At 32.7% G+C, this 72,089-nt stretch overlaps 5 protein-coding genes across 8 annotated transcripts; 1 reads left to right on the plus strand and 4 right to left on the minus strand.

Annotated features, from left to right (window-relative positions):
* Positions 1 to 663: 663 nt before the first annotated feature.
* LOC100808703 (E3 ubiquitin ligase PQT3-like) lies at positions 664 to 7,842 on the minus strand. Its single transcript, XM_003549871.5, has 15 exons — positions 7,646 to 7,842; positions 7,105 to 7,201; positions 6,842 to 6,923; positions 6,588 to 6,754; positions 5,866 to 5,942; positions 5,714 to 5,770; positions 5,453 to 5,609; positions 5,225 to 5,373; positions 4,849 to 5,013; positions 4,456 to 4,755; positions 4,269 to 4,310; positions 3,895 to 4,150; positions 3,545 to 3,664; positions 2,978 to 3,053; positions 664 to 1,519 (listed from the first exon to the last, which is right to left on the minus strand). The coding sequence occupies exons 1-15, from the start codon at positions 7,809 to 7,811 to the stop codon at positions 881 to 883; spliced, it is 2,550 nt and encodes an 849-aa protein (XP_003549919.1). The 5' UTR covers positions 7,812 to 7,842; the 3' UTR covers positions 664 to 880.
* Positions 7,843 to 12,818: 4,976 nt separating this feature from the next.
* LOC100809243 (uncharacterized) lies at positions 12,819 to 19,708 on the minus strand. 3 transcript variants are annotated; one of them, XM_006600150.4, is made up of 12 exons: positions 19,533 to 19,708; positions 18,019 to 18,400; positions 17,386 to 17,484; positions 16,490 to 16,549; positions 16,344 to 16,383; positions 15,421 to 15,599; positions 15,232 to 15,270; positions 15,018 to 15,104; positions 14,486 to 14,546; positions 14,173 to 14,297; positions 13,258 to 13,349; positions 12,819 to 13,095 (listed from the first exon to the last, which is right to left on the minus strand). In XM_006600150.4, the coding sequence occupies exons 3-12, from the start codon at positions 17,431 to 17,433 to the stop codon at positions 12,981 to 12,983; spliced, it is 846 nt and encodes a 281-aa protein (XP_006600213.1). In that variant the 5' UTR covers positions 17,434 to 17,484; positions 18,019 to 18,400; positions 19,533 to 19,708; the 3' UTR covers positions 12,819 to 12,980.
* Positions 19,709 to 21,353: 1,645 nt separating this feature from the next.
* LOC100801105 (probable glycosyltransferase At5g03795) lies at positions 21,354 to 33,218 on the plus strand. Of its 2 annotated transcripts, none has more exons than XM_003550865.5 (5): positions 21,354 to 21,619; positions 21,991 to 22,477; positions 22,572 to 22,702; positions 30,904 to 31,252; positions 32,193 to 33,218. In XM_003550865.5, exons 2-5 carry the CDS (start codon positions 22,043 to 22,045, stop codon positions 32,880 to 32,882), a joined length of 1,605 nt encoding a protein of 534 aa, XP_003550913.1. In that variant the 5' UTR covers positions 21,354 to 21,619; positions 21,991 to 22,042; the 3' UTR covers positions 32,883 to 33,218. The 2 variants fall into 2 exon arrangements, with proteins under 2 accessions (XP_003550913.1, XP_006600844.1); XM_006600781.4 differs by having other exon boundaries at positions 21,375 to 21,619; positions 21,983 to 22,477.
* Positions 33,219 to 35,487: 2,269 nt separating this feature from the next.
* Positions 35,488 to 37,612, minus strand: LOC100811754 (transcription factor MYB114). Its single transcript, XM_003549876.5, has 3 exons — positions 37,414 to 37,612; positions 37,126 to 37,255; positions 35,488 to 35,861 (listed from the first exon to the last, which is right to left on the minus strand). Exons 1-3 carry the CDS (start codon positions 37,556 to 37,558, stop codon positions 35,543 to 35,545), a joined length of 594 nt encoding a protein of 197 aa, XP_003549924.1. The 5' UTR covers positions 37,559 to 37,612; the 3' UTR covers positions 35,488 to 35,542.
* Positions 37,613 to 42,686: 5,074 nt separating this feature from the next.
* On the minus strand, positions 42,687 to 47,722 carry LOC100801649 (uncharacterized). The gene is made up of 4 exons (XM_003550866.5): positions 46,108 to 47,722; positions 44,468 to 44,614; positions 43,724 to 43,840; positions 42,687 to 43,435 (listed from the first exon to the last, which is right to left on the minus strand). The coding sequence occupies exons 1-4, from the start codon at positions 47,560 to 47,562 to the stop codon at positions 42,803 to 42,805; spliced, it is 2,352 nt and encodes a 783-aa protein (XP_003550914.1). The 5' UTR covers positions 47,563 to 47,722; the 3' UTR covers positions 42,687 to 42,802.
* Between the last annotated feature and the right edge of the window lie 24,367 nt (positions 47,723 to 72,089).

The raw sequence follows: 72,089 nt of genomic DNA on the forward strand, positions 1-72,089 counted from the left end.
AAGAATAGTTTCCATGTTATTTAGCCATTTGACGTGACAATCTAAGAAAAGAGTATGTAATTGATGGCAAAACAAGTACTCTAGTCGAATTTGCATTGAAACTTCATTAGACTAAAATAATCCGGTATTCTCCTATAAAAAGATTGCAAATAGTCCGGTATTTGTTTAGATGATTGTCAGCTAAATTGAGATTTTGAAGTTATGTGATTTATTATTATCAAAGAAATTATGTGATTTATGTTTGAAATTTTATTTATTAATTTCAAAGCAAATTAATAGAAAAAGTAGCTACAAATTGTTTTAATCAACACAAAATTATGTTACTTAAGACTGATTCAACTCAATAAGATTTAAACCACAAATCAATTCTTCAACATGGAATTAAATATTAAAAAAATAGAAACAAATATGGAAATATTTTTATTTAAAATCACATCAATTGATATTTTAACATGAATAATTTTTTTAAAAAAAAGTATCCAGTTAAAATCGCTTCAAGAATCAATATGTAGTTAATATTAAATGACATTATGTAGTCGAATAAATAACCATTTTGTTAGTGTAGCTAAAATCTTGAAATTTATATTTAAATTCTTATCCGTCTCAATCACTTGACAAAGAAACATAAACTTAAGAAATGATAGAAAGAGAAAAGGCAGGAGGTGGTAGCAATTAATTAGATTTGAATAAAACAGTTATAATTTTACATGGAGAAATTATTGAAAATTGACGGGATTCAGTCACAGCAGCAAAGTTACATTGAAATTCCCTTCCTTCAAAGAACAAGAAGTTTATTTCAAGGTTCGGAAGAGACAAGTTGAGTCTGGTCGTCTCTCGGTGTCCGTTTCCTTCGTCCTTGGCTGCCTATCAAAATTGCCACTCACCTATGCTTGCGCTCCCTCGTTCCTCTCGAATGCCTCCCTTCCTCCTCCCACTCCGCCGGCTGCGGCGGAGGCGACGGCTCGTACCTCGACGGCCTCCGTTTAAAGTGCCGCTCGTCGTCACTGGATTCGTAGTCCGCCACGCCGCTACTCTTCCTCCCTTCGTAGTAACCGTTCGACACTGTCTTTAGGTGTGCCGAAGAGGCACTGGGTGCGGCGGCGGTAGCGGCTGGTTCCGTTGTGGAAGAAGCGGTGACTTTTCTCTTCTTAGGAGGTTCCTCTTCAGCAGGAAAGCTTATGCGGGAGAACACGCTGGCCTTCTGCTTGCGATCCGCGGCTGCTGCCGCTGCTGCTGCTGCTGCTGCAGCAGCAGCAGCAGCGGCATTGGATGAAGGTTTGGCGACTGGTTCCGATGACCTTCTGGATGAGGATTCCGATCGGTGACGGCGGTGGTGGCGCTCGTGCTCATAGTCGCGATCCCTGTCTTCGCGTTCGCGATCGGAGTGGTGCTCTAACTTTCTCTTGGTTGGGCGTGGAGGTGGAGGTTCCACATCGCGCGGAGACCTATCAGGTGAGTGTCGCTCTGAACGGAAACGGGGCTGATGGTAATCGCTACCCGAGGACGGTGGAATTGACCTCTGCACCAAAATCAATAAGAAAAAAATAAACTGCCGTTAAATACATTTGACTCATTAAAATAAATAATAATATGTCAAAAAAAATTATCATAGCGAGCAGCAATTGGACCCAAATAAAATGCAATTCTTTCGAAAGGACAGCTTTGAAATTACTAGGTAGGCCTTTTCTTATCAAGAGCTAATGCATGCCTTTCATAAATTTTGTTGCTATCACGACAATTTTTTCAATCTTAATCTTTTTTTGGAACTTCAATTCTTGTGGGAAATCATATAAAGCAACCAAACAAAAAAAAGGTAACCATACGCCAAGTACAACCCCCACGATTCGTTCGTTACATAGGAAAAAAAAGACATTACAACCGTAATTATCTAGAGTTCATTTTATTTTTGAGCATGATGGGAAATGGCCCAACCGAAGCCCACTCGGGCCCCATAGCCAATTAAACCAGTCGAGCTAAAGAATCAACAGCATGACACTCCTCCAGCTTCCAGACACGTGTCCCTCTCAACAGTAATTAATAATTAACTTCAGTTTTTTTTTTTTCAAAAAACCGAACCAAAAAAAGTTTGTATTAATAAAAGAAAAAAAAAAAAAGATGTTCTTCTACCAAAACTACATGGACCATTCTTTGCCCAAAAAAGGTGGTTCTAAATATTCGCAGGGGCAAGCTGAATCCAAGCCAAGGGCATAAAAGGCACCCCCCACTGGAATCATTCACCCACGGTTAAAGACTATATAATAGTTCACACTCCATACAATATTAGACACATGCTACACATTTTACGGTTAAAATAAATAAATAATATATCCAAAATATAGACTTGATGATATGAACCAATTTACAACATCCTCATCAGTAAACACTGATTACCAGCAAGAAAGCCAGATGCAGAAAAATCAGCCATTAATCTTTGCATGAATGAAGAAAAACTTGACAGCCCACCCAATCACAGCCTAAAGAAAAAAAAGCTTCACATTGCAAAGATAAAATTAAGGTTTTAAATAATTAGAATCTGTTTGATGGTTTAAATTATGTCCATAAGTCTGGACAAAAATGATCACGAGAGATGCTGACACTGGGATCATGAAAATTTAATAACACCACTGCACCATCATGTAGTGCAGATGCAACTCTATTCACTTCTTGGTTTTGAAACAAACTGGCTGCTGTTTACACCACAGGATTATGGTGAGACGCGTGGGCATTGCTCCCTCAATCATTTCATGATCAACTGAACCAATCTTTTTATGAATAAATGAAGCCAAAATATTTAACTGCCAAAGATTACTATGATTTAAGGAACATAAATAACAGGTGGGATTATCTTGTTCAATCAGTGCTCTTTTGCAGGCTTGAGGTTTCTGGCCAAAGTTCCGGTAGAAAAACCCAAAAAAGTGAATGGCACATAAAGTCCAAGGAAAAAGAGAGCAAAATTAAAACAATAAAAAGCACATACAGTTTTTGATTTCATTGAAGAAACATCCCCAACACTGCTCACTTCCCTACCAAAGTCTCGATCTTTAGAGAAGTCCCTGTTCAGAGAAGAAAATGAAGTCATTATAAAAGCAATGAGAAACAAAATTTGGGGATAAGTCCAAGACTCCAGAAAACTAAATTAAAAATTTTGGCAGCTAAGTTCATGAAACAATGACAAGTATATATCCCATGTAGGGTTTTTTGCAATTGTTTTACCAAAACATAGTACCCCTCTGTTCTTTATTTTGGAGGAGGGCCAGACTGTAATAATAAATTCACCAGGAGAATAAATAATGTCCAAAAAAATCTTTATTTCCTTGGTCAAGAATCAATATAAAAAATGTTAAAGTGAAACACTGATGAAGTCTTAAATATATGCAGGAGGTTAAATTTTCTTAATAAAAAATAAACAGGATTCAAAAGCCAGATGATAATGTCTTAAATGTTGCTAATTTCAAGTGGTCGACTTATAAGTTAAATGTGAATCAAAATTCTCAACAACATATCAGAACATGACAACCAGCCATCAAAGAGAGGTTCTGTGTACCTTTCAGGACGTCTATCATTTTCACGCTTCCTCCTCATATCAGCTTTCCGGGCTTCAAACTCCTCTCTACTCATTACAGGAGGTGGAACATTCATTCCCATACTGAAGTCAGCAAGATCCCTGAACACAGTCATAATATTATCTTACAATTAGACATTCTAGAAAACAATGTATCGACATAGGGTCACACAAACATGCAACCAAATTCCCCAGAAGAGTTCAATCTGCAACTCTCAAACCCCTCCTAAAGCACCAACAAGATAAAGTGTCCAGGATATGTGTTGTGTGTGTGAGAGGGGGCAGCAGGAAAGTGCTGAATTTCAATTTTAAAAGAACATGCTAATATGTACCTATGAGGCGGGAAACCAGGCATCATGTAACCTTGCATGCCAAATGGGTCTTGTGGCATACCACCAAATGGCATGTCCAAGGGGCCCAGACCATAACCCATCATTTGCATTGGATTACCATACGGTGCCATAAATCCATCCATAGGTTGCATGCCATTCCAGTACGAATTATAGCCAGGAGGTGGAACCATTGGCATCATATTATTCATCATATAGTTCTCAGCCCCAAAGTCATGTGGGGTTTTCCACTGCAAATCTGCAACATAAATAAAAAACATATTTCAAATTATTATAAAAAGGAAAAAGCCTCAGTATGCCCCCTCAACCACTAAATGTTATCATGATACTGAATCCAAAAGAAACTGAAGATTTACCATTTGGGGGCAAACGAACTTTCTTCTTTTTCTTTTTCTTTCCTGCAAAGTTTAAAAAACAAATGAGATCACCCTCAACAGCATCAACAAGAGATATTTTTGCAGGTCAGAGCAATGCTGCACCATTATCTCCCAATTTTATGCCAAATCATATTCAAGAAAAATAGGGTGTATGAATCTATATTACCAGCCTCAGTAGGAACCAACTTTTGCTGCACTTCTTCCTCAACCTGCTGAGCACTCCCTTGTGAGGCTGGTTCCTTCACACTCATAGACTCGTGAGTAGCTTCGGATATATCAGCAGCTCTGGGGTTCCTTACTTGCTCTGATGTCTGCTGTGGAGCAGAAACAGCCTTTCTATCATCTGCTGTTTCCTGTATATTTGTTGTTTTTTCATTAACAGATGAAACCTTTAGATCTCCCTTGGACGCAGCAGATGAGGTTGGGGATGGAATCTTAGGCTGCGGACAGCGAGCAGACTCCATATCTGTAAACTCAAAATCAGAAATAAAAAAATATAAGCATTGACAAAATGATAATCAATAATAGCTACAGTAGAGACATCAATAGTTTCAATAACCTTGAGCTTGGAAAGTGCTCCCAGCATTTTCAGCACTGCTATTGCCTGACTCCAATATACGATTGATGGTATCTCGTAATGTCTTATTTGGTAAGAGATCATCTGCAAGAATATTTGTTGCACCACATACACAGATAGACTTGGAGATAATATAGTCCCTAATACCTGAAGAATTTTCGAAATAACATTACATGGCTTCAAGAAAGGATTTTTACACAATAGATCAGAGCAAGAAAAAGCAGAGAAGACATAAAACATCTAAACTGTTCTGTACTTGCATGATGAGGAAGAACTACAAACCAGAGAAACATTAGCATAAATGCATAATATTCAAATTCTGAAAACCCTAAATACAACAGATGAATGAAAAACATACATCTGTCACAAAAGCTTTTAAAGCAACACTTGCTTGTCAGTACAGCATCTTTCATAACATCATTACATAAGGGACAGCGGAGCTCGGGTGGTAGTTCCCCAACAGAACGTGTTGATGGCATCCCTTCTATTTCTTTCTCAAAAGCAGCCCTGTTTGCAAGGAAAAGATTAAATTCAACTCCATGCCTACATATGACCGAATGTACAAGCATAATCAAGGTGAACTCACTCATTTGGCTTCAAGACAGCTACTGAACCATTAGGTAAAGCATAGGAACCTTGTGGATTTACCATCAGCATGGATCTTGGAATACCAGTAGGTTGCTTGACTTTTCTCATGTCATAATTCGGGTCACCATTTGTAGGACAGTGCTGAATAAAATGTCCTAGACAAAAGTGGGGAAAAAAAGAGTAAGCAGGGAAAACTCTCATTGCTATGAAGCAATATGCAAGCAGAGAGTGATTAGAAAGTTCAGAAACATCAACATACCAGGCACCTTGCATCTGTGGCATACATAGCCTTGTGGAGGTGTTTTTCGCTCCATCCCTGCCAGACCTCAGCATCAGTTGTGATCAACATATTAGTATTAAAAACAGCAATTAACTGAAAACATGTAGATATTAGAATAGACAGAGAATCACCAAAACCACGTCCACCACCCATCCGTCCCCCTGTACCCCTTCCAAAGCCTCTACCAGTGCCAAAATCTGAACCTTGACTGCATGCCAAAATTGAAATAAAAAAATAACATAAATATCATAAAGCCAAAACAAGAACACATCTGGCTGCATAGAAAGAAATCTTCAATAGAAATGGGGATGCCTTGGACTATGTAGGAATTTATGGAGTGGTGGGAAATGGAAAGACATTAGTTGCCATTGATTTGTTTTTAAAAAAGGTGAAATGGAATGGAACCTGATGGGGTTTATTCCATCCCATTCCATTGGATACCTTTATGTTCCTCTTCCCTCACTCCCCTAATCTTACAATTCCATTCACTTCTGATTCCTTAAACAATAAAATGAAAACTTTCCCCATTCCATCTTATAATATCCAAACATTGATATGGTAATTTTATTCCATTATATCCACTCCCCACCTCATTCCATTTCACCCATCACTAGATATCCTGACATAGTATTAGTTTGGTAGGAAAAAAACTTGGAATATCTATTCCAATACAGGTTTTTCAGAGTTCAGGAATCCCCATTTCCTCTTGAAGAGATGGTAACATCCTTTCTTGTAGGTGGGAAAGAATTAGTAATTTTTGTTTCATTGATTATTATCATCATACTTATTTCCATTCTGTGATGACTACATGCACCAAACAACACAACTAAGGAAAGGAGGATACTCTACCCACCGTTGCCAATCCAAGGCTGGAGTATCAACAAAGGCTTTAATCTTACTGTCTTCATCAGCTTTGTTGGGAGGAGGAGCCTCTGGAATTAAGTTGCTTGATTGAACAGGCACTTGATCAGGAATTGAATACAAATCATTGCCAAATTCATCCCAGTCTGAATCTTCAGGCTGCCAAGTTGTATGAAGAGCTCAATTTCCAAGGGTTTGCATCTCAATTGTTCATAAAAGACAAAAAGAAATAGAAAAGGGACTCACATATTTCATGGCAGATGGATCTTCAGCTGGTAAGCTTCTGTTTTCAGGTTCAGATTCCACCACCTTATTTTCCACCTTTTGTCTGCAAAAAAACAAAAGACAGTTGCAACTCAAGAACAGAATTCATCTCAAACGAACAATGCTGTTTCTGGTTGTGGCCTTATACACAATTTGATGAGTGCCCTTTTTTAAAAAAATTACAAACACATGATTAATTGTGAAAATTCAACTGCAGTAATGAGATTAAAGGTTTGAGATAGTACTCTATTTCAGTAACAATTGGTAAACGTGGCCGTCCTGGAACCCGACGAATTAACACTGAGGTATTTTTAGGAATCAACATTTCTTCATCAAGATATTCTGAAATTCCAAACAGACAACTATAAAATGCCGTAAATATGCTATGCTATTCATCAAAAACCTACTATATTAACTACCATACTAATTTCGCAAAGTTGGGCACCTGTAATTGCAGCCAAACTTCATCTTACTTAATACCCAGGTCAACAGTCTATGCCCTTTTAATTTTAAGCATTTTCTTTTTTTTATTATTATCTTTTGTAGGGGAGTGGGAGGTAAAATTCAACTCAAACTTATGACAGATAGATTCATAGGAGTAGTAAAAAACTGTACTTGGAGAGGTACAGGATAAATACCGTGAGTTTATCCAAGGAAACCCCTCCTTAAAGCTAAAGAATAATATGCAGAAGGTTCATTGTTTAAATTTAAAATTAAGCCCCGAATTAAAAGCCTAAAACCCAGTCATTAAAAAAACAATAGTTTAATCAAAAAATCAGAACCAACCTTCATTGGTCTGGGCGTTGGTGACCACAAGGTCGAAATCAGTACCCCTCCCTAAATGCTTGGATTCAAATATTTTTTCTTTCAAAGTACCAACAGAGATGAAAGGACCGTCCATGGGAATTGAATCATAATCTCTTGCACTCTTAAATTTATAATACACCGCCATGGTATATTTCTCTTTCTATCTATAGAAAAAGATTTTTTTAATCTTAGAACCAATAATAACAAAGGACGATGATGATGATAATAACCAAAGGGCCTCTGAAATAATATCAAAAAAGGGCCCCTGTTATTAAAACTAAAAAAAAAAAAAATCACACAGTACAATATATCAAATCTCTTTTTCTTTCTCTTCTCTTTACTTTTTCTGATTTTTTTTCTCCCTCAACTTGCAGATTACGAAAGTTAAGATCGAACAAATCGAACCACCACGACGGCGAGATTTCACTTCCAGAATTCTTCACGAGCAACCTGATGCCGAATCTTCTTCACTTCCTCGCAAAAACCAGAGCGCAATCCGAATCCTGAGAAAATTGATATTCCTTCCAGAGACTTTCGAAATCAGAGCAATAGGATCGTTATCAAACGATCGAGGATGAGAATCCGACGAATTCGAATCAAGCGCAGAAAAGCCCTCTCAAACCAGAAATCCGAAGAAGTCGCGGCAACAGTTAGGGCAAAACAGTGCAATCCAATCGAATCGAAGAAGAGGAACAACAGGATTTGTTCCTTCGGTGAAAACCTCGACGACGGCGCGTTGGGAATCGGAGCGAATCTCTTCGATCGTCGGCGGCGACGGAAAAGCTTCAAGCGGGAATCGCGAGGAACTCCTCCTCCTTGTGGTGGTGGTGGAAGCAGCGGAGAATCTGAGACGATTCGAATGAACGGCGATGCGGATCGAAGATCGTTGGTGGAGAAAAGGAGATAGGGTTAGAGCGATTGGAACCGCATGGTGAAGCTAGCTAGGGTTTGGGTTTGGGATTGGGGGTGAGAGAAAAAAGAGAGGTGGGAGTGAGAAAAAGAAGAAAGAAAGATGATGGTTTGGGATTGGATGTTTTGGGGAATTCGCAGACAAACCTAGATAGAAATAATGTCTAGTTTTTATAACTTCACGAGTCTTTGTTTTTATTTTTTGCGCCATTGGATTTGGAAATTACCGCCCTCTAGAAATCAGTGATATTAATTAAAAGAGATTTTCTTGATTCGTTAAAGCAGATTCATCATTAAATAAAGGATTTTTATCCGCGTCTATTAATTTTATCAAATCTTTTACAGTACTTATTTCAAATTATTTTTATAGTATTTTATTATTTCTAATAATGTTTCAAATTTTAAAAAAAAATTAGACTCTAAATCCATGTAAGACCATTATAGATGAGAAACCCCCTCTTTTTAAACTAAAACAAGATAGTTGATTCATTAAAAGTTTGTTCCTTCGTATTAAGGTATTTGATTTATTGTATGATAGTTTCTTTTACTTTGATATTTTTCTTACTTTTTATTTTATTTTTAGTTGTTTTTACTTTTTGTTATCTTTGGTTATTCAATTTATTTTCTTTTAGAAATCATTTTTTTATTTTTGTTTCAACCTTAAATTTGTAATTGTTATTGAAGTAATCATATTTAAAATATTGTTCGCTTAGGTATTTAATGATCATTACGATTTAATTCTTGTAAAATGTTCCTCGATGGTTGAAAAGAAAAGTATTTATAAATGACTCATAATCTTAACTCAAGCATGTGAGACTTTATAATTGTAAACAATTTCTTTTATTGTTATTTACTTTTTCAACATCAATCATTTGTTTTAACATTTAACATTAAAATTTTGTTCGCACCATTATCTTTCCTTTGGCATATATAATAAAATTGAATAGGATAACTATCACATCTTTTTGTAATAAATTACTATTATGTTTAGGACATTTTTTTATATTTTATTGTTCATTTTAATCATGGCACACCAATAAATATTTGTACAGTTGATAAGAAACAAACTCAAGTGATTTTGATAAGAATGTGAGTTTGATTTTCATTTTTGATGTGAGGACGTGGTTGTTGGTAATCTCTAAATATATTTGTAAATACTCTAAGTCTTATAAGGACTACACTAACACTTATGAGCCTTTAGGACTCAACTCACATAATTTTTTTCATAAAATAAAATAGTCATCACATTATTTATATAATTCTTTTATCATAAAAAAAATAGTCATCACACTAGTTTATCATCAATAGAGATGATAGCTAAGTTCCCTTTGGATATTAGTTAGGCAAAGTTAACAGATATTTCATACCAATAACATAGTGACAAAAAAAAAATACTAATTTATCATAATATTTTTTAAAAAAAATTACCCTCTTCGATCCTTTTTATAAGAAGCAAAAAAAATTATTATTTTAGTCCTGGTTATAAGAAACATGGACTCCCTTTATTACATGCTAAATTTATTTTACATCCTTAATTTATACCTTTTTAAGATGTAATACTTGCTAAATTTATTTTATATCCTCAATTTATAATGAAAGATTATGCGAGTAAATGTATTTATTGACCTATTATCAATACAAGCACATTCTCTTGGTGGAAAAAACATCATCCCTTTGAATTATGTGTAGTGTTATTAAATATTATCACTATTTTCTATGGGTATTTTTTAAATATTATTTAAATTTAGGATCTTGTTAACCAATGTTCCTAAGACAATAGTTAAGGAATTAAAAGGAGAAAGTCTATATTAGGAAGACGAGAATGTAAAAAAAAGTAAAAAATAACACAATTTTACACATTTCAATAAACAAAAATTCTTTTAATTTTTTAACCAATATCCTAAAGACAATAGTTAATATTTATCTTAAATTTATGATATTCTTAATTAAGTTAACTAACTTACATACTTGATGGTTTTGATTGATGAATTAGTTATTTATTTCATATATAAGATAATTAAAGGAGTGATATGCAGTGATATTTAAAAATACACTACAATATTACTACAATAATCAAGAGTACAATAAAAAGTATGATATTTATTTAAGAATATAATTTTATTTCATAATTGATTAAAATATTTTAAGATGTAATTTAAGATTAATAGTTGAATACATAATAATATGAAAAATAAATTAACAATTGAAACTAAAATATGCAATTAAAATAATATATATTTAATCATTAAATACGTGAATCAATAGGTGTGAGATATTTTGACTTATAAGAGATTTCATATTTGGATCTTAGATATACAATTGTGTTAAATAGTTAGAGAAAAATTTTTGTCACTCATAATAGTTCTACCCTACTCAAATATGATTGACTCCAATGAAACTTACTTATAGTCTACATAAAAAAGAATGTATATTTAAATTAAAACATTGTAAAATTTTAAAATTAATTAAAAAATAAAATTTATAATTTCTCGATATATATTTTTATCCATTAAATTAAATTAAATTATGTATATATATATTTTTTAAAATTAAAACAAAATAATTGATTAAAAAATATAAGCATATAAAAGGTTAGAAAAAACATTAAATTGAGTGAGGGTTTTTAACCGCCACAATAATATTTATAAATTATTAAAATTAAAAGTATTCTAAAAAGTATTATAGGCCTAACGAAAATAAAATAAAATTTCAAATTTCCATTTATTAAATTTAAATTAAAAAAATAGATTAATTGAGTGAAAGCAAACAAGACTAAACAATTTATAAGAATAATCCAATAATTTTTTAAATAACCATTTCAATTCAATCGATAAATTCACTTGATTTCTCTCATACTAACCATGAATCTTAAAGTTGATTAATGGATTTTGTTATCTTATGTTTTTTAATAAATATAGTCAAAAATCAAATAATTTTGTTGATTTGAAGCTTGTATAAGAATTGAGTATTTTGACGTTGTAAATTTTGTGCATACAATTTGTTTTGATCTATGATTTGTGTCTACTTTTTTAGCAATTGATTGAGATTCAGGTTGCTCCTCCCATGCAAGCAACATATTTAAAAGTTGCTTCATTTTAATTATGAACAAAAGGGAACAAATTGATCGGGTTGAAGAAAACTATTTGCTACATCCAAAGTGTAACAACATAACCCGCTCAATTTAATTTTTTATTTGTTGCAAAATTTAAGACCTTTTAATTGGAATGTTAACAATCTACAAAAACCTTTAATCATTTTTTTTTACAGAACTCCTTAATCAATTCTAAGATTCATAGAACCATACGAAAAAAAATGGAGCACACAAATTTTAACATTCTTTGCAAGGAGAGTTTTAATTTTTAAATATTATTGTAACAATTAAAAATTATCATTTTGTTAATTACATGAATAGGAAAACGTTTAGGTCCATAATTTTTTGAAATTTTTTAACTATCATTATATTAAAATTATTATCATCATTAGTTATAAATTTACAAAAAATAAATAAATTATTCTTTTTAAAATATAAAGAACCAATTGACGAGTTGCAACACTTTAACAATACTTTTTTATAAAAGAATAATTCTAAATTTCTAATTCTTTAACTAGGATCTCTTAGTCATTTGTTACCATTCTCCATGACCATGCATGTGAAATATTTTCTTTGTATAAAGAAACAATTTATATGAATAATACATTTTTAGAAGAATTTATTTTTAAAATATATACATTGATGGTATAAAACAGATTTGATAAATTATGATTGAATAATTATATAAAAAAATTTATATTGCAGTCCATAACCTTTTTTTATCTTTTTAGAAACGATTTATCGAAGAAAAAAATATTTTTAGAAACTAATTTAATTGCCTTATTTCAAATCTTAAGAAAATAAAATAATTGTCTTAAAAAAGGAATTAGAACATTCAAAGTTCAAAAGGTCGTTCAATTACAAAATGTTAAGTATAGTATCTTTGAAAACATTTATGATCACTACCTTAAAATATTATAGTGATCATTAATTAATTTACAGTATAAAATTTGACATTACATTGATATTAAACTCTTAAAAGAATGTAGTTATTTTCTTATCGTGTTATGCAATATATTTCAATTTTATACACCCACCTGATTTTTTTAATTCTTCCAAATAATAAAATTAAAAGGCTGAAAATAATCCACAACATCATAACGACAAAGTTTTCAAATTGACTAGTCTACTAAAAGAATAAAATAAATCCTATTTTAGTGATAGACATAATGACATTACTAGGATGAATTTTTAATTGGCACAAAGGATCTGCCAACAAGAAATCTGCCCCCAACCCCCTCTCCCACATTCCTGTATTATAATATTAAGATAAGAGAATAGTAAAAAACTACAAAAGAAAAACCAAACTGAATTTCATACATCTGTTAATATTAATGAAGATACAATGACAACATACGCCAGAAAAAAGAAAACTGCAATCTGTATGAAAAACTTTGGATTTTCCCTCATGTTGGGTGATGTCACCGCCCTGAAAAACAAAAAAATTAATTACTATATATTGCAAAAATCGCTTAAATATTCACAAGGGAAAAAAAATAAAATGAAAGGTTGCAAGCATGCAAGCTTAAGTAGGAGGAAGAGAAAGTCCATGACAGTTATTCAACTGATATTGTGACTTTCGCTTTGTTACCTAGCAATTCGTTGAGAGAGTCGATGAAAAGGTAAACTTTGTATGAACACAATGCCTGGTCCTGTTAGAAGAGCTGTCACAGCATTGTCACCCTGCAAATTCGAGATAACAATCATACACACCACATTCTAGAGAAAATTATTATGGGTGTTGGAAGATGCATGTTAGGAGTAAGCTATGCATGACCATCAAGGGTGGCATGGTGGTCCCCATTAGGAAAATGCTAATACGGTGGGATGATAAAAGGTGGCTGTAGCCTGTATCATCATTGTCATTATAGCATATAATTGCCAACTACCGAGGATCTTGTTGATCCATGTGGATTAGAATTTTTATGGACGGGTTGGATTCATTGTGTGGCCAAGGAAGGGCAGAAAAAAGGGTAGCATAGTGCTAGAAAGCTCCTAGAATGCTCGGGGTCCAAGGAATGGTTGGACCCATTGTGTTTCCTATATAGATAACAAATTATGGTTATGAAAAAGTTACTCCCTTGATTTTCTCTAAAGTGAGGGGGTGTAACTACACCCCACTCTAGAAGATTTGAATTCCAGGTTGGTTTAGCAACGTAAACAGTAAACTCTCAATTTTTGCCCGCTAACATACTCAAATGATTAGGGAGGGTTGGAGGGAGAAAGAGAGGAAGAGGTCGTGGGTTTGAATCCCTCCCATTAACAAAAACTAATAATTAACATTTGTCGATAAAAAAAATACTCAAATGATTACTAAGTTTACTACTGAAGTTGTCAGCAGGTAAAGTCTTTAGCAATGAGCGTAAAAGACTTGAAAATTGGAATCAAATCCTAACATTATCAGGGGAATAGGGAGATGCCAAACATGCATAGTTCATGAGCCATCACAACCAAGAAAGGCTTTGATTGGGAACATAAAAAGGCTTGAGATACAGAAGCTACTTACCCCAAACATTGTCCTTCTTGCGGGACCATTATATTTTATTTGGACATTGACTGTACTTGTCACAGCAACAATGGACGAAACATCAACAGCTAGAACTTCACCGATCTCAAGATTTTTCTGTACAACTAACAATAAACAGAATCCAATGGAGCACCCTAGTGAGAAATTACAAAGGAGAATGGTGGAAAAGAATAGAAAATACTCCAAAGCAAGATCTTAATCAAGCTGATATAAAATGTATTCAGAAGGAGGTAAGAGTTGCAACGGGAAAAAACACTTCATTAGCATGTATCAATCTAGAAGAAAAGAATACCAGATCCACCCGCTAATATGAATGCAAGCCCTTGGCCAGATAGCTTTTGCCTCAAGAATCCCTACAAAAAGAACATGGTCTTAGAGAAATGATATTGGAGATATGCATGACAAGGAGATCTGCCAATTTGGTTTGAGAAAACATCGAAAACAAAAAATGTTTTTAAATTGATTTATTAATTGTTTTTTTCTTCCATATATCATGTATATAATAAACTAGTCAAGTGAATGCAAACGCAGCCTAAAAATAAAAAATATTGTCTTTTAGCAAGAAATTGTCCATCGATCACACCAAGATCCATCAGTAGACATGTAATGTATCCTAAGAACAGCTTTTATGTCTTGGTACAAAAAGAATTCAATGTAGACATTGCTGCCTACACAGATTGCAACATCTTGGAATGCAAAAACAATGTCCATTTTATGCAATGTATCAAAAGAAAAAAAGCAAACTAAGTTTGCCTGCCAGGCAAGCGATACCAAGTTAGTAACAAAGACAATACCAATAATGGGAAAAATCCCAATTATCTCACCTCAGCACTAGCAACAGCATTTCGTCCCCTTTGATCAACTATGTTGCTAACCTTCACATCATTGACAGAGCAAAGAAAAGCATCTGGCTACAGAAAAATTCAAATCGAGGTTATTTTGTATTTTCTTCAGATTTAAAAGAAAATTGAAGAAAACAGTAAACCTATAGAAATAAAATTTTAATATTTAAAATCAAATCAAACAAATTAGTTATACCTGACACAAAATCTCCCCATTGAACATTGCCAAATCAATCTGTATTTGTGTAACAGACACATAACCAAATATGAAGAGGAATTCAGTCAGATGAATACAAATATGTGTTTCAGATTATTAATATCGAGACTTAAAACAAGAGTAACAATGGATTATTTAACTAAGTTGGAGAGGCATGGAAGTACAAACTGGAAGAATTCTTGCAAAATAAGGTGCAGCAATTCCAACAAATCCATCGCTTGGTCCAGAATTGCAAAGTACAATGCTAGTTATAGTTTTGCCAAATAACCACTGCCATATGCCTACTTCATTTTCTGGAAGGTAGGCATTTTCCATTTCAATGGATCCAGACATAAAGCACATGGAACCTACAATTAAGTAGCATAGAGATTCCATAAAACATTGATAGGTGTGTGTGATCAACAAATTCCAACTTATACAAGTTATGTTCATAGAGACACAAATGTGGGTGAATTTATTGGTATCAATATACATTAAAAGATATCACAATGCTTATTGGCAACCTACTAGGAAAACAACAAAATAAATTATCTGCACAGCTCCACTCCAACTAAAATTTACTTCCAGTTCCAGGTGACTCATACTTGATGATTCTTCCCCATTTAAGAATTAGGGAGAGATAAAACAGTCACAAACATGCTTATCGGCAACCAACAGGTCATAAATCAATTTAAGAACTAGGGATTCATTATTCATTCTCTTTATATCAGGTACTTCTCAAATTATTTTAGAGAAATGCTAACAACACACTCTCTTCTATCGACTGGAATTTATTGGAGATAACAAAAAATATTGGGTCTCACTCCTTATTTAATGAGCCTCTCTCACAAATGGGGTGGAGTGGGGATAAATATAGGCAGCCTTATCCCCACAACCAAAGAGGTTGTTTCCAGGATTTGAACCCATGACCTCCAAGTCACGAGGCAATGTATGTTCATTATTATCTATATCTATATTCTATAAATCATTTTTGGATCAGTTTCATATTCAAGCATGACAGCACAAAATTTTCATTTGAAACTTTGTGAAGAAAGAGCATCAAGGGAAAAAAAATTCAAGATGCATGAATAAAAAAGTACCCAACAACTTACCAGGCTTTGCAATGATTTTTTCTTGTGGCTTCAACATTATCTGTGTCACAAGAACCGAATGAAGAATGATATTACAGTTATAGAGACAATATAAAAGAAAAGTTACAAAAAAATTGGCATTTTAAGCTTAAGATGGTCTCACATACCTGAACCACTTGAGCTTCACCCCCTAAAATCTGAAAAGGTATAATTGCATCTTGCGGACTCTAAACAGCATAACATGAAAAAAATCACCAAGAGATTATAAGGAAAATTGGTATAATGTTAGGCATTTCCTTTATGATAGCAATCCTACTCCATAATAAATTGAGGGGCACTGAAATTCCCTTGATAAATAATGCTTACAAGAAAATATATGAATAGACATACTGAGAAACTTTCCTTTTTCTCAAATTTGTGTATTAGGATATCTAGTCAGCTTTTTCCATTTTCTAGCATCTGTCATGCAGGCTTTTTGTGAGGTTAACTTCTCCTTACCTCTCTTATCCAGCTATCCAACCCCCCCTCCCAACCACTAAGATTCACAGCTATTACTAAGAAAGTATGCATGATAATAAAAGCATACCAATTTATCAATTTTAACATTCCTTAAAACTACACCAAACATTTAAAAAAAAAGGTTTTTTTTAGATAATATCACTTTGCACATTCCAGAGGAGATATGTAAGTTCCATGAAGGCATGGACCAAAGGAGCAAATTATCATGATCCTGAACTCAACTAAATTTTGTCAATCATACAATGAAGCCATCCTGTCTAATCAACAAAACAGTAACCTCAATTGCAAAAACTTAGCAATATTTATAAAAAAAAAACACAAATTGATCTTCTGGAGTACTTCAATTTCACAAATTACAATCCTAGCTGAGAGAAGCCATCGATGCATGATATTGCATCTAACATATTAATTCAGTATTCAAACACAACTAAGAAGTCTAAGCTGTTCTAGAATCAAGATTAACAGAAAGCAATTGATTGGAGCCAAGACAAGTTTTAAAAAGGGAAAAAAAACTTCTGTTATGGGTGAGAATTAGTGCAAGTACCTGATAAACATAAGGCTGAAAGGGCGTTGAGAAAAACGGTGCAGCCATGGCTGGGGCACAGAGATTACTTTGAAGTTACTGGAGGTAAAGACAGCCTATCTGAAACCATATACATGAAGAAATTAATAGAGTTTTTGTTGAACAATTTATTTGATTTCTATCATGTAATAAATTCTCATGTCTGAATGTTACAAGTTTACAACTGACAATTAATACAAGGGTTCAACTCATCACTCAAAAATTAAATATTATTAACACGACATTCATCTCGCCATTATTTTATATATGAGTAGACAGATTTAATCATAATGACCAAGGTTATCAAACTCAAGTTTATGTAAATCTGACTCACAGACTTGGGTAAAGTTTACCTATTAAAAAAACTATAAATAACATATATGCATGAACATAGTACTTCTAAAGCAATAACAATTAACATTAGAAAAATATATTATAATAGAGAACAAAATAATATAGTTCTAACACCATCAAAATACAATTATAATGGGTCAATGAGTCAAAATGGGTGAAAGGGAAAGATGGACCCCATGGTGAAATAGTGAACTGGGGATAAGAGACGATTTTAAATTGTGAACAGGACCATGAAATTCGGAATGGATGGTCTTGACAAACTTTTTACAAAAATGGGTGAAATCGTGAGAGAGATGAACTTCAACCCATTGCGTTGCACTTTGCCTTCTAAAGTTCTAATTCAATTTGCGACAGGGTTGTCATCTTCAACTTCATGTCTGGTTATGGATGCTCTTGATTGAAGACGTCGGTGGCTTCTAGAGAAAATCGCAAACCTAAGTTTCTGATTTGTGTGCCTTAAAACAGCTACAAGGTGTCGTTTTGGACAAAACAAATGGTGTGAAATCACCCCTAAACTCAATAGCTTTAGCAAGCCTGACCGAGCCTGCACAGAAACAATTCTGGAAGTGTCAAGAGGGTCTAGCTCAATTGGTTGAGCAGCGTGTGTGAGTTATTGTAAACCTCCTGACACTGTCTTCGATTCCTGCAGTCAAAAAAACAATTCTGGAAGTGTTTTGGCTAAATGGAAGCTGCTTGGATTCTAGAGTTTTGACAACCTTGATAATGGCAGTCATCATCTTTCTATTAACAATATTTAGAGCAATAAATAGGCAAAACTTATCCTCCTTCTGATCATTCCCTGTGCATCAGGAGCTTTTGCACACCAAACAAACATCTTACAGATTCTTATTTTTCAACACTAAACAAAACCAAAAAAGGCTCCTTTTTTTTTCTCTCTCCTAACGACTCCAAAGGTGAAATCTTCACAAACTAATTTTGAACTATTGACATTTTGAAAGATTAAGCTACCCAATGGAATCAGAAATATAAAGTAAATTATAGCTTCAATTGCAAAGCATTGCGCTGATGACCTAGGAATTTAAGAAGGACAAAAGGAAACATAACCAAGATTCATTGAAATTCAAAACTCCATGCAAGATTTTTGCAGACAACATCATGTGTCGAGATGTGGCCGCGATAATGGTGGTCACTGGTCACTGCAACCACATCAGGCTATTATTGCAGACTGCACCAGTCAAAACTCGTGATAACATAAACAAGCCAGCCTGCTAGAGAATGTGAACTATCAACTAACCCATAAACAGTTCCGTATTCGAGTGAAAACCCTAGATCCCAAAAACACTTACCCTACATTCGTAACTTTTAATATATGATGATCTAGTCCACTGATCCACCCACTTGTGCATTTTTCATCTCACTCTCTTTTTCTGATAATTCACATTCAGAACCAACAAACAAACCCCAACGAATTAAGAAGCACCCATTAACATACAGCACAAGATCCCACACTTATCCTTTGTGGTGAAAATAATCAAACCCTGATAACAAACAAAAATCATACGCTGAAAACAAAAGATGCATCTGATTCAACTAAAAGCTTAATGTTGTGCCACAGTAGTAGCTGCAGCACCTTCAAACGAAAAACCTACTCTCAATTAAATCCCTGAGACAAAAATCGTAAAACCCCATTTAAATTCGTTGTTAACGGAGGGAGGGTCACGGGCAACTAAAAAAATCAAGAAATTAATATATGCAATTGAATATTGCAGAGAGATAAATCCCAAAATTGCAAATTCGATTGCGTAGCCACTTACCGAATGAATAATAGTTGATGTCCAGTCGAAGGCAGTTGTAGATCTGGGCGATGTTGATCAATCGATTCCCATGTGCGAGCGAGTTGAATTCAGAGGATGATGATTCATTGGGTTATTTGGGATTTAGTTTTCGTTATGTTATGTTATGCTTCTATTTTCTCTTGTTTTTTTAACTAAGAAAAAGAAGAAAAAACTTTTCAAACATATGCTTGTGAGTTGTGACTGTGTTGTTGCAATTTGTGGGGTACACGTGTCTTTCATTCTGATGTGGCTTGTTTCTATTGGATAGAGGGGTATGGTCAATTCCTATTGGCTTGTTTCTAATATGTGTTAAAAATAGTGTAAAAACACACATTCATATAATGAGAGAAAGCGTAGTTTCAAATGAATTCCGGGATAATTAAATATATTATCGTCAAAAATATCAACAAATTTGGATTTAATTATCATGCATCCGAAAGAATCCATTTTTTAATTATGTTTTCCCTAATTCAAAAAATATACATTTTTACAATGTTTTTCTCTTATGTTTTTTTTACATGTTATATTTAATTAAATAAATGAGGATGAAGACTATTAAAAGTCTTACATGGAGTAAAATAGCACAAATTTCTAAACTTTTATGTTCTTACTAACATTCTAATCATGCAATTTGACCACACCAAATAAGATCTAGTCCAAACCTAAGAGGATAATAGATAAATAGGCATACTTAAAAATTCCCTCGTTGTGTGCTTATATAGGGAAAAAGCAAGGGACTAGCTCATTCTTGTTAAAGTGTGTCTTAGAAAATGAGAACTAGTTTGATTGAGGCATTGATTAACATTCCAAGCACGTAAATTCACCAAGAAGATCTAGTTGAGACCCAAGAGGAGAGTAGAAAAAAATATATTTAAAGTTGTCCCACACATTTATGAAAAGACGTATTTATTATACTTTCAAACCTTAAATGTTTCAACAAATATTTCTTCAAACAAAAGTCATTATCCAGCAAAATAAAATGGTTTACAAACAACAAACACTTGCTATAGATTGACTATAAATATGAAAAATTTTGAAGAGTTAAAATTACAAACCAACACACTAATATTTGAAATTTGTTATTCTCTCTTTTCTAAACTTTTTCTCTATAAATTCATAAGTTGTAAAACACTCAAAATACCTTTTAATTCTTAAAAGAGAAAATTTAAGTGTTAAACTTTTATATTCGTCTTTCAGACACTTAGGTTAATTTGTGTGCAAACAAATTCCAACAAATCTATTGATTTGTTTAAGAGTAAAAAATGGTTTGATAGAGAAATAATACTTGTGTTATAAAAGTTAAATTTAAGTTATGTTGCAAGAGACAAAATAATGAGAAATAATACTTGTACCTTTTGTGAAAGTTAGTAGATCATAACAAAAAACGTCTCTCTCAATAATAGAGATAAATTAGTATGAAATTCATGTGTTTATTATTTTTATTGTTTTCACTTTAATATGATAATCAACTTGAATTTACTTTTACTTTTAAAAAGAGTATTTGTAAAATATGCTTACATCGTGTGACTAGATTGTTTTGCAGTATATTTTTATAAAATTATATTAGAGGATAATTATGTTTTATGAAATTTTTTAAAATCATAATTTAACCTTTTTTTAATTATATTTATCTTTACATTAGTTTCAATTTGACAAAAAAGATCATGTTAAAGTATCTTTTAGACAAAAAAATATACTAAAAAATTTACAAAAATAAAAGAACGTACATTTATGAGAAAGAAAAACATTTTTTCAACCCAAAATTTATGTTTACCCCCACTGAAAATGATAACATGGGTCTCAGCTTTTTTTTAGTAAGAGAATTTAACTTTCATTACAAAGAAAAGTACTTACGTAATGTGTTGTTCGTAATAAAAAAAGTTGACTGCGAATTGAACAAGAACCCGTTGTTCTTGCCTTGATTTGGTAATCAGCGTCATCGTCGAAAATCGTAATAGCTTGTAAGCGAAGACTGTTCTCTTCCCCGTTTGTGACGTTCCCTTCAATCTCCTCCAAGATCGATCAGCGTCGGAGTTTACCAGATTCCGATCCATCTTCCGAATTAGGTAAACATTAATTAAATACATTCGCGTAAGTATATTCAATTTTGTAATTATGCATAATATCACTTAATTCCATGCATTATTCTCGTCGATATTCATCTGATTCCTACTTCGCACTGCGTGGCTTAAAAATGAAAGGTTCTCTCTGTTAGTAAGTATTAGTACTTAATTCTTAGGAGATATGAGGTTGGTTTGGTGGTTAAGGAAGAAATGAAGGGGAAAAGGTCGCGGTCACGCGGGTTCGATCCCCTTTGTTAATAAAAACTAACAAATTAACAATTAACATTTGATGATAAAGAGAATTAGTTCTTAATTCTAGGTTCATAATAGTAATTATTAAGAATTTATCTTGCTTATTTCTTCAAGTGAAATAGGGATTAGAAATTGGAATTGGTGGTGCGATTCGCGGATGCAGTGAGAAATGAGATGAAGAGGGCCTTCCGACGAACTGCTTTTGTTCTGATGAGGGAGTTGTCATGGCGTTGCTTTGGGCACAAAATCGATTGGCGAAGATTCTTCGTTCTGGTGGCTATTTTGACTGTATCTGCTTTCGTGTTTCAGACGCTTGTTCATGCTTATTTAGCTCTGCCAAACAGACCGTTACATTCTCCTCATCAATCTAATAGCTCCCTACAAGGGGGGAGGCTTCAAAAGGTTCACCTCACTCTTACTGACTCTGTTATTTCACCTAATGCGTCTAACAAGTTGATCCAATCATTCTCAGTTCAGCTAGAGAATGCAGAACTAGAAGCCCCAATCCAAAGGAAGAATTCCGTATCTGCGAGAAAAAAGGACAAAAATCTTGCTGGTACAACGAAAGTCGCAACATCTTTATCTCCTCCAAGACATGTTCCTAAACAGGTAGAAGTCGATGAGACTTTGAACTTACTTTTTTTTTAAGTTTGATGAGGAGAGGGGTCTCCAATAATTTGCTGGATATATGTGTATATCTTAGAGACACATACAGTTGTTGCCACCTAACAAGGCCCTTGTGCAAGCAAAGAAAGAGATTGATCGTGCACCTTCAGTTAATGAGGATCCTGATATTTATGCTCCTATTTTTAGGAACATTTCGGTTTTCAAAAGGTACTAAGTTTTTTTACTGTGCATACTTATTCACCTTCTTGTTACTGAATTGTGTCATGAGATATGAATTGCTGGTGTTGTGTTTTGATTTACCTGAAATATGTTAAAAGGATTGAATAAAAAAGGAAAAGGTCATCTAAGGTGAGCAAGTAAGGGTGTATCCACCGTTAATTTACTCTTAAATGCATTAATAATTTAGGGCAGATACATATTTACTTGTTTACTTAAGAGATAAACTTACTTTGGAGGAGACTTGTCTAAGACAAACCAGAATACCTTGTTCTGCCTAAGCTTCTATCATTTTGAGACTAGATGTTGCTGTTGCTGTTGTTATTGTTGTTAAACTTTGTTGAGAATATAATTCAATTCTTACAAGATAGTTTTCTCTTCTACATTGAGGAGGGAGGCTAAGTCTTTCTTATTCCCTTTAAAACTCCTTAATTTTACTCGGTGGATTGATGACCGTTTTTGTTGAAGCATAGATGCTATACATAGAAGAGAAAACTATGTCGTAAAATTTATGGAGTTTTAACAACAATAGTCAAATAAGCAACAAGAAGAGGAAGAAGGCTAAACCTTGTGAAATAGTTGCAAGGAAAAAAAAGACTGAAGTTCTTCTGGCTGATGCAATACGTACAATGACATCCATCTTTTAGTTTCATTTTAGTACCTGTTCATGAGATTTCAAGTACTGATTGAGACAAAATAAAAATGAAGGGTTTTACTGAAAAGATTAGGGTTTTATTGATGTATTTGAGTGGATGTTACCTATTTTTCCTTTAATTATTGGAGGGCTGTGAAAATGTGGGGAATTCAACCAGGCCATGTATTAGCAACCACGTCTTTAACTTTCATGACCATTTATTCATGAAATTTCTAGCAAATCCCTTTTAGCCTATAAAATTTAGGTCTATCAAAGCTATGGTGAAGAGATAAAAACAAACATATGGATATGATACTTGACATACCGTCAATGACATAATGGTATCTGAAGTAGAGTATATTGTACTAATGGCTGTGGTCAGAAAATAGAAGAGGAGCTGTACACATCATATGTTTTCCATCAATTAGAAGTTATAATGTTATAAAGATACAGTTATTGCTTGAATTTTCCATGTGAGAATATTTTGCATGCAAATACAACTTATCAACACAATATATTGCACCAAAGTAAAATAAAGCTTACAACTTCACATTAAAAAATTATCAATTGCCTTTTTTCCTCACTATTCATCTAGTTCATCTATAATATTCTTTGCACCATCTCATCACAATTACGTCTCTTTGGCAAACATGTACTATATTTCTCATTTTTTCTTAAGGTTATCACACTTGATTTTTTTAGCTGACTGTTGTCATATTCCTTTTCACATTTCCCATGAAATTGGGATATAATAGCTTTCCACCCTTTCTTTGAGAGGGCAGTTCCATTGTGTTCTCCTTTATAGACTTAATCCAGGCATGCTTGGATAAAATGTTCAATTGTCTTCAAATCCCATGTAATCTTTGGCTTATGAGCTTTAATATCTATTAAAGGTCTTTTCTCTTATTGTTATCCATTGCTCTATTACAAAAGGAATATTATAATTTATATTTACACTTTAAACATATTAAAAATAATTAGACTATTAAAAACTATTAAACTAGGCCAATATTTCCAAAACAATTAAAACAACTATGTTTTGTGTGGTTATAAATCACAATTTATCATTTTTCTTTTCAACCTTGCCAACCATAAACTAGGCATCAACAAAATTTATGAATAATTACTAAGCAAACCATTCTTTTAATTTTCTTCTAAAAAATGAGGATGATTTATAATTACAAAGCCATCCATTACAGTTTATAACTTGAACAATAAGTTGCTCTCAAGAATTTGATTAGGTAGGATGACCAGTCATCATTAAGATTTACTGCCATCAACAATGATTTGCTACTCAAAGTAATTCAAAAAAAAATTGGTACCCACCATAACCAAAAGAACATGTGGCTAGGATATGACAAGAACTTCTGAGAAACTTGGGATACAAAGGTTGAAGAGAAATTTGAGAGAAAAGTGAAAAACTGAAGATGTTATTGATAGATTGAGCAAACGTGTTTGCACCAAACCATTTGAATTCCTTATATATAAGGTAAGAAGGTAATCAACTAATAACTATCTACTGACCAACTAGTAACTAATTCCTATATAATTATATCTCTTGACAATCCCTTGTATGCTAGAAGTGTGAATGGCTCTTCAAGCTTTGGATGAACAATACAATACATCCAAACAAGAGGAATTCCAATGCAATTGTCTAATGTAAAAGTAACAACAACAACAACAACAACGCCTTATCTCACTAGGTGGGGTCGGCTACATGGATCAACTTCCGCCATAATGTTCTATCAAGTACCATACTTCTATCCAAATCATTAAGTTCGCAAGACGAGGTGCGGCATGCTCTTATAGTCTTTTAGGGTCTTCCTCTGCCTCGAATTGTTTGCCTTCTCTCCATCTGGTCTACTCTCCTCACTACAGAGTCTACCGGTCTTCTCTCTACATGCCCAAACCACCTAAGTCTATTTTCCACCATCTTCTCTACAATAGGCGCTACTCCAACCCTCTCTCTAATAGCTTCGTTTCTAATTTTATCCTGTCGAGTCTTACCACACATCCACCGCAACATCCTCATCTCCGCTACACCTACTTTATTCTCATGTTGGCTCTTGACCGCCCAACATTCTGTTCCGTACAAAATCGCCGGTCTTACCGCAGTCCGATAAAACTTTCCCTTTAGCTTGATCGGTACCTTTGCATCACATAACACCCCCGATGCTTTTCTCCATTTCATCCATCCTGCTTGAATGCGATGATTCACATCCCCTTCAATTTCTCCATCATCTTGTATTACAGACCCAAGATATTTAAACCGTGTAACTTGAGGGATAATATGGTCTCCTATTTTCACCTCTGAGTTAGAAACCCTCCTTCTTTTGTTGAACTTACATTCCATATACTCCGATTTGCTTCTGCTTAGGCGAAAGCCATGTGTTTCTAGAGCTCGTCTCCAAGTTTCCAACCTCTCATTCAACTCCTCCCTCGACTCTCCAAGGAGGACTATGTCATCTGCAAAAAGCATGCATCTCGGCGCTATCTCTTGGATTTGTTCCGTGAGGACATCCAGAATTAAGGTAAAAAGGTAGGGGCTAAGGGTTGACCCTTGATGCAAACCAATTGTGATGGGAAAATCGTCTGACTCTCCACCCTGTGTCCTAACACTAGTCGATACCCTATCATACATATCTTGGATAGCTCGAATATATGCAACCCTAACCCCTTTCTTCTCTAGAGCTTTCCACAAAATCTCTCTAGGCACTCTATCATACGCTTTCTCTAAGTCAATAAAAATCAAGTGCAAGTCTTGTTGGTCCATGCGATATTGCTCCATCACCCGCCGTAATAAATAAATCGCTTCCATGGTCGACCTTCCCGGCATGAAACCAAATTGATTCTCAGTAACTTGAGTCTCCTTTCTTAATCTCCGTTCGATCACTCTTTCCCATAATTTCATGGTATGACTCATGAGCTTGATTCCCCTATAATTTACACAATTTTGTATATCCCCCTTGTTCTTATAGATTGGCACTAACGTGCTTCTCCTCCATTCCGTCGGCATGCGTTTTGACCTCATAATTTCATTAAAGATTTTGGTGAGCCACTCAAGACCTCTATCTCCAAGAGTTTTCCACACTTCAATAGGTATGTTGTCTGGCCCCACCGCCTTTCCGTTACTCATTCTTTTCAACGTTTCCTTTACTTCCTGTTTCTGAATCCGACGATAGTACTTATAGTTCCGGTCCTCTTCTCTTGTGTCTAGACTGCTAGAGTCATATCCATATCCATCATTAAATAAGTTGTGGAAATACGCCTTCCACCTTTCCTTGATATCTTTTTCATGCACTAAGACTTTGCCTTCTTCATCCTTAACACACTTTACTTGATCCAAATCTCTGGTCTTCCTCTCTCTATCCTTAGCAAGCCTATATATAGATCTTTCTCCGTCCCTGGTGCCTAGAGCTTGGTATAGTCCGTCAAAAGCTTGGGCTCTTGCCTCACTCACCGCCTTTTTGGTTTCATTTCTAGCTATCTTATATTTATCCCAAGTTTCAGAATTTCTACACCTAGACCACTCCTTGAAACACTCATTTTTTACTCTAACTTTGCTCTGAACACTTTCATTCCACCACCACGATTCTTTACCCCTAGGTCCAAAACCTCTAGATTCACCCAACGTCTCTTTAGCCACTTTAATAATCTCTTGGGACATCTTGTTCCACATATCATTTGCACTTCCTTGTGATTGTCCACACCATCCCTCCCATATCTTTTGTTGGAAGATTCCTTGTTTCTCACCCTTCAAGTGCCACCATTTGATCCTTGGTGCTACCATAGGACTTCTTCTCTTTGCCCTATCTCTAATTCTTACATCCATAACCAAAACTCTATGTTGGGTAGTCAAGCTCTCTCCCGGGATAACTTTACAGTTCAAGCAATACTTCCTATCAGACTTCCTGATAAGGAAGAAATCTATCTGAGAACATGTCCCTCTACTTTTGTAAGTGATAAGATGTTCCTCTCTTTTCTTAAACCATGTATTGGCTATAGAAAGATCCAAAGCCTCCGAAAACTCCAAGATGGATTTACCCTCCCCATTCATCTCCCCTAGGCCAAAACCCCCATGCACCCCCTCAAAACCTCTAGCCACGCTACCTACATGTCCATTGAGATCCCCTCCTAGGAAAACTTTCTCTCCTTGGGGTATATCCTGAAGTACCCCTTCTAGATCCTCCCAAAATTTTACCTTAAAGTGTTCTGCTAACCCAACCTGAGGTGCGTACCCACTAATGACATTAAAAGTGTTCTGTCCCACTACCAATTTTAAGGCTATGATACTATCTCCTACTATTCTTACATCCACGACATCCTTCTTCCACTCCTTGTCCACAATAATCCCTACCCCATTTCTTGATTTGATTTTTCCCGTATACCACAGCTTAAATCCCGAGTTGTCTAATTCTTTCGCTTTTTCACCTGTCCACTTAGTTTCTTGTAGGCACATAAAATTGATCTTCCTCCTCACCATAACATCCACTATTTCCATAGATTTTCCAGTAAGTGTGCCTATATTCCATGTACCAAAGCGAATCCTTTTGTCATGAACTAGCTTCTTTACCCACACCCGTTCACGAAAATGTGGGAACCCTTGCTTATTTTTCACTACATCCGGGCGGCGATGCAGCGGCCTTTGCTCTTTTGACACTGTACTCGAGCCATACAGCACGTTGCTTCCGGACAACGACCTAGCATTCACATTATTACGTAATTGATCCATGTCGTAGAGATTCGACAAAGTTTTACGTTGGCTGTCGAAAGCCTAACACAACCCTCTCCTTTTATCCGGGCTTGGGACCGGCTAAGAATAGCAAAGCTATCCTAGGCAGGATTGTCTAATGTAAAAGTAAATTGTAATTTTTTTGAAAAGAAATGCATCATTTGAATATTAATCATTTGAAATGATTCAATTTGCCAATGTCAACATCGGTCAAAAGCTGCTTCAAATCAGACTCTATAGATGCCAATGAGGTATAAAGCTTAACTACCAAGCTTAAGCTACATTCTAAGGCTTAAGGCTTAACTACTTGGCAGAAACGTAAAAACAATGACCAATGATTAACCTCCATGTAAGATAGAAGCTACCAATGCTTAACCATTAAGAAGTTAAGCTAAATATGAGGCTTAACCACTCAAGACAGTAGCAAAAACTATGAATCTTAATAACCATGGACAAAATTTTCCATCAAAGCCATCTTAAGCTGCAAACTAATCCTTTTCAACAACTGAAACTGTCTCCAAAGAAGACTAAAACCAAACTCCTTGTGAGCACAATTTTAACTTAACTAGTGACAACAAACATAAATATCAAACAAACCAAAGAACATAATCATAAAAAACAAACAAACCAAAGAACATTGAAATCACATTGTGTCCCTTCTATATTGCTGATCGTGCGGCCTTTGATCAGTAATGTTTTTTTTTTGTTGCTTCAAAGACATCTGCAGATGTGCAAAACACAAGAACAAGAACCAGCAAGGTGTGCAAAATCATAAATATAAAGCAAGATGTTTCTGCAAATGAATCGAAGATCCAAACCACCAAAGGAGAGAAAGATGACAAACTGTAAAGAGACATTGATGGCAGGTGAACCAGAATCAGATGAAGTTTCAGTAGTGAGCTTCCAAACAAACCAACAGAACCAGATTCAACTAATAGGTTCATACTAATCTGGTGCCAGATCTGTATCCGTTAAACCAGATTGGTGGCAATGGAAAATGCCATGGTCAGCCCACCAACATGAACAGAACTCCAAGATATCTGAAACTGAACAACATTCAAGATAGAAAGAAACCATAGGCAGAAAAGATGGAATATGGCTGAATTTTGAATTTGCTAGGGAAAATGAAAAAATAAAGAGTAAACTAAAGAAAAATGAAAAAAATAGAGGTTTCAGAGTTTAAGAAAATTTTATGGTGGATGCCGCCGCTTTAATACCTTGTTGAGAAACACGGTATAGAAGAAAGGTGGAAGAAAAATTTGAGAAAAAAAGTAAATTTGTTATTGATAGATAGAACGAAAGTGTTTCCATTAAACCATTTGCTTGCCTTATATAAAGTAATAGGGTAACCAACTAGTCACTAACTATTAACCAACTAGTAACTAATATTTAAAAGCCAAAAAACCACCAAATAGTTAAAAATTTCCAAAACTTCAGGGGAAAATATACTGCTAACTCTTCAGAACAGTAAATTATGAAATAAAAGAAAAAGAGAAAATCAACTCCAGAAGTAATAGATGGAGTAACTGTACCACACCTGAAGCTTGGCTCGGAGGGATCATAGAAGAAGAGCTTATGTTATACAGTAATACTCACAATCAAACCAAACCCTTTTGAGCCTCAAATAGTCATCTTAGACTATACAACAATCGCTTTGAGGGTGAGTGTTATAAACCTTATTACGCCAATGGTCACATTTGAAACAAGAAATCAAGAATTCTTGCTTCAGCTCAATGCAAGAATCGCTTTGAGGGTGAGTGTTATAAACCTAGGAAAGATTTTACTGATTGAATAGAAAATAGAAGAATACTCCTCCTCCAAGGATTTCTCCTTTCACAAAAGCTCTCAATTTACAAATGACAAATAACAGAATGAATCTATTTCCTTCAGTCCTCTATTTATGCCATTACCCCCCCTCTATTTGAGCCAATGGTAATTTTCCATGATGAAACCAAACCTACATTTGGATGCAGCAAACAATTGTTTGGTGTTGGAAAATGGTAAACCAAACACGCTGTTAGAGAGGCTCTAACACCATCTCATGAACAAATTATTCCAAAAGCTTAAGCTACTAGGTCAAAATTCGAAAATGGTTTTATATTACATCTCTAACAAGTAGTATTAATATGCCACTCTCTTTTAGGTAAAAGTTTTCTGAAAGTATTGAAGGCATAAATTCATCACAGATTCTGAAGACTGGTAACAAGGCATTAACTTTAGAGTTAGACTACTTGGTCAACTACCTTGTCAAAGAATCACTTAGCCTAAATATTATCACAATTACAATTAATAAATATAAATCCTTCGAAATGAGAAGTTTGAGAGGTGATTTCAGGTAGTCACATTGATGACTGTGGTCAACCTCTTCTTATCTAGTAAATAGTTTTGACTTTCGACCTTGTCTAAAAATTTTCTCTTTTAAAGCACCTTTAAATTGTTGGATCCAGTTACTTCATATTTCCACCAAGTTTTCTAGCTTTAAGTGAAGATTGAAGACTTGGGGAGATAGTTGTGCAACTTATTTCTTGGCTGTAATTTGTGTGTTTCATTAAGTTTCTGATGGCATCATGCATGTGCAAATAGAGTATTAGTTCCTCATTTACAGGAAAATAATCCTTGTACTCAGTAAAATAAGATTCAATTCTATGGTCTTCACAACTCTTCTATCCGTGATTACCAAAACTTGCTGTTATGAGTATGACACAGCTCAATAATTGTTTATGTGTGCTGATTATGTCTTTGGATTCTACTGCTCCTTTGGTATGTGAAAAGCATCATCTACTGTGTTAAAAACCTTCTTGAAACAATATTGTGTCTCAATTTCAGGAGCTATGAATTGATGGAAATGATACTTAAAGTATATATATATCGTGATGGATCAAGGCCCATTTTTCACAAACCACCCCTTAAGGGAATTTATGCTTCTGAAGGATGGTTTATGAAGTTAATGGAGGAAAATAAGCAATTTGTCACCAAGGATCCTGAGAAGGCTCACTTATTTTACCTTCCATACAGTGCACGCCAAATGGGATTGACACTCTATGTTCCTGGGTCACATGATTTAAAACCACTATCAATCTTTCTTAGGGACTATGTGAACAAGATTGCTGCAAAGTATCCGTTCTGGAATCGCACGCAAGGGTCAGACCATTTCCTTGTTGCTTGCCATGATTGGGTATGGGGTTTGTATCTGTTTTCAGTTGAATTGATTGATTCTGATAATTTGATTTAGCTAAGATTGATAGTTGTTTAAGAGTATTAGGATTTTTAATTCTTATATTTCATGTCTGCATGGCTTACTTTGATTAGATGGAAAAATAAAAATGAAATTCCTTAGCAAAAATAACTAAGCATGTTTGATCCAAAAAAGATACTAGATGATGATGATCATAGTGATGATCGTGATAAATAGATAAATATTTAACTATGGTATGGAAGATTTGGTTAGTATGGGTGCACAAATACATGATACTTATGTTTGTGTATGTGTTTACGTGGCTCACGAACATGTTTTTTCTAATTGTTTCCACCTATCTATTATAATTTAATCTACATTTCCTCCCTTTCTGTTCTTTTAATGAAAAGAAAACAACAGAAGGAGAAATTCCTACCTAATGCCTTAATCACATCCCTTATTTTTTTGGTTTTCACCAAGGATATCTTCCAACTAATAGTTGGAGATTAATTTCTTTCGAGGCATTAAGATCATCGAATTAGGTTTTGTCTCTTCCAACAAAGTCTTCTCCTTACACATAGTTAGGAATGAAACTCCTGGCAACATGCTGAAGAAACCCAACTATTTACCAACTGTGTTGAACCTTGTTGGTTAATCATCCCCCTATTATATGCATGCAAACAGCCACAAATGTTATTGGTGACTTCAAACAAATTATGTACTGATAAAGCAGCATGCATAGCCTGCAACTAATGTGTGGTTGAGATCATATTGACTGTGGTCAATTGTTCGTGGAGATTGAATATCATAGATCTCCCTTTTGCAATATAGTGTATTCAGTGTTATCTGTGCTGTTGGAACCTGATCAATTGCATTTGAGTTTACTGCATTGAAGTCACTGTCCTTTTTAATGCCTTCTATTCAAAACTCATATTTGCAGGGTCCTTACACTGTGACTGGACATGAGGAACTAAAAAGAAACACCATTAAAGCTCTATGTAATGCTGATTTGTCCGAAGGAGTCTTTGTTGCAGGAAGAGATGTTTCCCTACCAGAAACTACCATAAGGGCACCAAGAAGACCTCTTAGATATCTTGGTGGGAATAGAGTATCACTACGTCCAATCCTTGCTTTCTTTGCTGGAAGCATGCATGGTAGAGTGCGTCCTACTCTTCTTACGTATTGGGGTGGTGGAAAAGATGAAGACATGAAAATCTACAAGCGTTTACCTCTGAGAGTTTCCCAGAGGATGACTTATATCCAGCACATGAAGTCAAGTAAATATTGTGTGTGTCCAATGGGCTTTGAAGTTAATAGCCCCAGGATCGTTGAAGCCATATATTACGAGTGTGTTCCCGTTATCATCGCAGATAATTTTGTTCTTCCTTTTAGTGAAGTTCTGGATTGGAGTGCTTTTTCCGTGGTGGTGGCCGAGAAGGATATTCCCAGGTTGAAGGAAATTTTACTGTCCATCCCTCTAAGAAAATATCTTACAATGCAAAATAATGTGAAGATGGTACAGAAGCATTTCCTTTGGAACCCAAGACCAATAAGATATGATCTGTTTCACATGATTTTGCATTCAATATGGTTCAACAAGCTGAACCAGACTCAACCTTCGCAAATATAGAAATCATTTTGGTATTGGGTTGTTTAATTTGACAGCAGGAATCTTGTTTGGAGAGGTCATAGAAAGAGTCAAAAGTATTGTTGATGGGGACAATGCAGGGACTTAAGCAGCATTTTGTTGCTTAAGGACGGGCTTCACGCATAAGAAAATTGATTGATTTAATTTAATTTATTAATTGGGTTGGATACTTGATGCGTGGAAAGTCCTCGTATAAGGATAGATGGTTGATTATGACCCAGGTAGAACTGTAGAGAGGAGGAGATTTTTTAATTTTATGTTGTTTAGCTCAAAAATTGGAGAGCAGGGAAAGGAAAATATATTTTTGGATTGGAGTTATCTTCACGTTGTATTTTATCTCTTATCTCGTTTATATATAATGGTTTATTATTTATATTTTCCTCCTTCTCTTGCAAATCAAATAACATTCTGTTTGCTCTTCTTTTTTCTCATCTCTTTAATCAAACCAAACAAAGGAACTTATCTTTTCTTCCTCTCCCCTCCCCTTCCCTCTCTCCTTTTGAATCAAATACTGTAGTTGTTTTGGAGAATTTATGAATTGTCCTGTTATTATTGACTTAAATATATTTCTACTTTCTGAAAACATAGCTATTTATTTTTTACAAAAACTTTTTTTTAATAGGTTATTTTCACTTGATAATGACATGACATGTATTTAAATATAACATGTGACATAATATGTTTAGATGTATGTTACTTTGAGTAAGTGATAGAATTTATTTTTAAAACTTAAAATTTATGAGGATTAAAATTAAAAAAAATTAAGAACTGAATTTAAATTTAATGAAAAATTCTTCATATTTATTAACTATTATCAATCAATTAAAAATTATTATTGATACAAATATTAAGATATTATTGTAAAAATTAACAAATTTATTATATGATAGATTTTAATTAAATGATAATGTAAAATTCATTTACAAAGTTCGTTCTTGTTTTTTAAGAGATTAATTTATATGTACCGACGATGTAAAATAGTTTTACATCTTAATCTAATCATAAATTATTATTTGAATTATTTTAAGATAATTATTTTAAAAGTTAACAAATTTATCTTATATAATAAGTTGTGATTGAATTACTGTGTAAAACTTTTTACACTAATATGTAAAATCCTTTTTCTCTTTTTTGAATGTCAGAGTAAGTTTCTTTTTAAAAATTGATGGTTGATTAAACTGTCTCTACTTCAACTTCTGCTGCCAACTTGCCATAGAAAGTAGTTCTATAGATTTAACGCGCTAAGATAGCAAAGAGAACCATTTATTTATTCAGGTAATAAGTAAAATAATGCTACATAAATAATAATAAACTTTCAGAACAGTGAAAATTTTCCATTTTGTTTTTTAAACATGAGTGAAAATGGATATAATTTAAACAGAGTCAACATGGAATGTGTGATGGAGACATAAAATTGACCGAATGGTTGTAAAAAAGCCAAAAGAAAAAAAGAAAAAAGAGAAATTATGGGTTCAAATAATACTAATATTTCTAATAAAATTAACAAATTAATATTTGTCAATGGTGTGTGATTGAAAGTTGAAACTAACCATAGGCGGTCCTGCTAGTTTTTACACTGAAATTCTCTACAGAGACGTTTGAGGGAGAGAGGCATGAATGGTGAAGGATGCACGTGTATACATATGTGACAAGAAAATGTTGCATCTACTTTCCAAAATAAAATCCTCACTTTCAGCCCAATGTGGTTTCATAAGTATCTGTACTGTTATCTGTTAACTATTTTAGGTATACTTCTTAATTTGGCACTCCAAACAAACTCGTCTGAAATTATCAATTACTCCCAAATCAATTTTGCAGAACATATATATTATTTGAGTTTATTTTTATGTACTTTTAGTAGTATAAAAATATTTACACCATCAATTAATTAAAAATTATGATAAATATAATTTTTATGATAATTAGAAATTTATTATAAATAATAATTTGTAATTAAATAATATTATAGATGTAAAATACCGATTAGCTCTAATGATATTAAATGATGAGTGAGACTTAAAATAAATTTTAAGAGAAACATTTTAGTTTAAATGAGATAGTTGTATAATTAGGTTTTTTTGTCATCATAATAAACATTTTGTCAATATATGAAGTCTTTTTACTTTATAAAAGTTAACAATAATATTTTTTTATTAATGAGCCTAAAGTTTAGGTTTTAATTTTTTTATTCTTAAGTCGACCTTTTAGGCTCTATTTTTTAATTTTTCTCTCTCTTAATCTTTTGATATTTCTAATTAATTTAGAGTTCGATAAAAAATAAATAAAATTTATTTCTGATCTTAACTCTCTAAATCCAATCCTCTAGTTTGAGTCTAAATGATAAATGAAAAAAATGTGGTGACGAGAAAATACTCCAATAAAGGTACTCCATACTACTGTAACATGATGATAAAAAAAAATGTAAGTAGAAAAGTCCTTTAGTTTATTTTCAAAAAGATATTTTTTACCAGATTTCTCATCGAATTTATTTAACTTATTAAAGTAAGGTTTTAAACAAAACGGGCTAGAAACAGAGACAATGCAACAAAAACTCAGGTAAATGGCCAGTTAAGACGCAGAACAAGTCTTTTCACATAGAATATTATGCAACTTTATTGCAGCCAATGATGTACAAAATGGTCTCATTCAGTGCTCTGAGGAATCTGGTCAAGTTCCAAGTACTTGTTCAGCCAATCAAACCCAAAGGATTCTTCAGAGAAGTTGAAAAATTCGTTCACGTCAAAACTACTAACATCTAAGTTACTACTTTCATTAATTTCAACCTCGTTCTCTGACATTGCACGGTTGTCCCCAGCATCATTCTGGCCAATAATTTCGTGTCTCGTGTAACTTTCTGGCTTCTCCACTTTCTGATTCACTTTTTTGCACAAATGAGAATTCCAGTAATTCTTAATTTCATTGTCTGTTCGTCCTGGAAGTCTCCCAGCTATCAAAGACCACCTAGACAACAAAAAAAAATCCATAATCTCATTATAATGTTCACCAGGATTTGGATTTAGTTTTGGACTTTTGATCATATTATGATTCAGAAATATAAAAAATAATTAGAACAAATTAGGCTGGCATTCTAAGTTTTTCTTAAATTACCCATATATAGTATTACTTTTTTTTTAGTCCTACATTAATTATTTTTTTATGTTTGAAAACATTATTACACTCACACCCTTTATAAGAAAAAATGATTATAATGGTTAAAAAAGCGAGAAGTATTTATGTAATTACATGAAATTTTAGGAATGATTAGTGTAACTTTTTCAAATAATTATTATAAAATCCAATTGTTATGTTGCATAAGTATGAATATCAACATGAATATATGCTATGACGTAATACATAAATAAGATAATTTAATTAAAAAATTAAAAAAAATACGAGTCTATGCTAAATAAAACATAATTGTATGAATCATTAATTTCATTTTCACTTATATTATTAATGAATGATTTTAAATTCTCTTAAATTATTTTTTTAATTTCATTTATATAATAAATACATAACGTAGTTAATATATTTAAGACATTAAATATATTATTTTTTCATATAATATTTTTTATAAAATAATAAGAAGATTCGTCATTTTACGTTTTACTTACAAAAAAAGGTTTAAGTTCAAAAAAATTGCAAAAAAGATATGGCATTTCTTATATAATTTTTGTGACATTATTTTTTTTCTCTTTATATACATATGATATTTTTTTTCTTTGGTTAAAAACATGCACGAGTCCAATTTCTCTTTTTGTATCTGTCTTCATAATATTACATTACTTACAAGGATGACGAGTACCTAGCTAGCTACATTTCGTTTTAGTGTGTGGAGTAGATAAAAGAGAGACATAAAGAGAAAGTAATCTGATAAAAAGAAAAAAAAATGAAACAAAAGATTGAAAAAATAAATGCAAATATAATATAACTCTATTAACAAATATATAATAGGATTGAAACTAATAAATGTTTTGAGAGCATTGATTAAAAAATTAAAAGAAAAAAATATTTATTATGAAGATTATATCAGAACATAAAAAAAAGATTATATCAGGACATAAAAAAGTTATATACACTGTAATTTTATACATTTCAATAAAAAAATTCGTTCTTTTACTTCTTTAACTAATATACTAACACCACTAGTTAACATTTGCCTACATACTAATATGAGTATTAATTACCACATTTTTCTTCCAACTAGAATTAAATGATGACAAACCTGTTTCCCAAAAGTCTGTGAAGCCTAAGAATCAAATCCTCTTCTTCATCTGATATGTTTCCCCTCTTGATATTCGGTCTCAGATAGTTCAACCATCTCAGCCTGCAACTCTTCCCACACCTATTTAAACCTACCAAAGCATCATGCAAAAACAGGTTAATTAAAAATTGCAGCTATATAGCACTTGCTTTGGTTCCAACTTTTTAAGCTATATAAATCCATTATTTTCTAAAATTTTCAAGTTAGTTAACCAGCACTTGTTTGTTGCTTAATTTGTCTCTAACTAACCTGATTTGATTGCAACAGTCTTCCACCTCTTTGCACCATGAATTTCAATGCACTGGGCTAGCTTTCTGTCTTCCTCTGGGGTCCATGCTCCTCTGTTCATTGCTCTCTTGCTTGTAATTGTTCCATCATTAACCCTTGGTGCCATGATGATAATAATAATAATAACTTAATAATAAGGCTTTTTGGTGATGTTGTTGAGTTTGAGAGCATGATGAAAATGCTGGTTGGCCTATGTGGCCTTTTTATATATATATTAGGAAGCTGTTGTTAAAAACATGAAACAATTAAGGTGAATAGGACGTGTGTTGAGGTTGAAGTGTCGGTGAGTGATTCACGTATCTACCCTTCGTATTATAGTATAACGTACAGCATGGTCAGAGAAAATTGGAAGCTGAAGCTCCAACCACCAGTTACAGACTACAGTTACTGATATTCGAGAATGGAAAGTAGAATAATCTTGATTCTCTCTTAGGAAACGTTTTGGTTTGGTTTATGAGTTGGTTTTTAAGTTGATATGTTTTGGCTTTTTACTATTAATGAAAGAAGAAGGTCACTAATTAACACTGACGACTTTGGCACGTGTTTTGATTATTTGGTGAGTTCTTGTAAGTCTCACTCAATAATGAGTATCTTACCTACTTAGTTTTTTTCATACCTATTTAGTTGGTTGTTCACTTTCACAAGATTTTATACATATGCACAGTTAAAAATGATTTGAAACCAAAAATGTGTTAATTAAGAATAATAAAGAACGAGTTTAATAAATACGTATCATTTCTTCATTGATGAATCAACAATAAACGGAAGAGACGACGCCGTTAATAAATGAATACATATCATATAAAAGGGACTGGATATATAATAGAAACATTGATTTTAAAAATATATAATTAATATTAGTAGAAAACTAAAAATTTGACTTCAATAAGTGTTCTCTTTTTTCTTCTTTCCTCAGGTTCTATCTTCACGTGTTTCTTCCTTTACTTTTCGTAGTGCTTATTTAAATTACCATTTGTGGTTCATCTCTTAGCTAATTATCACGTCTGAACATACCAAAAACAACTAATAGTGCACATCAGACATGTATGAATAAAGATTTCAAACACACAAGTTCGTAGCATGATACGGTTTGTAGTAAACCAAATTTGGCACATGACGTTAGTCCATTAATACCGAATCTGAGTCAAGCTCATGTGGATACTAGAAAATAAAAAGCAATATACTCTACAAATCAAGTAGAGTACATTGCTTTACAAAAGGAATACTTGAGAAAGCTGTTTAGCTAAAAAAGAATGATTGGTGAATTAAAAATTACTTAAAATTGTGTGATAGTCCATGGTGATAGCCAAAGTGTTATACATTTGATAAATCATAAGGTATACCATGAAAGAACAAAACACAACACTTAATTATAAATGTGGTAGAATTTAAAGAAAAGTTCAAATTGAGAAAATTGCTACGGAAGACCATCCAACAAATATGTTCACTGGATCACTTCTTAGATCAAAGTTCATCAAGAATTGCTTGGATTTCACCTCTCTCTCTCTCTCTCTCTACCAATTTGGTTTCATGAGTTACGGTTTTAGACTTTTAGTAGTTGTGACTTTGTGAACATTTCTCTTGTGAGATTCCTTGTTCTCACACACTCCTCCGCAATTGATGAGGAACAATCGAGGTTGTCACAACATTATTATTATCGTCCATATTTGAGTTAATGAGAAATCAGTGTTTGCTCCCTTTTGGTGTTGGCAGTTTCTAGCAGATTCTCATTGCACGGCCTGTCATGTAACTCAAAACTGTTCACTGTGTTGTGCGTGATTCTCCATCTGCCACGGCTAGTAATTAACAATAGCAACTTAACAGGAATAGAATACTATCAGTTCTATAATTGTTAGAAGAAATGATAAATATGATAATCATAATATAATACACGAAAATATTAAAGTTTTTAATTATAAGTTTGAATGAATTTCATTTTATATATTGAGTTTGCAAAATTAACCTTCTGCTTCCTTTCCTTTCAAATTGAGTTTTAAGATATAATTAAAACAAAACTCAGTTTATGATTAGATCAGCTGAAAATTAAACAAGAGACTTTTTTCAATTTTATTTTTTAAATTTGGAACTACTCAATTGAGAACTAAACATGTTGGTAATCTCTAACATTTTCTTTTTGACATATTCTATTTTGTTGAGTGAATCATAAATATTTAATTAAATTATTTACTGAAATAGCTAATAAAGTACAGTAACTTTATTTTATTGATAAAAATATAATTGTATATTTATAATTTTATAATATTTTAATTAATGTTAAACTCTTGTGATTTTTTTATAAATCAATTATTTTAATTACATTTTTTTTTGTTTCAACTTTATATTTTTTTTCATATTATATATCCTATCATTAATCTTATACTACATGTCTATATCTTAAAATATTTTTAATCAAGTTAAAATAAAATAAAAATAATATACTCTTAAGTAGATGATATAGTTATATTATGTTGATTAATGTAATGATTAAAATATATTAATGTATAATGTTAATAGACCAGAATAAATCATCTACATGGTATAATATAAAAATTATTCATAAATAAAAAAAAAGTTATCATTTAGTTTTACCGGTGGTATCTGATTGTTTGTTGGATTTATTTTTCATATAATTTTATCATATTAATGACTCTTTTGAGTTTGAACATCAATGAAATTATATAATTTGTCACATTTACGAGAATTTAATAAGAGAAGTATTATTTATCGAATCAATAAAACTTGTCCCATTTAGTCAGTTAACTTGATTTTTTCTTTCAAACGTGAAATTAAAAACTTTTCTCACTAGGATTTTAACTTTTTTAAATCTAAAGTTCAAAGCTTTGATTTTAGTCAGAAAATAATGATTGAGATTATTATTCCACTGCTGAAGGTGGGATATAAGAACAGGTTTTGTCGCTTTTTTGGTTTTGGAAAAACCTTGGCATACAGTAAAGTCAAATGCCATTATAGTTAAATGTAATTATATATCATTCTTTTTTATGTTATTTGGTTTTATTTTAATTTCCTAAAATATTAGATGATAGCACATGTATGGTTCTCATTCATTAGAATTATTATACAATGTAAGGTTTGCATATATTGAGATATCAATGAAGAAATTTAATATTTATCTTGTTTATCTCTTTAAAGTTTTTCTCTAGTCTTTTTATGGTGTTATATTATGAGTAGAGGTAGAGTAACTTCTTAATGCCTAACAAAATATCAACCTTAATAGTGGTAGAATGGGAAATAGAAGGAAATAAAATTAAAATTAAAATATATTTTTTATTCTTATAAAATATGTAAATTCGAATTTAGTTTCTATAATATTTTTTTTTTCTATGTAACATTATAATATATTTCCTCCGAAATTATGTGTATGATGACTGGACACATAAGCAGACCTATTATCCAATCATAAACTGAAACGTGTAAAACACTAACACTCTCTTCATCAAATCTGTTTTTCTTGCCTTTTTATTATCGCCGTCCAACTCCTCCACCAATATCACCTCCTCCGGCACCGGCGTCTCGGCAGATTCCCACCGCTCCTTCACCGTTGGCCAGTCCTCCACCACCACCCTCTGTTGTCCATCAATAACATCGTTTTTCGTTTCTCCCTCGCGCTTCCCGAACAGCCATCATAGGAGTCTCTTGCTCCTTCGTCGTCGCCATTGCCGCCATGATCTTCCCTGCGACTGCGAGGTCTGCTTTGTCTCCGTCTTTGCAACATTGTTCTGCCAAGGTTGATGGTTATGGTGAGGAAATTGATTGGAAGGAGGAGGGTTGGAGTGATGGGTCTGTGGTTGAAACGTTGAGGTTGTTGTTGATGGGAGGGGAATCTTTGATACTTGTGTGAAAGTGTAGATATGGGAAAGTTAAAGAGGCAGTTGAATGGATGAACAAAGGGGTCAGAGCTGGTGCTAGTTGCTTTTAGGAGTGATCTCACATTGAACAACAAGGTGATTGAAATGGATGGGAACTGTAAAAGCACGATTGATGCACATAGGGTGTTCGATCATATGCCCAACAGAAATATGGATCATTGGCACTTATGATGCGCGACTATGCAAATAACACCAATGGAGATGAGGCCTTTTAGTTGTTTGAGCAGATGAATGAGTCGAGTTTGATTTTAATGTGTTTTTTTTCGTTGTTCTTGATCTAGATTGTTTCTAATTTGTTGATTTTTCTGGAAGTGGGTGGTGTGGTGCCCTCGGGGAAAGGGCCAAAGGGATTATTTCTTGCAATTTTTTTAAATTTGTTTTCTGTATTTTGTGGCAAAACAAATTGTGTTTTGATTTTTTTTAATATAATTTATGAGGATTTTTAACTACCCAAAAATTAAATTTTAAAATTCAAATTTTAAAAATATCACGATTTTTAACCGTCAAAAAAATTAAAATCTAAAAAATTGTCACGTAACCTAGTTCTAGATAAAAAAAAAAAAAAGTTACACATAATTTTAGAAAAACAAATGAAAAATTTTACAATGATAAAAAAAAACTTTGACAATTTTATAAGAATAAAAAAACATATTTAACCTAAAAATAAAGATAGAAAAGAAAGAGAACCCACTTGAAACATATTTCAAATGAATCAAGTCACCATTAACCATTGCAAACTCTCATATAGTCACCACCGGACACAAATGATGGTTAACACTACAAAAGGATAACAAAATAGGAAGGAATGAACTCAATTCTTTGTACAAAACTATCAATTTAATCGTCTATTTTTAAATTTTTATTTTAAGTTTTAGTCCAGAATTTTGTTTACCCAAAATGACAAAATAGCTCAATAATCAAACAAGACTCAGATAATGACATCAATCCCTTGACTACCAGAGTTATTGCATTTTTGTCTAGTGAAACAGAGCTAACAAAGAAAAATGTAGAACCAAAATCCGAGGACAAATTTGAAAAAAAGAAAGGTCTAAATTGAATGTTCAAATAAACAGTGTGGCAAAAAGTAAAATTTTGAAAGAAAAGATGTTGGAAAAAGTTAACGCATATAAAAACTTGGGTATCTTTTCCAAAAATTAAACACTTAAACGGTCAACCCTAACTCAAAATTCTTTTATAACGTCATTCCAAATGAAAATATGATACCCTTAAATTCTTTCATTGCAGCTTTCATATGAAATCATAAATTACTTACATTAGCTGAACCGAGGTTTGACCATGTGGAGCGATATAACTAGTACAGAGCGGTTGCAACACACGCACTGCCAGTGAGCAAAATAGGGGACTAGCAATTTTTTGTTGGTTACCACCACATTGTAATTACAGAAGCATGAACAAAATTCTCTTTGTAATTTCCACATCTCTATACAGTTTGCATATTAAATCTATATTCTTCCCAGCATGCCACTGAATGATCGAATGAGTTTTTTCAATATTTTAAAAACACTATATAAAACAAAAACCATCACAAACTTCTTGGAGGCCAGTAACCTTAAGTTCACCCTCAGACCATGTTTTCGCATGCAACCCAGAGAAGCAGCACCCAAGAAGAGAAACCAAGAACCAATGGTACATAAGAAGACCTTCAGGGCTTTGTAAGGTCCCCATATGTGGGCAGCAACATCAGCCGATACCTCCACATAAGAGACTGTAGAGCTTACTTGATTGCTTTCTGCCTGATTCAGTCCAAGACTCTCATTCAACCAATCAGACAACCGAATGAGAATTTTTGCAAGCCATGCAATTTCATCATTGGAAATGGGACGTCTCATCCAGTCGCCTTTGTATTTAACATCTGCAAATGCATAATTGCCAGCTCCTCTTCTAGGCTTGAATATCTCATCACGGGATTGTTGATGTGGCATTGGTTCAGTACAGGTTGATAATGACTTTATAATAGCGTGTCCATCAAATAAACACCCTAATTTTGCCTTCAATGAATCTATACATCGAAGGCTGGGTACAAGATTATCACCAGATATAGCTTGCAACTCAGCTTCAGCACGCAATATAAATAACTGCAGTGACAAAAAAATGAAATGAGAAGATAATAATCTACACATTATATATAATATAATGATCACTACAGTTAGAAAGACAACTATGCCTATGTAGTGCTACATCACCAATCTTTACATAGTTGGCCCAAACTAAAAAGCAGAAATACCAGACAAGACATGAATATGATATCATTAATATGGTATGAAGACGTCACTATGGCTATGACTATGGCAAATGATTGATTGTGTAGTTATACCATAGTTAGAATTTAGAACACAAATTACAAACATGAAAAAATATAAGACCTGAAGTAGTTGTTGTCCACCATCCTCCCCATCAGCATAAAGTCGCAAATCTTTATTCCAATTCTCATGCAAAAAAGACCCATCAGCATCAGTCTCACATAAGCCATCCTCCCAGTCCTGAAACAACCAGTAGTTTTAATAAAAAAATATAGATATTAGGTCATGCCAAGTAGGCAAGTCCTTGTTTGGGGCGAAGCATAGAATCAATCACCTAAATCCGCTATGAAACAAAACAACAAATTAACCCATAAGTGTAAAGAATAGAGTCATGAAACATCAATACATACAACATTACGAGCAACAAAAGTGTTATGACTTGTGAGCAAAGTCACATAAATGGTTACATATAAATCTCTAACACACTCTCATTCAAGAGCCTTTTGGCTTGAAGCATGGATACTGCACAAGTCCACCTACGTTGTATTAAAATTCAACTTTTTAATTGACAGAATGATGGGCTGCAAAGATTGAACTGTAGACCACTCCATCATAGAGGCTATAATACTACATTCTAAACCAAATATCTCAAAAGCTTAAGTCAATAGGTGAAGGCACATGAATGATTTTATACTCATACTCATCTCTAACAAAAATGAGAAAGATAAAGAAAGTGAATAACTAATAGTTGTTAAAGAATCAACTTTGCGGATGCAAAGATATATTATAATGCAAAATTGCAAATAATAACAATTAAATTGAAAGAGCAATGAAATTGGGAAAACTGTAAAATCAGAAGAGAATTACCTGCAACTGTTCATGAATAATAGGAACATATCTGTACAAGTTATTCAGCATTGCTTTGCCTGACCCTACTTGTTTGGAATGGAAAAGGGAATCCACAGTCTTCAGAAGGTCAATGAGCTCTTTAGATGATGTCAAGGTGTCTAACACCTGGTAAATGCAGGTTAAAATGTGAGAAGTCTATTCAGCTAAACCTCAAAAAGTCTCTTATAGCTATAAGATCCCTCAGACAGTTACAACCACAAGAACATAATATTTATGACAGGAATGACAAATGAGCCATTACAAATAATTGAATTTTTTTTCCCAAAAAGGCATACAGTTAGGTCTATAACATCTAAGGTGAATTTGAGGTTTAAATGAGTATAAAATCTATACTAGAAAAGAACAACAATTTAAAACATGTGAAGTACAGTTCTGCAAAGATCCATTATCAAACTAATAAAATCAATTATCCTTTCAACAATAATAATTTTTACCCAATTCAGTATTGGAACACAATGGGACTACAAGGCAGCATTTGGTGTGTGCGGTGCACAGAACAGAATACAATGGACTGATTCTGTTATGAACTATTCTCTGTGGTTCCACACTCTTTAATGAAACCAATATGCACAACTTTTTAAGTTAATTGACTGATTCTGTTATGATCTATTCTCTGTGGTTCCACACTCTTTAATGAAACCATTGTAGTTTTAAAATGCACCAAGCAGAATAGAATCCACATGCTATGTTCCCTGTCATTCTAACTCGTCTACCAAATACTACATAAAATCCTTTACAGCAGTTAAGCAAAAAGTGGATATTATTGCAAACAACTATTAAACAAACCCAATAAAATGTATACATGTGAATGTGATTTGTGGTGTGCAGGATAATGCATCACAGGCAGATAACCAAATTATGCCCAACAAATTCCATGGTTACATATATGAATAATTCATGTTTCATAGATAAACTGAAAAACAGGTGATCCTCTGGAAGCATGAGTGGGTTATCCCGTGCATGTCATTGCTAGTCACTGACACCATTGAAACAATAGAGAAAGAAAATTGAAATCGAAATCAACATCATTCAATAGCCACATTTTAATTCTCAGTATTCCTACGCTTTTCACAATCTTTGTGCACACAAAATTAAGAGAATAACATTCATGTTCAGTTTCAGTTTCCACAACACATCCTAAGTAAAACCTTTTAAGTGACAAACTAAGGGTATGTTTGGAAATCCATTGGGAAGGCTGTGAATGGACGTTGGATTTGCCTTGTAGCGCACGCTGCAGCAAACCAAACAGGGAAACAAACGTGCGCTAAATGATTTGGCTCTTAAGAACATGATGGTAAAGTAACATTAGTTGTTAATGAGACAAACAACGGTTGATATTTTGTCACCAACGATTTATTAACTATTATACAGGGGCACGCAACATCAACTCTTTATTTCCTTATCAATGATTAAGATCAGTTACTTTGCCCTATAAAATGAGTTGTTCACTTTAGAAGAAGAGCCAAATCACATGCTAATATCCACCATAAAGCAGTCCCCAACATATAATTTAGTAAATAAAACAGTTAAATTACCTAAATTTGTAAACAGTGTACAAAAGAGGGAAATAAAAGTAAAACCATGGTTAAGAAACAAACCTTGAGCACCATCTGGACTACAACTTCAACATCACTATGAAGAAACCTGTGAGCAAACCCAATGAAATGCATGACCAAGGAACTGTAGTATAGATAATTAGAGAGAACATAGTCCTGCCACTGCGGTGAAAACCCATCACCGGCACTTGCAGGCACAGAATCTTCCTTCTTCTCGCCGTTAAATCCATCCATATTCGAAAACTCATCCGCATTCATCGTCCAAGGCTCCAAGTAACCAACCCAAACCGACAACACCTGGGACACATTCTTAACCGAAGCCGCCATAGGGCAAAACAAGAACGTTCTCAACAGATACCTATACAGAGGCCTCTGCAAGCAGAAGTTCCAACACCCAAGCGAACGAACAGAACTCAAAGACCCCAAATCCTTGCTCTTTGCACCCTCCAAAGCTCTCCACCAAGGAGTTCCACACTCACCACCACCCCCATTTTCGCGAAACGTCGCCACAGTACTTAAATTCAAGTACCTCACAAACAGCCTCACCACCTCCCCGAGCCCCGGCGGGGGAGGCGTCTCCCCCGCCGGAAACGAAACTCGGAGGCTCCGGCAAACACTCGCCGGCAGCGGCGAGAAATCATTGTCCACGAGCCAGAAGTGGATAAGCGCGTTGACCACGAACTCGGCCCGCGCCGAAACAGAACTGTCGTAGCCGGAGCCGTAGTGCAGAATCGAAGTCCGGTAAGGCTGGTGCGCGTGAAAATCATAGGAAGGGACAAAAGCGCGTAGATACGCGCAGAGGAGGCGCGTGTACAAGTCGCACTGAGGTTTTCCCTCGGAGGAACAGCGCTTGGAGGAGGAGGAGGCGGAGAAGCCGGGAATGGAGGAAGTCCAAGTATTAGTCCAATCTTCTAACCTAAATTTCTTAACTCTTTTGTTAACCGAAACGCATTCGTTGTTGTCGTTTTTGCCTTTCGAAACGGGGTAGTATGCGAACCAGAAGAAGAAGTATTCGAAGACGTTGAATTGGATTTGGGAAGGGGAAGGCGAGGGTTTGAAGAGGGAAGGGCAGAGATCGGAGAGGGAGCGAGAATCGGTGTCGGAGAGGAAGGAGCGTGTCCAGTGAGGGAGGCGTTCAGCGGGGAAGACGTATTTGACGAGGGAGAGGCGATCGACGGCGGCGATGGCGGCGGCGAGGTTGCCGGAGGGGGAGAGGAGGGAGAATAGGGTTTGGGAGAGGTCGCCGTCGGCGGAAGAGTGGCGGTGGAGGATCCAGGCATTGGAAGAATCGTCGAAGCCGAAGAGCTTGGAGATTAGGGTTGGGAATGCGAGGGAGAAGAAGTGGCGGGACTGATCGGGTGAGTGCGAGTGCAGGAAAGTCTCGATGGAGGCGCACGCGGATGAGATTTGGGAAGGGGTGGTGGCGGATTGGATGGCGGATGATAGGTCCTGGGATTTGGAGAGGGAATCGAAGGTGGAGGAGGAGTGAGAGGGCATGGCACGGTTTAGGGTTTTAGGGTTTGCGGAGAAAAAAAGGAAATGTTTGGGGTTGGGGTTTTGAATTAAGTGATAGTGTGGTGGAAAATGTTTTTTGAAAGGCAAATGGCGCCCTTTTTAAGAGGAGAGAAGGTATCTTCGTGGCGACGAAATAGGCGTCTTTGTGTGTATCGGTGGGGCATAAAAGAAAAAGAAAGCTACCGCGTAGACTAATGCTGCTATTGTGTCTCTTTATCTTCCTTTATAGTTTTTGTTGATTAAACTTCTTTCTTAAGAAAAAAATATTATTATTAGTTTTTCTTTTGTTTTGTAACTATAACATATTGTGTATAAAAGGAAGAAGGGATAACTATATTGATATTGTTCCTGTCTAGATCGTATGTTGGGTTATGAGACCTAATCCAAAAATATTTAGATGTGTATGTGTTATTTATCCGTTCCTAGGTTAAACGTTGGGTTATACCATTATATGCTTTCAACAGTTTAACAACGTGTTGAGTTGAGCCCTGATATTCTTGCACCCATAATCTGTATCCTGGTTCAATTGTTCGTCTGAGATTTTTGGATCCATATCCTGAAGATACAAAGAGACTCAATGACAAAGCATGGCTTGGTCGGTCATCGACCGAAGGGATACAGATATAAATTCATGATGGCATTAGTGTTGTGTAAAAAAAAACAATAGAAAGAAAAAGAAAAGATTTTAAAGAATATGTTTTGACTCAAATTAATGGTTATTGTTTGTAGGGTGAATGGAAAGAAATAAGTTATTTTGTTTCATTCATTATTATTTCAAAATCATTAATAGTATTAGTTATCTTGCCTAATGTTATGTCAAAAAAGAATCTTGTCTAATGTTGTACATATGCTCAAACTATGTTTTGACTCAATTAAAGAACATATTGTATTAATGTTTTCACTCAAAAGAAGTGACATGATTATTTCATTCGTTATTATTTAAGAACTCTCAATAGTATGTATTATCTTGTCTAATGTTGTACCTATCAACAATACATTAATGTTGTGTCTTAATTTAGTAAAATAATGTATTATTTATCATGATATTATCTCATTCTAAATTCTTTACTATTTTATATGTATATGTGCATAAAGTCGAGGTAAATATCGTAACCTATTATTATCATTGTATTTTCATTCAAGCTAATATTTAGGATAATGATGTTTTGGAACTTTTTTTAGTGTCATACTAATAGTAAAGTCATAAAGGCTTTTGTGGAATTTCCCTCCCTACAAAGTAATATTGATGTTGTCATTGTTAAGGTGAATTAAGACCTCAAAATCTCAATAGCAAGACTCAAGTGTTTGTTGGATGTGGAAGTAAGAATATGTGAATATATTACACATCCACAAAGGCTAGCTTTCTTCAAAATAAAAATCGATTTTCTCTAAATATTGAGGAAATTGCCTCTACTAAAATGGAGCTATATTATATGAATTGTGGAGGAGGCAAGAGGAAAAAATCTAGAGTTAGTGATTAAGACTCGAATGGTCGAAATGAAATAGTAAAAAAAATATCAAATTTTGTCATGCGATCATTCAATGAAGCGGAAGAAACAAAATCTAGTGCACAGTACTCACAATTATCAGTGAATTATGGATATGAAAGAGGTCACAAGGACTTAAGGAGTTTGGTGACTTGCTTCCAATGTGTTTCTGCTAGTGGGAGCTAAAAATGTGGTGCAGAAAATCAAAGCTCCTCCCAAGTTGGTAAGGGAAGATATGAATTAAAAATTATGTGAATCACTTTTAGTAGCTAAGATAAACAAAAAAACAAAAAAAAAAACTATAGGGTGTGGAGAGTCTATTAGCCAAGATCAAGCAAAGTTGTACATGATGACATTTTTTTACCACATCTTAGGAGATGATCAAGGATGATATTAGCATTGTTGTTCTTAACCTTTTCAATTATGATACTGTACTAAGTACAACCTAATCTTATTTTGATACCTAAAATCTCTACTAAAAAGTATTAATCAATTTGAGCCAATCAACTATTGTAACTTCAAGTTCTCTAAAATGATGGTGTGTAAATTTTTCATTGGTTCTTTGAAATCCTTAAAATAGAGTACTTTTATACTTGAGGGAAATTTTATGATTACTTATTTTGGTTGCTTATGAATTGTTCTCTAATGAATATTAAGAGGGAAAAAATGATAATATGGTCATTACATAGGGTTTTAGTGAGTTTTGGTAGCCTCTCGGTTTAGGATTGATGTCAACTAAATCTCGCTAATGAAAAATTAAGTAAACTTATGACAATCGTGTTTAAATTAACGGGTTATTAGTCTTGCTAGGGTTTATTGTGGAAAGTTAAAATAAAGAGATATTTTATTTATTTATCTTTAGGAGAGTATTGAGAACATATAATCTAATGTATTATTTCTGACACACTATATTATTAATTAAAATTTATTAGAAACAAAGAAATCACAAGTTAGATTAATTAAATGAGGAGTAAGTATATCACATAAGTTCACAATTTTTAATAATAATAATTATTAATAAAAAAGTGAGTTTCAAAAAGTGTGTCTCTTGCGTTTGTTTTTATATTAGTGTCATACACAAATATAGTTGTATGTCTCTTTTATTCATCAAAATTTGATGAATTGTAAATTTTAAGACATAACAAAAGCAATATTAAATTATACCTACATTACAATACCATAATGCTTTTAAAAATGGTCATAAAACACAAGGTATGATTGTTTAAATCAAGAAAGTTAAAGGACATGACTTAGGAAATAAGAGGATAAGTGACTTCTAGAGTATACAAAAGTGATTTTCTTTGCATGAGATAGAATGGTGATGGTACTTATCGGCACAAATTATGTTTACGTTTGCTTTTAATAATAACATTTACTTTCCTGATAAAAAAATAATAATAGAAGTTGAAATTGAGATGTTATAAAGCGATGCTTCAAGTAGTAGAAGTAAGCAAAAAACAAGGAATTATGTATAGCTAAAAGCATCCAACATAAACCTCAAATCTCATAGGTATGAAACACTCATTAAATTGAAGGCATGCATGTTGTAAAGCATTGCTTCAGAGGGAGAAGTAAGCACATAAAGGAATTATGTGTAGCTAAAAGCATCCAACATACACCTCAAAAAACTTATTGAATTGAAGGAATGCATGTTATAAAGCATTGCTTTAGGTGGGAGAAGCAAGCACCAAAGGAATTATGTGTAGCTAAAGGCATCCAACATACATTTTGTAACTCATAGGGACAAAACACTCATTGAATTGAAGACATGCATACAAAAGATTGGGAAAAAAAGTTGAGAAGCAAAACACATTAGTTGAATGAAAAATATTTTACAAAGTACCTTCCTTTAAAAAAAGATCTCATTGTATCTTTTAACATGTGTTTAGCGAATGAAATTACAATTATGTTTTGATGTTGAATTATAGGGTTAAAAGGAGATAAATTGGTATATAATTAAATGAAGTGATGTATAATTGAACAAAATTATAATATTATTCATATGCTTTATATGGTGTACCATCTACTACTACCATAAAAAGTAAAGATATTTAATAGAATGAAATAAAATACACTTTTTTTTTCTTTTAGTTCATTTTATTTTATATTAAACAATATAAAAATCTTAATTTTACTTTTATTTTCCATAATGACTATTATGTGATTTTGATTGTTTAGTAACATTTTCACTTAAAATTGACCACTTTAATATATATTTTTTATCGTAGCCACATTAATCTTTTAAATTGTCACAATCAAATTGCTTTGTTAGGATTTTTTTTCCACTTAAAATGTAAGTATGCAATCGATTAAGAAATAAAAGAAAACTTCTTATTTAATTAATTCAATTTATGTTTTGTATCACATAATCTTTATTACAATATTTCATTACAAGACACACTCAATATGAAACATATAAAGATAGACCTATAACCAACAACATTTAAATAGTAAAGAGAAACTAACTTTATTATTTTCATATAAACAAGAATAATCAAATTTATTGAAAATAGAAATAGAAATTATATTCCATCTAATAGACAATGCAACATATGTCTCAACCAAAATCAAATGAAAACTAATCTTTAAAAGCAATCTAAAAGTTCCTACAACCTTAATTACATCTTTATTGTCATCACCCATATAGATGAATCTTTCATCATCACTTGGCGGATGACTCCAAAGACAACCCTTCACGCCAAGTGGCATACTTTAGATATTCATTCTTCATATGCCTTACCATCTTGCAAAAGTCGTAAGTGAATTCTTTATCTTGTTCTTATCTTTATTTTTTAATCAAGAAGAACTTTACACAACATCATCAACTCTATTCCTTTTCTTATTCTAAGAATGACCTGATTTGATTTGGAGTCACGATAAATAATGATATACTTTGATCTGACGTCATGATAAATAAACACCATTGGAATTAGAATGGTTCAAATAATTTAATTCCATATAGTTGAGAACAATCTCAACTAGCTCCTTCCAAACTTTATAGTTTGCATCATGTAACCTTGAGATTCCCAAAAAATTGAGTAGTGAAATTAGGAGCAATAACAACAACAACTAAAAAGAAAACAATAAACATACAAATCACAATTAATCTTTGTGATAAATTAAAAACCCGAGCAAGATACCTAATATACCATTAATCCCCTATTCTTTATGATAATAATATAATACACTCCCATTCTGGTTTTTTAGGAAACTCCTGAGACCTTCCTATTTTCCCCCTCCTAATTCCTTTCTTTCACGAACCCACCCCTATCTCTTGGGCCCTCCCTCTTCATCCCCATTTTCATCTCTCATCCTTCCACTCTTTATCCTCCATTGTTCCGAAATTCATCAAGTTTATTGCATCCTTGTCGCACTCTTAAGCATGGGAAGGTGATTAGAGTAAATTGGAACAACATTCATCTCCTTAAAATTCTATGTTTAATCTCTTTAAGGTAAATTTACAACCTATTGAGTTAGATGAGTATTTTATAGCACAGATTAGTTATGGGTTGTGTGAGAGAGGTTAGAAAATTAAGTATTAGGAATTATTGTGGTTTCCTCAAAATCCTATGTATGTTAAATTTGGGGATTTTGTCTATTCTCATGTTTTTTATTTATTTTAAATGCTTAGATCCCATGAAAAATATGATGGTTGATCCTCCTAACATCATTGGAAGACATTGATTATGTTCTTTTTTTTGTTGTAAGTAGTTAATCTACTTGGTGACACTTTTAAATTCTTTTAGGAGAAGCAAGTAAACTCCAAAATATACTCTTTTGTGATCTTTGATTTTTAGGAGTACTCAAGAATAAGGTAAAATATCTATTTTTGCTTGATTAGAATATATTCCTTGAGATTCTTAATATTTTTTATAAGGTATTTAAAAGTGGATCTTGAATTTTTCATTATGAGTTTATGATTGATTATCGTTCGCTACAATGAAGAGATAATGTACCCTATGAGTCGAACACTCATAATATATATGTATTTTTTGTTCGTTGCAACAAAGAGAGAATTTAGCCTACAAACTAAATATCGTAGTTCTATAATTATTGTTCCCCACAATGAAGAAATAATGTGGTTTATGTGCACATAGTAGAATGAAAGTTTTTACAAAATTGTTATTCTTAAATATAAGTTTATATGTAGTTCTAAAAGTTTCCAGGGGAGTATACAATAGTTTCTAAAAGTGAGTTTTATTTATTTCGCTTTTATTTAATGTCATTTAAATTCTTTTTGGATGTAAAAACCCGTGTTATGTTTGTGTTCTTTTTCTTGTCCCTTTTGTATGTTATATTCTCTCTAAATCTTCGTGACTTACCTCTTTCTTTCAATTTTCCCCCCTCAGATACACAAGTGGTTTAAAAGCTGACTTCTTGGGATTTGCTAACTTACCTAAGAATTTGTTTATCTTTTTTGGTAGGCCTCCATTGTGTTTGATGGAGAGTATTTTTTTTGTGACTCCAATATAATGAAACTATATGGATAAGGGTAGTAATAGATATAAAGAAAATCCCTTTATTTTGATATGTGGATGATCCTATCTTATAGATATATTAATGGTGTAATTATGATGTTTTGAGATACTTTGATGATTAGTATGTATGACCAACATCACTATTAGTTGATATTTTGAATATTATGTCAAAGGCCTACGTTGTGATATGTGACCTTGATATTTAATTGTTGGATCTAGATATATAAAGATTTGTATGGATATATGATATGTTTTCACAAGTTATTCAATATGAGATTTATCATGTCTTTTAGGAAAACTCTATTGGTTTTTGGTAACCCTTCTTAGTTGGTCTTTTAATTGTGTTTTGGAGTAAGGTACTCTTAGGCTAGCCAGATTAAATAAATTATTGTATTGCATCGGTCACTATCCAAGAGTGGGTCGTGACTGTGGCGTCCCTAAATTAATGACTGGTTTGGTGGTAATGATTTAAATAACAAAAACCATGGTAGATTTTTTTTTCTTCTTTTCCCTTTTCCTATCTTTCTCTTTTTTACAATAACTAGGTGTAGAAGGAAAATCCTCACTATAAAGTCCTGAATGGCCAGTTCACAACTCTATTCGGAGTCATTTCTTTCTTACCGCTCATAATTCTCTAAATTATTTTGTTGTTTCAAAAGGAAGAATATACCAGCCATTACTTTAGGTCGTCACGTGAAAATAAAAGGATAAAATACAGTCGATAAACTCTTTTACAAATAAAGTCGCTAATGCTTTCTGTTCAAATAACAAGATTGATCATAAATGCATTCATCATTTAAAGCTGTCCAAAATATGGGAGTTTTACAAAATATATATAGTGTCATCCAGAGCAAAGGTGTCCACAGTGGTGGCTTCAGCCACATGTATACAATCATCAAACTCCTATACATCAGGTCTACCCATACAAAACAAAAGAGTAAACCTAACAGTCAGTCCTAGATACACCCACCCTCAAAAGTATACAAAACTAATCCAAAGAGCTGTCCACTAGGATGAAGAGCCTCCGCTGATCGCCATCTCCCCCGGGCCACTATCCTCCGTAGAGTCTGCCTCAGATGCCGACATGACTTCCTCGGGAGAATCCGCCTCAAGAAGTGGATCCTCATCACCCTCTAGAAAGTCAAGGGCATCCACAGCAGACTCAGGAGGTACCTCCTCCAGATCCTCCTCAGGGTCTTCCTCGGATGACGTTACCTCGATCACTTGGACGGGCTCCACTAGACGATATGGTGTAGGCGTGGGTAGTATCCACTCCACCGTGCGCTGAAGCGTCCGTGCAGGTTCATCTGGATGCACCAAAGAAGTAGCCGTGAATCGAATGGTGCCCCGAAATCGGCACCTCGTATTGCCTTCGAGGGTCTCCCAAGCTCCCTCTAGGCACTCCATCTCCATTCGATCATGGATTAGCTGCGCCGCCATCACGATCTACAAGGAAGAAAAGAAAGGGGTAGACTCTTTCACAAGAATCTAACTATGTTGCCGCACAATACGTTTCATAACCACTACATGCAATTAAAAGGAGTATCTTAAGGCTTTTCATCTCTGGTAATCGATTACCAGAGGCTAAACTTGAATTAAACAGTCTCAGGACATGAAATATGCAAAAAAATGCACTGTGTAATCGATTACACATACCTGGTAATCGATTACCAGTGACCCATCCCTCTGTGTAATCGATTACACAGGCTGGTAATCGATTACCAGAGGCCTCCACAATGTTCCAGTCCCCTTTCTAAGCCTGGTAATCGATTACACCCCCTTGGTAATCGATTACCAGAAGCCCTCATGGCTTCCTGACCTCGTTTTCAAGCCTGGTAATCGATTACACCACGTGGTAATCGATTATCAGAGACCATCTTAGCCTCCTGTTTTCATTTTTAAGCCTTGTAATCGATTACCCACCCTTGGTAATCGATTACCAGAGGCCACAACCCATATATCACACAAAATTCACAGCTGGCCAGCCACCACAAGCCTCATTGCTTTGTGGTCTTTGTTCCTTTTATCTGTTGACTGCCAGGAGCTCGCCTGTTTAGGTACATCACAGGTTCTCACTGACCGACTATGCCCGGGTTGGGTCGGGATTGGTCAAGCTTGGTTTTGGGCAATAGCACCCCACCTGACGTCCCCAAGGTCTCCTGACCCCCGCGACATATCTCCAGGTACCACTCTGTGGTCAACGAATAAAAGCAGGAAGTTTCACCCTTCTACACTTCCTCATCTCAAGCTTGTAGGATTATGGGGTACCCATCACATGTGGTACTAGGTGGCGGTCGGGCGATGGTGCACAACAAGTTTTCCACATCCACAAAGCGCGCATAAACCCACCATCCCCTGTTGCCCACCTCTAACTGAGCTCACGTACTCCCACGTAGCCCATATCCTCGTTTCTCTCAACACCGGGTCCCCATCAACCCTCCCAAGCTTCCCCAACATCAAAGTAATACAACATTCAAATAGCACAAGCTATCACAGCCAAGCAAAACAGAGCAAAGGCAGACAACTCTGCCAAAACACCAACCAAAATCACAGCTTTTCTCACTTAAAGACCCCAGTAACAATTCCTTCGATCCAATTCGTTAACCGTTGGATCGACTCCAAAATTTTACTGGAAGTCTATAGTACATAAGCTTACATTTTGACCGTTGGGATCTACTAGCAAACATCCAGAACTCATTCTGCACTACTCTTTCCACAGCCAACCACACACAAGCATTTTTTTCTGCACAAAGCCAAAATCCTGCTGCACCTATTTTGACAGCAAAATTCTGCATAAGTGCAGATTTCGAAAATCACACTTCCTCTCATCCAATCTTGCCCAAATCAAATCCTACAAGTCCCAAATCATGTATTAATCACGTCTAAACCAAAGTCAAGCTTTAAAGCACAGCAACACAGAATCTAGGTGTCCAATACCCCTCAATTTAATGGATTTTTTAGGCTTGAGAAGTCAAATTGAGAATGTGACAAATTTGAGGCAAACTCTCACCGCACACAAGTCTATAACATCAATTTAAACTTGTTTAAACTGGATTTACGCTTAAAATCTCACCGAATCAAAATTTGACTCTTCAACACCCAAATTTGCCCTAGAAATGGCTCTTTGTTCACTTTGGTCATTTGTTTTTCTCTCTAGCACAGCCTAACCTTTCTCATAAGTCCTAAATGGCATTTCAAGCTAGGATTAACTCATTTTAACCTCCATTTACCACAGAATCCAGATTTAGCCTTTCAACTCTCAAAGCCTCACTCTTTTTCCACTCATAACATCACATTCCCACTTTCTAACCCTAGGTTAATCCTACCCTTCACCTCTATCAGTTTTCCATAAGCAATTTCAGCATATAAACATCACAAACATCATCACAAAAACCCTAAAACAGAATGGGTATGTCCAACTCATCCAAACATGGCAAGTTCAACAAGCTTTCAACAAGAGTCTTCACAAATAACTATCATGAAGCAGAAAACTAACAAAACTACCCATCATATCTCCCAAAACCATAATTTCAAAAAGGGCTGGTGTTTTTATGGAACTTAGCTCGAATCAACAAACGAAATTCCATTAATGAAATAAAAAAAAGGGGGTGTGGATACCCACGAAAATCAAAGGAGAAAGAAGTCCACCCAAACCTGAAATTTCGAAGTCCCACTCGTAGACACGCACTTCACGACCCCGAAAATGCTCTCCTTTCACGATTTGGGGCAGAAATGATGGCTAAAGGTTGAAGCTTTGTTTGGAGCTTCAATGGAGAATGAAGAAGAAGAGAATGGCAACGTGAGGGAGAGAGAGAGCTGTCTGAAAAGTGTGGGGCTGAGTGAAGAGAGAGAGAGTTGCTTTTTGATTTTAAAAAGGCTTTTTCCTCATTTCTTATTATTTTATTTAAGCTATGCCACATGTCTCCATTTGAGTGGAGCAAAAAGGGCCCACTTTCCCTTTTTGACTGTGACCCATACTCAGCCACAAAAGTGAGGAAAATCTGACCTTTGAAACGCTAAAATCCTGCCTCGGTTTGCGTGTCGTTTCTCTGGTTCCAGTTCCTCGCGTTTCTCTGCGTCCGTCGGGGCCAGTTTTCGAAAGTAACCAATATATATATCAAAACGCTCAGAATAAAACCCCGAGCGTGGTTCAGAGGTTTGTTTCGTTAAATTCTAAGTCGCACACAAAACGATGATTTTTAACTAATTAATTAGGAATTAACCCATAACCTCCCAGTTATGGATTTTTCTTCCTTAATTAGCCTAACCCGCATATCTTGCCCCCACTATTCCTACTTCTACCAAGAACATATAGGCATATACACTGAATAATACTTATATATAATCATTCAAAATACATCGTTTCCAAAAATTCCGGGTAGAAATTTCCAGGATGTTACAGTGACAATGCTAGACAATTTAATCACAATGAGAGGTATTAAATTTACATAGGTTTCACGCATAAATCATTTGCATCATTGCTTGACAGTCCAATGACAACCCAACATTCCATAAGCGAGAAAAATATTATTGCAAACCATTGTCCAATAGTATACATCCTCATTAGATGGACTATTACAGAAAAAAGAAATGACACCGTTATTTTCACTCCACAATTTTCTCTTCCCACCCTTACATTTAAAAAAACCATGAAATTTTCATTTTTACTTTGTTATTTTACTACAACCCCCTTCCCCCTTATTTTATTTCTTTCCCTAATTACTTTTTGTTGCACCATCCTTACTTTTCCTTTTTTCTCTTGCCTCCACACCTTTTTATAACTTTTAGATTTAATAGAATCATGATTTTATTGTGTAATCATACACAAAGAAACCACAATTTCATTATTATCTGAACTTAGATTGCAATTCTATTGCATATATATGTATTATTTTTTGCTTTAATTATTTAATTAAGATATAAGTTACCTTTTCAATGATAATTGAATTCATTGTAATACAAGTTCTCTTCATGATGACACACGTTATCTTTTTTGTTTTTTTTTTGTTTTTACAATTAGAGGCTTAAAGCCCCAATAAACTATTGTTAAGACCCATAAAGGGACAAAATAGTAGTGACATCAGCTAAAACAAGAATAGAAATAAAATTTGGAACAACATCAAAGATTCTACCATCTACTCCTAGAGACAAACCAAATTTGGAAAGGGCATCTGCCACCTAGTTGGCTTCGCAATAGATATTTTTCTAATATAGATATGATTTCAAGAATAAATCACTCCATTAGTATAGTCTTTAATCATCTTCACAAAGTTGAAAGCAACTATGCACTTGATCGCATCCCTTATTAACAAAGGTAATTCATATAATAATTAATTCGATTACTTTTATAAATGATATCTTCTATCATAATCAATTCAATTTCAATTAAATGTAATCTATATAATACTTACTAATATTATGAAGGATAAATTGTTTTTAATTTAAAAAAGATACTTTATAGCACTACTAATTTAATAACTTTTTAAAAAGTAACTTATATTTATAATTAATTATGAAACCTTTTCATTAAATGTTACACAATAGAAACATATTTATGTTGTGTATTCATGTCAATTGAAACATGCTTTCATTGTATTAAGATGTGCAAAAAAAATACAATGAAAATATGATTTTGTTAATCAAAATATACAATGAAATTGCATTTGCATTATGTATTTATTTTGCACTCTTCTTATACAATGAAAATGCAATTCAAGTGTGTATCTAATCAACACAATCACATCTTTGTAAAAAGAGTATTTTTGGGACAAAAAAGGATGAGGTGAAAATAGCAGGAGGTGGGAATATCAATTCTAAAAATGGTAAGGACGGGCCTAGTGTAAATACCAAGAAAAAGAAATAAGGCAATTATTATTTCTACTTCCCTTGGTTACTAATACACTTCCCCTTTGATTCTCTTTTCAAAAATATCCTACAAAATACACTCCTTTTTAGGTTGAGTTTTCCTCTTCAAGATTTCAAAACCTATGTCATTTCCCTTTCTCTCATTCCAACTTCAGTCGACGGTCACTACCAATTTCTCATTGTACCCCGAGTTCTTTTTTTTTTTTGTTGATAAAATCTCTATTTCTAATAACATCTCTCCATAAGTCTCTCTTAGAAGACAAAAAGGCTTATCCACAACGAATGCAACACACACGGGTGAGGCTTGGGTCATTGGTGGAGAGGTCTATGCAATCTAAGTTTGTAATTTGTTTTGGGGAATTGCTTTACGCACCAGTCAAGTTGTTGGTACACCCAACACAAGATGGGCACTTCCAATATTATTCTTCCGTAAAGCTGATATGGATTACGAATCCGTAAGCCCATTATGGATTGACAATCCGTATATGACATATGGATTGAAAAACCCTAATGAGCTTAGGATTGTCAATCCGTAAGTGGCTCATACAATTTTTTTAAAAAAAATGTTTTATGAATGAATTTAAAACACAACGCCCTAACTAATTGAGCTAATATGTCAATTATGTTATAAAATAATCAATGTCGTTAGATATAATACTAAAATTTCTAATGTATATTTAATGTACATGTAAATTGACATAATAAATTTTGTGATAATTTATTTTGATCTAATAATTAATTTGTTTACATATATAAATTGTAAATAAAAATCATAGATTTAATAAAAATTTATATATGTAAAAAAATACATTATTAACATAAATCTACTAATGTATATAGCATATGAATTGTCAATCCGTAAACCCATTATGAAAGGAGAATATTGAAATTGTCCATCTAATATATTGGGTGTATTAGCAATTTGACTGGTGCGCAAAGCAATTATCTTTGTTTTGTGGTGCTTTTTCTTTCTAATACACTAATGATCTTTTTGGCCTATAAAAAAAATTAGGTTATGACTTATGAGATTCATAACCTCTCCAAAAGACTTGTGGTTTGATTCAAAATTGAGTCTTCTTCTTCTCCACCTTTTTCACGTCGCCTAGGGAGGACCAGAGTGGGGCACATGATTTTCAATTGCTCTCATCCATTTTAATTAGAGAAAAACCAAACCTAAAAATCATTATTCTCTTCATAGTTCACTTTCCGTTTTCTTTATTTTTTTTTTGCCACTGCATTGTTGCATCATGGCCATGAAAAACAAAGTTGGTGCAGTTGTTTAAGCTTCGAGCGCATGAAACAGGACCAATTTTTGCACTGTTGTTGTAGTTTTTTCAGAAGCAAACTTAAGTGGTTGCGTGAGTTTAATGGTTTTTCTTGATTTAGGGACAAAACTAACTTGATTTGAGGAATAAGGCTTTTATTATAATCTCTAGAGCAATTTTATTGTTTTTAAGGATGATGCAAAGGGGAGTGTATTTTCTGGATATTTTTGAAAAAAACATCAAAAGGAGAGTGTACTAGTAACAAGGGTGAGTGGAAATAGCAAGAGTAAAAAATAAAAGATTTTCATTTTTAATTCTTATTATAGAGTACATAAATCAAATTCATCACAACAATTAAAATTATAAATTTTTTAAAAGTTGAAAACAAAATTTCTTAATTAAAAATAAGGGACTAAAACTGATTTTTTTTTTTAAAAGTAGGAGATAAAATGTCTTAATTAAAAAATTAAATGATTAAAATCACAAATTTTAAAAAATAAAAGACAAAAATTACATTTTAATCTCTAATATTCATTAATTGCATTCATAATTACTGAGAAAAATAATATAATATCCACATTTTCGAAAAAATGTGAGTATAATCTGCTGTTGTTTTTAATATTTTTTTGGAGTCATAATTTTTTTTAATACTAGTATGTTAATAGCATGCACTAAAGATAATTGAATAATAAAAATAATAATAAAAGTACGTATTTGGGTGAATAATCGAACCAGGAGTGATTAAACGTACGTACAAAAGTGGACGTTGCACGTGGGGTGTGGATCAAGTAGAACTGCAGAGGTCTTACGCTGTTATAATTTTTTTGAGTAATATATATAATTTTTACAAGTATTTTTGATTATTAATTCTTCTAATATTTTATAAAAAAATTCAATAAAAATACAATTAAAATAATTTAATAAATTCTATTAAATAGATAGAAAGTAAAAATAAAAATTATTCTATTTTAATGACAATAAATATAATAATAAGATCAAGGTAGATTTTGCTAAAAAATAAGTTTTCAAAGATTTTTACTATAAGTAAAATATACAGACAGTAATATAACCGACCTAGGTCAGATTCAAACACAAATACTGACTAGTAGTACTACCCTAATCGAGAAAAACATAACTGAAATACGTTCAGAAAAAAAGAAGACCAATCATATCATAGTCACTTTCGGATAGAGATGCAACAACCGAATCTTTGTGATCATTGCAGTGTGTTCTTGTCCATTGCCCAGTACTGTCTCTCACGATTGGATTATTTTCTCGCGTTGACACGGTTGAGAATAATAATGGAGGTCTAAAATTCAATATATCATATAATTAATTGTAATTTTAATAATAAATTATTGTTATTTGTTTGTCATGTTTATATTATTTGATAAAATAGTTAATTTAATAAGTTGTTTGATTATAATTAAAGATTTGTTATTATAATAAAGATTATTATAATAAAAATCAAATATTTTATAATTTTAATTTAAATTATTATTGATTGTAGTTAAGATTATTGTGAATAAGATATCAATTATTTGGATAGATCAATATATATGTAATGATATTTATTGAATAAAAATTATTAAATCTCATTTATTAGATTACATGTATAAATAATATATATGTGAATGTTATTATTAAATTGATTCAATTGAGAATCCCTGATAATTAATATTATATTTATATGTAAATAGGAAGTTGAAGAAATATAATAATTTTCTTTGGACATAGTAATTAATAAGTTATTTATTATATTTTAATTTTGAACACTTAATGTCTTACTGTACTAGTTGAATGAGTATTAAATATAATTAAATACTTGTAGAATTAATGATTAATTAAGAAGAAATTCATCGGTAATGAGTTTGAACTGTATGATAATTAAAACTTTGAATGAAAAAAAATAGTTTGTTAAGTCCTTCATTGATTAAATGTGTTAACTTATTAGAGTTTGATAATAATATTATATTTTACAATTAACCTTAGTTGTAAATGGTGGAAGAAAAATATTGCATTATTCTTCTATTAATTCTTGAAGGTAAAAGATTTTACTTCATATTATTCGGATGTTAAACAATGTTATTAGACACCTACCTTGATTAGTAAATTAATATTAATTTACTATCGATTTAATATTGAATCTACGGGATCACACAAATGAATATTTCAATTTTTGTAAAAGAAAATATTTTTTTATATAATTAAATTAGAGAATTTAATTTAATCAAATAAATATTTTAATAGAATATTATTATATTCTTTGTTGGCACCAAGAATATAATTAATATTAACAAAGAGTAAATGTGGAAATTATCCATAAAATAAGAATAACATTCTATTATTACGTATCATAATCAGATCATGTGATTAATTATCGTAATTAATCATGTGATTATTTATAAATTATCTTTTCTTATATCAGACATTTTTAAAAAAATAAAAAGATATTAGATAATTTTTATTTTATAAAGATAAAAAGATATAAAATTATTTTAAATAAAATATTTCCTTTTTTCCTTTAAAAAAAGGTCCAAATTCACATATATTTAACCCTATAAATAAAAATATCTATTTGAGAGCAAAGTGCATAAAAATTAGAAAAATTCAAATCTAATTTTAGACCTAAAAAATAAAAAGATAATTTGTTCTTTAGAGTTTTACTCATGAAAAAGTTGATATTAATTTCAGTGGTGTAAATATATGTAAAGTCTTTACAATATTAAAATAATTTATACTTTAATGGCTCATATCCAAGTATGTGTTCATTTGATTTCTACAATAATATATTTTAAAACAAAATAAATTCCTTTTTTTTTATTTCACTATGTGTTATGAACACTATTTATCTTAGAGACACTATATTTGGAAAATAATAGAAAAAGAAAGGAACATAGTGAAAAAAAGAGAAGTAGAAAACAAAAAGACAAAATGACAAATGATAATTGACCATCACCTCATTTTAGATACATTGAGGTGGAAAGAAGATATGATAAGAAAAGTATTATATTATTTTCTTTGTTTTTCCTAGTTTCTATATATGTTCTCCTTCTACAACCAGAAAGAAAGTCTTTCTTACGTTTTAATCAAAGTGTGTTTAGATTAGAATTTTCAAACTTATTTGTGGGGTGGGGGAGGAGAAGGTCCACACTTGCCTCCCTTACATCTTTTCCTGCTAAGATACTGGCTAATATAACAAGATCTTAAAAAATTACTGGTATTAATTTATAAGCAGGCCATAAACTTTGGGAACATAAATATTGATTATAGAATAATAATATGTGCATGATTTTAAGAGATTAATCATACTTTAAATCTTGTATTGCGTAACCTACCATAGCTGGCCTAGTAAAAAGGTTAATATATACTAGATTCTAGAATCCTCCATCTCATTGTCACCATTAAAAAAAAATCTTGAATTGTAAAGGAGTATATATTATTGGTTGAAAACTTGTAATTAATGCTTTCAAACTGGAAAAGCATAAATCTCATAGCTTTGAGTCAAACCCAATTAGTTTGTAGAAAAAAGAACGGGAACCAAATACACCCTTATTCATAATCTTGAATTATTTTCTTTTTTATATATTTTCTAAATGCATTATATGAAATATCTGGACCTTCCCTTATTTCGACTTCGGTTCTTACAAACGTGGGAACTTATAATGAGCATGCTTGTAAGTTTATGAAGATTGTCATACTTTGCACTCAGATCTAAAGTTCCTATCGCACCTGGGTGTCTTTTGTTGTCAACTTGTAATTAATGGATGTTGATTAATGTAAGATAACAAAACTTGCCTTGATTTCTAGTTATTTTATGGACCTTAACGTTAGAAAGAAACAAGAAAGTAGTGATAAGAAAACCTTAACAAAAATTCTACATTTATATATACATCTGCTTTATAGACAACCAAGACAGTATCATATATAGTACCTTGTCTTTAGCTGAAGCTACAAAATCTTCACTGCACGATATATACGATCTAATTTGGACGTAAACATATCAATGGACACAATTCCTTGTATTTTACCTGCAAATGTTTATTTCATTGGCATAGGCTAGTATTTTTATTCCACTCATCAACTGCATGCCATAATTAATTACCATAGTAAAAAGGATGAAGTCTATGATCACAAATTCACAATCTTTTGAGAAAAGGTAATGTGATTTCTTTTTGAGAATCGGATTGATCAACAATAATTTTTAAGAACAATCCATTCTCACAAGCTAATTATTGGAGGGCCATTAGAAGAACAGTCTATAATTCTGCCTCAATCACAGTGCAATAATATAAATTGGAAGAGAAATTAAAGCCACAATGAATAAGGAGACATTATCATCTCTAAGCACACCTCCACCTGAAGCAGGGTGAGTGTGGTGCGACAGATCCATCAAAATTGAGCAATCAGAATTGAGTGTGGAACTGCATATATAGTAGTAGCTAGCTAGGTATGTTGAGTATGGACCAGACATCGTAAATATAATAATGTCTGTATCCACTTTTTAAAGGCATGCACGTAACAACAATAAGTATTAATTATGTTTATGAATCGCCAATCAGGTACTGACAAAAGACAGTTTCTTTAATTTTTTCTTTCTCCTGTTTCTTCAATCGGTGTTGGGGGACCCATGATATGAAGCTGATCGATTTTGACAGATAACAATATTAGAATGCTAAAGAAAATAAAAGTAGAAGAAGCATGTACGTTAAACAAAAACAATATAAAAAGAAAGTTGGCAAGCAATTAAACATGTAATAATGGGAAATATTATAGAAGGAATATAAGGGCATTTAGATGAATTATTAAATTATTAAAATGGATCGGATTAATTTGTATATTTATTCGATCAAGATATTGATTTAATAAAGACTTAAATAGATTCAAGTCACTCATAAATGATAAAATTTTGTTTTGGTTCTGAATGATTTTTTCTATTTTAAATTTTTTATATATTAAAATTTGTGTTTTAAATTTTTGTTGTCATCATTTAAATAATGATACCATGTATTATTTTATAAACTGATATTTCCAATATTATTTATGGTTGTAATAGTATTACATTATCATTTAACTATCACACTAATTCAAAACAAAAGTTTCAATATACCAAACTCAAAACAATAAATTTTTTTATAAGAGATTTATAATAAAATTCAGTCATTTATCAAAGACTTTAAATATATTTAAGCTTTTTAATAAATTATTAGTCGAATTAGTAAGTTAATGGTTAAATATCATGTAGTTAAATAATTAAAAAAAATTATATGAAGCCATGTCAATTGTATCCTTTATTTCTTAAGGTAAGTACTTCTCACCTAATATAATTTATTTCATAATATCTAAGATGAAGATTTAAATTTTGAACCACTTAATTAAAAAATATAAGTGATTATCACTTGTATCAATCAATCTTGTTATTACATTCTTAAAAATAAAAGATGATAAAGCAAATTGTATCATCATTTACATCGTGCATCAATTTAATAAATTACTCTTTGCAACAATTTATCATGCCTTTTCTTTTCATATTTATTGTAAAAATAATAACGTGAAATCAAGGCGCACCATGTTGATAAGAGTAAGCTAATTGAGTGCACCATTTAACATATCTTTTCCATGTTCAACATATGTGTGCATAACATCTTGATAAGATAAAACCTCTCTCTCTCTCTCTCTCTCTCTCTATATATATATATATATATATATATGATTTTGTTAATGCATACACTCTAATTTTTAATATGATCACATTAGCAAAGTTTTAATGTTATTGTCTTTAGTATATAATATTATTATTTTGATTTAAGATTTCTCTAGGGTTTAGAGTAGCCTAGCCAAAACATAAATGTGCAATCTTCCTAGTCTCTAGGTTAAGAGTTATTTTTATACTAGTCTCTAATGTCGATCTATATATCTCCATGATTCTTGGTATTTTGATCATATCCCTTAATGTTCAATGATAGTTATTATACTTGAATATATTATTCTTATCAATGGCTCATAGGGCTTGGTCAGGTGACCACCGAGTCATGGGCCATGGTAGGTGCTCGACCCAAAGACGATTGAAGGATACACAAATCTCAGTCTCAAACACTATGGCACGAAGATGATAAATAAATGCGAACCTCGACTAAAAGACAATCGAAGGGCACAATTGTCATTTTGCATATAACTTGCACATAAGTATATACAACAAATTGGTATGGTTTGGTTGCAAGATGTAGCTTTGCCTCATTAGTTTATATATCATCTTGTGATATGAACTTTCAAAGTAACTAGCAAAATGTCAAAGTATCGTGCGCTTGAGCTTCGGTCATATGGACTTGTTGTACGTAGTGAAAATTCGTTGATTTGTCACCTGCGAGTGCAATAATTGGTCATACAAACTTTTTACCTTATTATTTATTTAAATACTTTTTTAGAATCATTTTGAATTTCAAATTCAAAGCTTTCTAGACAGATGTTGTTTTAATGTCCCTGATTTTAGTTTGTTCGAATCACAAAAATTACGAGATTTTCATTCACACGTCTTAATTATTTTAGTTACCAATGTTTTAATTATTTATGATATGTTTGGTTTAGAAGATAAAAATAGAAATAATAGAATTTTTTTTTTTGAATTAAAGTAAAATGTAGGAGGTTTGGGAACCCATACAATTCTTCTCTATTTCTTTCCTCTCCTCCTCAACCAAACACACCCTTAATGCCTCAATGATAATTTGTTTACGTGTTCAATATATAGATCAGATTGATTTAGAGGCACCGCAAAAAACTTTCTTCCTTTTCTAAAAAATTATTGACTGTTCTTGGGTTTGATTTTTGTCTTGCTAGTTCTGTAGCCTCAATATATTCCAGAAATTTCTGTTATATCTTCGGAAAACTTGTGTAAGATACTGCGGATAAGTTTATTAGGATAGTAAATATACGCCTCAAGAAGTTTAAATTTGTTGTATCTTGGGGGATTTTGTGTGGAATATCGCATATAAGTTCTTTAGGACAACAAATATATGTCTGAAGAAGTTTTGTTCGTCATGTTCAACAAAATTTCCAAAAGTCTTGTTACATTTATAGTACAACCATTATGTATTGTTTTTTCAGCAAGACAAGACGTGAACACACTCCCCAAGCTTCAATGTGAATTTAATTTTCAGAACATTTAATTTATAAACAGACCCTAAACTTCCTAATTAAACTCAATTATTGATAACAGAATCCATAATGTGTGATTTTATTAGAGATCAATAATGCTCCAAATCTTTGACTGTAACTTGTAAGGGGTAATAGTATCTATATATAGGTTGTTGAAAATTAAAACTTTTAATTAATGCTTTCAGCTAGTTTGGTTACGTTCAGCGAAAAACACGAATCTCGTGGCTTTGGGACAATTAAAACAGACGTACAGAGGAAAATGGCATTGAATTAGACGGGAGTGATCAAACATGCAGGTACAATATTCAATAAGGGATGAATATTGTCTGTTTTGGTGGCCAAACGAAAACCACACATCCCTATCCTTAATCATGAATTACTAATTAACTTCAGATTTCTTTTTCTAGACCACGGCATTTCATTGCTTAAGTGTGATCATATTCTAAAGGCATTATATGAAATTTATGCATCTTCCCTTATTTCAACTTATGATCTTACATAGGTGAAAATTTTATAAGAAATTATAAAGTTGATTTGGTGGTTAAAAGAAGAAAAAAGAAGGAAAAAAAAAAGAAATAAGGAAGAGGTCATGAGTTCTAATCCATTTCTCTACTAAAATTTAATAAATTAATAATTAATATTTATCGATGAAAAAATAAGTAAAAATTTTAGGAGCAAATTAAAGGAATTGCTAGTGCTGATAGATAAATCACTATGGTTGATTTGACGCTGGGCATGCTTCTAAGTTTATGAAGACTGTCGTTCTTTGCATTCAGTATCCAAAATTTTCAGTCATACATGTGATGTTCTTAACACGAGTTATATAACAACATGCTCATATTTGCCTCATTGGAAAAAATGGGTGTTGATGACAGCAAGATACAAAAACGTGCCTTAATTTCTAATTATTTTATGAACCTCATTACCTCAACGTTAGAACTTATGAGAAAACAAGAAAGTAATGCTGACAAGTGACAAGATGGCTTCTGCATATTATACATCTGCCTGCCTTAGAAATCCAAGACGTACATATGCACTACCATTATCAGTACCATGTCATTAGCAGAAACAACAAAATCTTCAGTGCACAATATGATCAAAGCACGTAATTAAACATCAATGTTCAATTAATTACTTGTACTTTAACTGAAAAATGTTTAATTGTTTCATTTGCTTAAATTACTTGGGCATGTATTTTTATTCCATTGATTATCTGCATGCCATATACATGATGAAGTCATCCCCACCCATAACTATACCATGCTTTTGTAATACATTAACAAATATTTACAGAGTTGGATATATATATATATATATATATATATATATACCATGCTTTTGGGAACTTAGTTGAATTTTCGATAGCTAACATTTGGATAAGAAGGAATAATGGTATAACAAATTAATTATAAATAATCTTTGAAGATATAAAATGTTAAAATTCCTATCGAAATGTTTTATTTCAATAAACGTAGTTTTTCAATAGTATATTAGGCATGTAAAGAAAAAAAAGCACTCAGACATAAAGTTTAAATACAAATTCAAAAAAAAAAAAATGGCGGCTGAGATAAAAAAGACAATTAATACTTTGCCATCCGATTTAAGTATTAGGAAACTATTGTACATAGGTCAAAATTCTATAATTTGATTGTTAATATTATAAGTCTATAAGATAACTTTTAATTTTTTATTACATTAAATCATTATTACTCAATTCCTTATATTTACTACTTGTGGCGTTCATACACAAATGTTTATAGTTTATGCATCATCCCATTCAAATGAAATTTATTTTTGTTTATTCTTCTAGATTTCTCTCAAATTTTTATTTTTTTAATCTCTATTTCTTTCCAAAACTTTATTTTATCAAATTTTCATCTGTTATTATTATCAAAACTATAATATTAAAATTAATATTGAAATTATTTAGGCTTAACTACAGTTTTAGTTTTTGAATATGGGGATGTATTTTTTTAGTGCCTGAAATTTAAAAATATATTTTTAGTTCCTAAATTTTGACAAATTATTTTTTTAGTCTTTAATATGATAAATTGATATTTTATGCGATTTTTAGTACTTTGTGATATTTTTAAAATGTAAATTCAAAACAAACCAATATTATGATTTAATTTGAAAAATTAATCTATTTTCTTGTCAAATTGATTTCGACAACTTTTAAAATAATTATAAAAAATGATCTTTGGTATTAAAATTAGTTTTAAACAAGACTTAATTATTGTTTTAGTCTCTAAATTTGAAGTATGTGCTTTTTTAATTCCTAAGATTTATAACTGTTTTTTTTCCTGAATCTTGACAAATTGTTTTTTTTTAATTTCTTGACACAATTTATTGATATTTTGTGGTAGTTTTTAGTTTTCATAAATTAATTTTTATTTTTTAGCTACTTTTTTTTAAAAAAAAAACTAACAAAAAAGGCTAAAAAAACTGTTACAAAGTAGTAAAAACTGTTATAAAGAAATAATTTACTATGTTAGGAAAAAAAATAATTTGTGAAAAGTACATCCCAAATACAGGAACTAACACAATAATTAAACAAATTAGTTCTATAAAAGCTCTCAAACTGAATATAACTATTGAAATTATAATCACAATTTTTTGTTAACAATTAAGCAATTCTCTTAAGCTAAAAATTATAATTACTTGTTTGATAAAAAAAACTTACTGACTAATATGAGTTATACGTCTCATAATTAAACATTTATTTGGATCCCTCCCCATTAAAGATTACTATTATACATATAAGAAGTACTTTCAAATTTAAGATTTTTACGGTTAACAAAGGTTTATTCAACCGTATCTAGTTTTTAAGAAACAACCCATGCTCACAAGCTAATAGGAGGGGGCCATGATAATACTCCATTATTCCTGCTCAATTAATCACAGTAAAATCGTCTAAACTGGAAAAGAAAGTCGCAACGAAGGAGCCATTATCATCTCTAAAAGAAGCATTCGGTGAGTGAGATGCTGAGGCTGCTGACAGCTAGCTCCATCAGAATTTCAGAACTGCATATGTAATAGCAATAACAGGGTATGGACCGGACATCTTAAACTTTTTAAAGACAATAACATCTCTATCAATATTAATAATGAATTTATGAACCGCCAATCAGATATTGACAAAACACAATTTCTTTTTTTTTCTTTGTCCTGTTTCTTCAATCACTGATGGGGCCAATGATATATATGGAGCTGATTTTGACAGATATCTATATTATTCAATGGTAAAGAAAATATAAGTAGATAGAATTAAGAAGCACGTTAAATAAAAACTACAAAAGGAAAGTCTGCAAGCTATATATTAAACACGTAATAAATATGAGATATAAGAGAATTTAGATTAATTGTTAAAATCACCAATCATTAACTTGATCGAGATTCAGCAAAAATAAAAAATAAAAAAATGAACGTACGAGATACTGAACCAATGAATATTACTGGTGGAATTAATAAGTTATCGACTCAACTAGATGAAGCCATGAAACTGATATAAATTAGGGGCTCCCTGACTAGTGTCTTAAAATGTAAATTGAAAAAAAGGATTTTATTAAAAATCATTTAAAAATTATAAGGAAGCACATTTTGCACATTCTAATAAAAAAATGTTTTTTTACTTCCTTAAACAGTGATTAGCATTTGCTTATAGATTATTACTATCACATAAATAATCAAGGATACGTGTCCATATAGGTTTTAACTGTGTAACTTGGTATTTTAACTAGCTAGTCTGTCTTTGGAAACAAGTTCTACTTACTCATATTGAAAAGAAAAAGTAGTTTACATCATAAAAACAAAAACGTCAAAGTAATTACTTATATGAGATTGCTTTTGCGTTGTGTCCAGTTCACGGGCCATGCCTGTGAAAGAAAAATATGTAATTTTTTTTTATAAACAAATGTTAATTTTTAGTACTATTAACTTTTTTATTAGATTATTTTTTGTTAACTTTTATTTTTATACTTTCGCACTTTATTCCATCAACAACACGCATGCATGACATCCACGAGGTGCAGTGCAATGTGAAAAATTGAAGAAGCAAAAAGTAAATTCTGCTCCTACTGTGTTTGGAGTATAGTATAGTATATATAACAGCGCACGAACCGACGTCATTATAAGCCTTGGCCGGCCGGTCCAACCGCTGCAGATTTCACCGGTTCAACTCGCTTTGCAGCCGCCCATTTAATAACCTGCCTGATTTAACAATTAGATGGGATCAGATCTCTGTCCAATTTCCGATCTGATGG

The sequence above is a fragment of the Glycine max genome, chromosome 17, assembly GCF_000004515.6.
Source record: "Glycine max cultivar Williams 82 chromosome 17, Glycine_max_v4.0, whole genome shotgun sequence".
NCBI classification, from domain to species: domain Eukaryota; kingdom Viridiplantae; phylum Streptophyta; class Magnoliopsida; order Fabales; family Fabaceae; genus Glycine; species Glycine max.

Coding starts and splice junctions, on each gene's coding strand:
- LOC100809243 (XM_006600151.4), bottom strand. CDS start 17,433: ATGGCTGCACCGTTTTTCTCAACGCCCTTTCAGCCTTATGTTTATCAG. Junction 15,600..16,343: donor AAAAATCATTGCAAAGCCTG/GTAAGTTGTTGG, acceptor ACTTAATTGTAG/GTTCCATGTGCTTTATGTCT. Junction 13,350..14,172: donor CAAGAAGGACAATGTTTGGG/GTAAGTAGCTTC, acceptor TCGAATTTGCAG/GGTGACAATGCTGTGACAGC.
- LOC100801105 (XM_003550865.5), top strand. CDS start 22,043: ATGAAGAGGGCCTTCCGACGAACTGCTTTTGTTCTGATGAGGGAGTTG. Junction 22,478..22,571: donor CAAGACATGTTCCTAAACAG/GTAGAAGTCGAT, acceptor TGTATATCTTAG/AGACACATACAGTTGTTGCC. Junction 22,703..30,903: donor AACATTTCGGTTTTCAAAAG/GTACTAAGTTTT, acceptor TCTCAATTTCAG/GAGCTATGAATTGATGGAAA.
- LOC100808703 (XM_003549871.5), bottom strand. CDS start 7,811: ATGGCGGTGTATTATAAATTTAAGAGTGCAAGAGATTATGATTCAATT. Junction 5,374..5,452: donor GCTGTCTTGAAGCCAAATGA/GTGAGTTCACCT, acceptor CCTTGCAAACAG/GGCTGCTTTTGAGAAAGAAA. Junction 5,014..5,224: donor TAAAAGCTTTTGTGACAGAT/GTATGTTTTTCA, acceptor AAAATTCTTCAG/GTATTAGGGACTATATTATC.
- LOC100811754 (XM_003549876.5), bottom strand. CDS start 37,558: ATGGCACCAAGGGTTAATGATGGAACAATTACAAGCAAGAGAGCAATG. Junction 37,256..37,413: donor GACTGTTGCAATCAAATCAG/GTTAGTTAGAGA, acceptor ATGCTTTGGTAG/GTTTAAATAGGTGTGGGAAG. Junction 35,862..37,125: donor CACAGACTTTTGGGAAACAG/GTTTGTCATCAT, acceptor TTTGTTGTCTAG/GTGGTCTTTGATAGCTGGGA.
- LOC100801649 (XM_003550866.5), bottom strand. CDS start 47,562: ATGCCCTCTCACTCCTCCTCCACCTTCGATTCCCTCTCCAAATCCCAG. Junction 43,841..44,467: donor TTATTCATGAACAGTTGCAG/GTAATTCTCTTC, acceptor TGGTTGTTTCAG/GACTGGGAGGATGGCTTATG. Junction 43,436..43,723: donor GTGGACAACAACTACTTCAG/GTCTTATATTTT, acceptor TTGTCACTGCAG/TTATTTATATTGCGTGCTGA.